The sequence below is a fragment of the Apium graveolens genome, chromosome 6 (assembly GCF_009905375.1).
Source record: "Apium graveolens cultivar Ventura chromosome 6, ASM990537v1, whole genome shotgun sequence".
NCBI lineage: Eukaryota > Viridiplantae > Streptophyta > Magnoliopsida > Apiales > Apiaceae > Apium > Apium graveolens.
The window spans coordinates 26,558,748-26,630,836 of NC_133652.1; the positions used below are offsets into that span (position 1 = coordinate 26,558,748).

The 72,089-nt window shown below is 35.3% G+C and overlaps 5 protein-coding genes across 9 annotated transcripts; 4 read left to right on the forward strand and 1 right to left on the reverse strand.

The window, feature by feature from the left end:
- Nucleotides 1-21: 21 nt before the first annotated feature.
- On the forward strand, nucleotides 22-768 carry LOC141664820 (uncharacterized). The gene has a single exon (XM_074470774.1). The coding sequence runs from the start codon at nucleotides 22-24 to the stop codon at nucleotides 766-768; it is 747 nt and encodes a 248-aa protein (XP_074326875.1).
- Nucleotides 769-1,524: 756 nt separating this feature from the next.
- LOC141664821 (uncharacterized) lies at nucleotides 1,525-2,265 on the forward strand. Its single transcript, XM_074470775.1, has one exon. The coding sequence runs from the start codon at nucleotides 1,525-1,527 to the stop codon at nucleotides 2,263-2,265; it is 741 nt and encodes a 246-aa protein (XP_074326876.1).
- An 8,689-nt stretch (nucleotides 2,266-10,954) lies between these two features.
- On the forward strand, nucleotides 10,955-11,329 carry LOC141664822 (uncharacterized). The gene has a single exon (XM_074470776.1). It carries the CDS (start codon nucleotides 10,955-10,957, stop codon nucleotides 11,327-11,329), a length of 375 nt encoding a protein of 124 aa, XP_074326877.1.
- Nucleotides 11,330-15,229: 3,900 nt separating this feature from the next.
- LOC141666511 (uncharacterized) lies at nucleotides 15,230-24,273 on the forward strand. Of its 5 annotated transcripts, none has more exons than XM_074472562.1 (4): nucleotides 15,230-15,431; nucleotides 16,269-16,434; nucleotides 22,167-22,277; nucleotides 23,802-24,273. In XM_074472562.1, exons 2-4 carry the CDS (start codon nucleotides 16,318-16,320, stop codon nucleotides 24,030-24,032), a joined length of 459 nt encoding a protein of 152 aa, XP_074328663.1. In that variant the 5' UTR covers nucleotides 15,230-15,431; nucleotides 16,269-16,317; the 3' UTR covers nucleotides 24,033-24,273. The 5 variants fall into 5 exon arrangements, with proteins under 5 accessions (XP_074328663.1, XP_074328664.1, XP_074328661.1 ...); XM_074472563.1 differs by having other exon boundaries at nucleotides 15,236-15,431; nucleotides 16,316-16,434; XM_074472560.1 differs by lacking the exons at nucleotides 15,230-15,431; nucleotides 16,269-16,434 and adding an exon at nucleotides 16,442-18,526 and having other exon boundaries at nucleotides 23,802-23,827.
- A 22,921-nt stretch (nucleotides 24,274-47,194) lies between these two features.
- On the reverse strand, nucleotides 47,195-47,539 carry LOC141664823 (uncharacterized). Its single transcript, XM_074470777.1, has one exon. The coding sequence runs from the start codon at nucleotides 47,537-47,539 to the stop codon at nucleotides 47,195-47,197; it is 345 nt and encodes a 114-aa protein (XP_074326878.1).
- Between the last annotated feature and the right edge of the window lie 24,550 nt (nucleotides 47,540-72,089).

Sequence of the window (72,089 nt, forward strand, 5' to 3'; positions counted from 1 at the left end):
AACGTTATAGATTTGGTAACTATGCCGTCCAGGAAGAGTCTGGAGGAGAAAATGGAGGATAGTTTTGCAAGAATCGGATTGGAAGAAGAGGAGGATGGGGGAATCATATATGAAGAATCCAGTGAGAGTCTGTCGGAGATCGATGTACGATGGTGCTTGGTTGGGAGATTTCTTACGGAATCATCTATAGATTTTCAAGCCATGCAACATAAAATGGCGTCGTTATGGCGACCGGGAAGGGGCATGTATATCAAGGAGATTGAACCAAATAGATATTTATTTCAATTCTATCATGAGGTCGATATTAAGCGGGTTATAGATGGAAGTCCATGGACCTTTGACAGATTTCAGTTATTGTTTGAGAGACTAAAAGAAGGTGACAATCCTAGAGCAGTGGCGATGAATAAGATTAATCTCTGGGTTCAGTTGCACGGCATGGATCCTGGTTTTATGTCTCTGCGAGTGGTAAAAGATGTGGGCAATTACATAGGTACATTTATCGAGTCTGACACAAATAAATTCGTTGGAGTGTGGAGGGATTTCCTAAGAGTCAGAGTTACGATTAACATTGAAAAACCTTTAAAGAGACGTATGAAGCTGAGTAAGTCTGAAAATCAATGGTGTTGGGCAAACTTCAAGTACGAAAGAGTTCCTACGTTTTATTTTATTTGTGGCTTAATTGGACACAGTGAAAAGTTTTGCGCCAGAATATTTGATACCCCAATAGAGATGATTGAGAAACCATATGGGAGTTGGATGCGAGCATAACCAAAGAGGGGAAATCAGACGATTGGTGCTAAATGGCTCAGAAGGGCAGTTCATTTCCGGTGGTCGATACGGTTGTAGGAGGAGATGCTACGGGGAGAGGCGGAGGAGTCGTAACCGTTAAGGAAAGAGAACACAATCCCATGATTTTAGGGGATGCAGTTGGCACATTGAAAGTGGCGGAGTGTTAGTTGGGAGAGTGATTGTAGGAAACATAAAAGATAAGGTTGTTGAAGGTGCTAAAAGTCAGGAAATAATATCCACAAAGATAGTCGAGCGGGAAAAAGAAGCAACATAAATTGAAAATATTGGGCTTAGTGTTTCGGACCCAAAGAGAAGGCGCACAGAAGAATATAATAATGTTGGGCCAGATGAAAGAGATAGCCCATTGGATGTCATAATACTAGAGACTCAAACGGATCCAAAAAACGTAATATTAGCGGGCTCTGTAACGGAGACCCGCCTCTCATTATGAGTTCGTTGAGTTGGAACTGCCAAGGGTTGGGCCTCCCTTGGAATATTCGGTTCCTTGCTGACCTAGTACGTCAAGAAAGGCCAGATTTTATATTTCTGTGTGAAACATTAAGTCGTAAGGGTAAGTTGGAGTTTATTCAAAATAAGCTAGGTTTTGAAGGCCTTTTCGTTGTGGACCCTCAAGGGCGTAGTGGGGGCTTAGAGATGTTGTGGAAGGAACAAGACTAGGCAACAGTTCGAAGCTTTTCGCAAAACCATATCGACGTGAATGTTAAGGTGGATGGAATGGGTAGCTGGCGTCTAACGGGCATTTATGGGGAGCCAAATAGAAACAACCGTTGGAAGACCTGGGACTTGCTTCGTACTTTAGCTCGAGACTCTAATCTTCCATGGTGCTTGGTAGGAGATTTCAATAATGTAGTAAGTCAGAGAGATAAGAAAAGAGGGGACCCTTATCCAACAATGCTCGTTGATGGTTTTAATAAAGCGTTAGCTGATGCAGGGTTAGTTGACATGGATATTGTGGGACATCAGTACACTTGGGAACGTAGCCGAGGCAAACCAGAATGGACAGAAGTTCGACTTGATCGTGCTGTAGTTACAGAAAATTGGCTGGAGGATTTCCCGTTGGCAAAATTGTATAACCTTGAGGGCTCTACTTCTGATCACAGCCCCATTATTCTCATGCCAAAAAAATCTGAGAGGATACAAATAAGGGAGAAATTTAAATTCGAGAATGCATGGTTAGTTGATCCAATGTGTACCCAGCTAGTAAAGGAGAGCTGGGAGGATGCTGCTGATTCTGATATTCAGCAAAAGCTGAGGAAATGCGGAGAAGTTTTGAAAGAATGGGGGAAGGAGGTTACGAGTAACTTTGGTGATAAGATAAAGAAGTACAAGGATGATTTGAAACGATATAGAGGGGGAAGCGACGCAGAATCTTTACAGCGATATGATGAAGCTAAATATATGTTGCATAAAGTATTGGATCAACGGGAAATTTTTTGGAGACAACGATCCAAATAGTTGTGGCTTCATGATGGTGACAAGAATAGTTGATTCTTTCATAACTCGGCAACTAATAGAAGAAGGTCGAATCAGATTCATAGGCTCAAAAGTGCAGAGGGGGAGTGAAGGGACTGGGATAGTGGATTACAAGAAGTCATCATAGGTTACTATAGAGGCCGTTTTACGGCTTCTGATGTTGAATGGGAGCCAGTGATTGAAAGCATTGATCAGGTCATACCAGAGAGCAAAATGAGTTTTTGTTGTCTGAAATTACAGAGGCAGAGGTGAAACAAGCTTTGTTTCATATGCATCCCGACAAGTCGTCGGGACCGGACGGAATGACGCCAGCTTTTTATCAAAAATATTGGTCTATAGTGGGAAAGGATGTGGTTGCGGTGGTGAGAAGATTTTTCTAGAATGGACAGGTTCCTCATGTTAGGGATTCGAGCATAAAAACGCAACGGAAAAATAAATTTTTCGAATCCCTACCGCAGGATCTATGTATAATGAACGGATAATTACAGAGAATAGATGTTTTATCTTAAGAAGTTTTACGTTAATGGAAAGATGGAGGTCTTGAATGATCACAATGAAAGGAATATGTCCTAAGTCCAATCATGTATTAGAATTTAGGAATAACTTTTATGTAATCTGTTTTGATTTCATTGATATTAATAAAGACTTGTTTTGTTTTTATTACGGGCTTTATCTATTTAAGTGTTTAAATAAGATATACCATAGTTTAGAGTAAAGCTTTTTATGGATTATGACGAGATCATAATAGTGAGACCTAAAAAGATGATAACTCTAAACTTAAATAGTTCCTGGTCATAGGATTACTAACTGGTAATTAATAATCCGCAAAGATCGGTACATACTATGCTTGCTTCATTTTGAGGGATGTCTGTTCTCATAGACATTTGTGTGGTGACACTATAGCTAGTATGTAGGTGCTTATTATGGAATAAGTTCACTGAACATGACTCGCCCAGCTGAACAACTGATGGAGTTCACTCACGTGTCAGCAGTTGTTCACTTAGTGATAGTTGTACAAGTATCCTTAGACTTGAGGTCATCATAGTCATCTTGTGTACACTGAACTATGCTTTGGTTTAGTTCTTAGTCTCCAGGGACAATTATTAGGGCTCTTCTGGGTATAGGAATTTGTACACGAAGATAGTGTATGATCAATAAAGGATCTACCCCTTCTAGTGAAGGAAGCGAATGTTCAAGGCTGATCCACTTATGTTAGTTCAGGAATCTCTGGCCAGAGTGAATGAAATTAGAAAGGAGTTTCTAATTTGCATAGAACTACGCATAATAGATGGTAAGCAAGTGATTGAATTAGATAGGCTTGACACGAGATCCATGCCTTGTATTTAATCGGGACATTGTAGGGTAGAAGGAGTTTATTGTACGGTAACTATTCACTGACAGGTTCTTGGTATTCTAAGCAGTGAATTCATATTATCCGGATAGTCGCGATATGTTGAGAAGCATCACTCACGATGTAGAATAAATGTGATTAATTAATTAATCATATTTAATAAATTAGAGAATTTATATAAATAATGATAAAATAGTTTTATTATTATTTATTTCTACTACCGGCTTAATATTGAACCTACAGGGTCACACCATAAAAAGAGAATGATTTTATGGTGGAGGAATTAATTAATAATGGCTAATAATTATTTATTTGTGAAATAAATAATTAATTGGCAAATTTAATAATTGATTAAATGAGATTTAATTGATTATAAATTAATTAAGAAAAGTTCTTAATATTATTAATTAAGGATTTAATTTTTGGAAATTAAATCAAGAGAGAGAATTATTTCTAAAGTGTTTAGAAAAAGGATTAATAATTAAAAGGTGTTTTAATTATTAATGGGAATAATAAATGGGATAATAATAATATAATTTATGGAAAAATTTCAGCTGAAAATTTTGCCTATAAATACACTATTATAGACCCTATTTTATTCGAACCCCAGAAACCCAAAAGTTTCAGAAAACCAAATTCTCTCCACCTCCTCCTCCTCCTAAAAGTCGTTTTCTTGGTGGATACCGGTGGAGTGCTTCACACTTGAGGAGCAACTGCTAAGGATCTCTGATCGTTGTCTCCGAATTATTTTAAAAGGTTAGATTCGATCCCTCGAATTTTTATTCACGATTTATATGCTTTTATTTGGATTTTATATGTGTAAAAGTGTTTTGCCACGCCCCGCTGCGTTTAAAAATCCAACACACAACGTAGCCCGTCGCTAGAACGAATGACGCCTTGAAGGTATCCACACGAATGATCGCCCGGAGGATGGGTGTGTACTAGCACGTTCTTGAGGCCGTCTTCTTGCTCTCTCTATCTCTCTTCAAGTTGTTAGGGTTTATGTTTTATCAAATAAAACGTGTAACCCTAATTCTATTAGAAAGAGATATTATATAGGCAAGAGTTAATGGGCCTCCAACCCTAAACTGAATTTTAGAGTTATTATTATTATTATTAAATTCGAAATTCTAATTATTGTATTATTAAGTCTCACTTAATCATCCAATAACTTAATTTCGGATTTAATATTAAATTCGAATTTCATATTTATTTAATTAATTAAGTCACACTTAATTAATAACAAATAATTCGAATTACTTATATTTAATTTAAATCCGAATTTAAATTAAATAATCCTCCAATCATTTTATGTGCGACTCTTTAGGTTATTATTACGTTGGCAACGATTTTAAATCTAATTTAAAATCATAAATAATGAGCGGCATCTAGTAATACAACATTGTTACCCAAGTAATAATAATTAAATCGGTGATCAATTAAACATTTCGTGAATAATGTACAATATAATATAATCCCTTTAGCCTTATATTATAGATCAAACTCGAGGCATGCATTGTGTCATCCTCTGTTAACGTTCAATCCTTCTTTCCTTGATCAATGAGTAAACTATTAAACAAATCAGTATTTGAGCACGACCATACATTTTATAGTCTTACTCAATCAAGAGGCCAATAATATCACTCCTTTAATAAAGGAGGGCTAAATCTCATCTAGAGCATTCGTATTTCTCATACGATTTATAATGTACCCAATGTCTACTTTTATTATTACCCGGTCAAGGATAACTTTCAATAGTATCAAAGTATACATCATTATCACTGTGAGATTAACTTATGACATTATAAACATGTAGTATCTCACAACGGGTCAATCCAACACCATGTATTTAATACATGTGCCTGTATTTTGACTTTAGTATCACCATACCTATGATCAATGAGATGTGATCATCAGCCAACAAACACACTAGTCTCAATGTATTTATTATCGTCCCTTAACAATAATACTTGACTAGGGACCTTTAGGAATATCAATACTATTCTCATAATCTCATTTCTAAGTCACGTACTTAGAGATATAGATTTAAATATCATATTCCAAGGACATTTATTAATCTAACATCTTATCGCAGAAAATAAAGATATAATAAATTACTAAAGAATAATGCATATAATCATAATTAATAATCCGAATATTTCATAATAGAAACATAATAGTGTTGTCTCTAGAGTACAAACACTAACACCTCAAGGATTAAATGAAACAAATATCGTTTTGATTCCTAAGAAGAAGAATCCCACTGAAATGGGTGAGCTCGGACCAATCTCACTTTGCAATGTTTTGATCAAAGTTATAACGAAGGTGATGGCGAACCGTATGAAAATGTTTTTTAAATAATATCATAGCAGAAAATCAAAATGCATTCACTACGCCATAAGTGGGCTATTGTAATGCCTAAATGGTGTTAATAGGCCCAAAAAGCGTTACATTAGGTCTATTGTAACACCAAGGGGCGTTACGTATACGAGTATTACAATAGACACCCTAATATAACACTTCACTAATCTATTGTAACAGAGAAGAAAATGTTACAATAGGCAACTATTGTAACACTAAAAGGCCCAAATGTAATGCAAAATGAGTGATACAATAGCTTGATCAAGATTGCATAATTGGGACCCACTTTTATCTATTGTAACACCAGTTTTTTGTAATTAAACACTGGCATATGTAAGTGTAACACTATATATAAACATATATTACATTAGAATAGTGAAATGTAATATTTAGTTTTAAATATTTTAAAATATATGATCTGTTTAAAAATACCAATCGCATTACAGTCTCCAAACCATACTACTAGGCAATAGTATCAAGTCCAAACCATACTACTATATAACATCCAAACTACCCCAAAAATCAACTACTACAACCCTGTATAAATTACAACTACAACAAATATGCTCGATTACAACCAACGTACACAGAAAACCATAAATTTTGACAATGTAAAATAAAATATCTAAGAAGTTCGTCGTCTTGAGTGACACATGAGGTGTCATTGTCGCCTTGATCACTTGATTTGGATAAAGAACTGTGTATTTTTTTAACGTACCTACAAGATGATGACAAATGATTAAAATAAATATATTCATAAGGTAGCATTACAGATCTGCAACTACCCATTCTTGCACCTAAACTAATTACATACTTGGTGGTCAGGACTTATAGGCACAAACAAACATTCATTGATTAGTCATGCACTCCCATGCATTTATTTAAGAAAGCTTGATTTCCAACCAGAAATAAATAAATCACAGAAAAAAAAAAGATGACCTGATGATAAAGTTAACAACAATTAACAATAGATAAAAATCACATATAAGAGTAAACTAAAACTAAAACTTACATAATCATCCGACTGGAAATAAAAAACATTCAGATCCCTTACAATGAATTAACACCATAAGTTCCACCACATGTGAAAGTTTTTATAATTATAAACCCGGATAACAAATAAGCTTTTCTATTACAAATAGATATTATAACACTCCCATCTTGATTCTCTGTTCAAGATAGAACATGCTAATGAAAATGTGAAATTTCCATACATATCATATGAGAAGCTAGGTATCAATCATAGGAGAAGGCATTTATTCTTACAAGTTTAATTTATACAACATGATTTTGCAGCTACAATATTAGCAAGCATACTGGGAAAGAATAAAGGAAGAAGAAAAATTGGTAGATTAAAGATTAAACCAGCATGTAGATGAATGCATATAGGAGTAGAATTTGCTGGGTAGAAAAATATCGAAAAATGTCAACCTTGCACCAAAAAAACAGAATGTATCTCCAATGTCTAATTTGATATCTAAAGAATAATTACAAGTCTGAGAGTAATATTTAAAATGGGTGATGGTGTAATGCAATGTGATTTTGGCATTTTTCCAAATTATATAGATACTCAATATTATTATAAAATAATTGCATAAAAGAGGTACAAACAAGTAAAACAAAAAATAACTCACAGACATCAAGTGCTTGCAATCCGGTAAGAAGGTGACACCAGTTACAGTGTCACCATGACCCACTGCTTGTACAACCAATTCCCCAGTAAGAAAGTCATACATGCATATAGACTTGTTTGCATAAGAAGATACCATATAGCTACTGCTTGGATCCAAAGTAACTTGACAAAGAGATTCATTGGAAGCACATGGTCAACTAGATGAAGGTGTTAAAATTATATTACCAGAGGAAATGGAATACCAGAAAGAAAACATTTCACCAAGACGTTTAAGGTTGGAAGAACAATCGTGTTGGAAGTAGTGTGTCAGCTTATTCATTCCTCAAAAACAAATATACTATATGGAAAGTCCTTATACGAGAAACTTCTTAGTACTGTTACAACAATCTAGAAATGTTATAGTAAGTTCGATACTTTCTATGTTGTACAATAATAATATACAAAAACACATCTGTATCATTTGTTGATTAAAGGCTTTATTTTGACTTATGTCATACCAAAAGATAAGTTTTCACCTATAGCTTCAATCTGATATATTCTAAAAAGAACCAGGTTTTGAGGAAAGATTTTCGGTACATCAAGTATGAACTTTAATAAAAAAATATCGTTACTAAGCATTTTCATTTCTATGCATCCTTACTGTCATCTGCTTCGATAATATTTACTAGCTACATCTGTTAGTAGGACTAGTACCTAACTATACATTTTGATGATCTTGTGGAGAGTAATTCTAAATTATAATGTACCTACTACTAGTACTAGTCATCTGAATAATATAAAAAATGAGGCAAGAAAGGGAATAAGCATACAGAGCTGATTCCATCAGCAAAGAAGGGAACATGGACAGGCTTAACATTGGCATTAGCGGAAGTAGCAGCGCGATAAGCTTTAGGAGGCATAATACCATAAACAAAAGAGACATTGACACCAACTTTTTCCCAAACAACACCATCCTGTAAAACCCTACTAATACCACCACCAATCGCTTGGCCTTGATCAAATATCCTCTTTAAACTTGGCATCCCCATCAGCCTCCTCAATGGCGCCGCAATCGCTGTCCTGAGCAAACATCCTCTTTAAAGTTGACATCCCCATCAGCCTCCTCAATGGAGCCGCAAACACTGTCCTGAGCATCCCTTATCATCTTCTCAAACCGGTTTCTAACAGACAAAGAGGAGGATAAGTCAAAATCATAGTCTCCAAGGAAAGTGTCAGGTCAAATTCCCCTGTTTAGATTGCAATATCTGAAATTAAAATCTTCAAAGTATTAATAAGGAATGCAACATATATTAAATATAAACATTGTAGGTAAAACTATTAAAGTAAACAGAAGATTCTGGTTGCATCCTAATTCATGTTCAATAGGGTTATCAGGATTAAAGTGCCTCTCAGCTGCATCTACCGACAAATTGGTCAATTCGCCAAAAACTGACAAAATAATCACAAAGTATTCAATAAAGCAAAAAAATAGATGATTCATTATAAGCCTCTCCCAACTACTTTAAGATAAGACACTTATTTACTCGACAAATATTCTTATAAAAATCGCTGGCATCAAATATATAAACCATTAAAACTTATTCACTATTTCCACAACATAAAGCCTTGTTAACACCTCTATACTCCTCATAGAACCCAAAACATGTATGTACATACATATACCAATAGCAGGCGAGGTGGAGTTCGACACGGGCACAACCCGATCTGGACCCTGTTGACCCCATTCTGCCATTTTGATGATCCACAAACGCGAGATTCAAATCTCGAGTAATTCAAATCCAATCTTAACAGAAAAGAAGAGAATTAGAAGAAAAAAGATGTAAAAATTAAATATTTAAGCGGAAGCGGAGAGATGAATTTGAGAGAAGTATATAGTGAGACATGGATTGCCAGAGAGGGGAGACTAAGCCTTCTGTTGATTGAGCGAAAGAGACGATTAATCATCATAGATTCAAGGAGAAAAAAGAGAGGCTATCTGTTCAAAGGGAAGGGGAAAGAGATAGGGTAAGGAAATGAGAGGCGGGGAAATAAGGAATAAAATTTTTCATTTAGGCGCAACTTTTCCCCCAATCAATATTTGACCTACTAAAAAATGAGATGTCAAATTAATGTTAGTAAATGTTATTTAGTTTAATTTTTAATTTTTTAAGAGAATAAGATATATAAAATATAGAATATATTATTTATTATATTTAAAATAACATAACTTTTAATTTTACATATTATATAATTTATTACTTTAATAAAAATTTAAGATATATACTTTTATAGAATATTTTATTTATTAATTTTAGGGAGTTTTTTTTAATATTCTAATATAATTAAGTCCAATTCTTAAAATTTCAAATCAAATTATTTAATATATAATATTTACGTTTTGAAGAAAAAACTTAATATAAAGGTATAATTTTATAATATTAAAATTATATTAGATATAATAATATTATTACATAAATTTTAGATATAATCTAATTTTAAATAATACTATATAAATTTTTTATAATTTGAAACTTATTACATAATATTATTTTAATACTAGTTTATGATAATATTTTTACTTTAATATTTTTAAAAAGAAAAAAAGTAACTATTGTAACACCAGGTGCTGGTGTTACATGTTCCGCAACACCAACATTTCTCTGCAACACTAGATTTATAGTTATTGTAACACTAATTGTGAGTTGTTACAATAGGACAAAAATTTATTAGCTAATGTAACACTGCTTGTAACACTTGCATTATAATAACCCACTTATGGCGTAGTGATTTGTGCCAGGCAGACTAATTTCAGACAACATTGTGATATCCTATGAGGTGATGCACTATTTGAAACGTAAGAGGAGAGGGAAGGAAGGAAGCATGGCAATAAAACTAGATATGAGTAAGGCTTACGATAGAATTGAATGGAGCTTTCTTCATGTATTACTTCGCAAAATGGGTTTTGATGATTGGTGGATACATTTGTCGCTTCAGTGTGTTACTACTGTGTCCTAAGTAGTCACTCACGGTGGAATGGAGATGGGACCGATTAGTCCTTCTCGGGGGATTCGTCAAGGTGATCCAATCTCACCCTACTTATTCATTTTATGTGCTCAAGGATTGACTGCGTTAATTCGAAAATATGAAATGAAGAAGTGGTTGCATGGTGTTAAAATCGGCAGACGAGCCCCAATCATTAGTCATATGATTTTTGCAAACGACTCATATATTTATTGTAGGGCGAATATGGAGGAAGCTGGTAAAATGCTGGAGTTTAGGAAGTGTATGAGAAGGCAACAGGCCAGAAGGTCAACACCCAAAAATCATCGGTGTTTTTTAGTGCTAATATGGTAGTCCAAGATCGAACTAGCATCTGTGAATTCCTGGGGATGATAGAGGAAGATAAGAACGACAAGTATTTGGGGCTGCCAAGTATTTTGGGTAGGACGAAGTCAGCGTTGCTAGGTTATTTGAAAGAAAAAGTAATGACAAAAGTCCAAAGATGGGATGGGCGATGGATATCAAAAGGTGGTAAAGAGGTTCTGATCAAACAGGTTGCTCAAACAATCCCTAGTTTTGCTATGAATGTTTTTCTGTTGCCACTGGAAATCACGAAGGAGATAGAGAGGGTGTTGTCGAAGTATTGGTGGAATCAGGGCTCTACGCAAAAGTCTGGTATTCACCGGATGAGCTGGGAGAGGTTGAGTCAAAGCAAAGCTTAATGAGGGATGGGGTTTCGCAATTTCAGAGACTTTAATCTCGCCATGCTAGCCAAACAGGGATGGAGACTATGCTCGAATTCAAATAGTTTGGTTAGTCGAGTTTTCAAAGCTCGATATTTTGAAGATGGGAATTTTTTATCAGCAGAGTTGGGGAACAATCCGAGCTTCGTTTGGAGGAGTATATGGGAGGCGAAGGATATTATAAAGGAAGGGATCAGATGGTAGGTTGGTTCAGGAAAAAAGATAGATATTTGTAATCAACCATGGTTGCAGGATGTGATAAACCCATATATCATGTCTAACAATCAAGCTATCCAGGAAAATAAAGTTTCGTCGTTGATGCGTATTGGAGACAGGAGTTGGGATGAGGAGATTGTCAAGGACTTATTTAGTTAAAGGGATCAAAGATGCATTCTGTCCACAAAGATCCACAACAGATTGGTTGATGATAGGTTGTACTGAAGCAGAGATGCATCAGGAAGTTATTCGGTAAAAAGTGCATATAGAATGTTGCAGGAGAGGAAACCCAGGGGGAATTACAGAGAAAATTCGAAGTTCTGGGATTGTATGTGGCGCATTAAGGCTCCGACAAAAGTTTAAATCTTGTTTGGAGAGCAGCTTCTGATGTACTTCCTACGCTCTGTTCTTTAAAACAGAGACATGTGCATGTGGTCAGCACTTGCCCTATCTGTAATGGTGTGGATGAAATGACTGTTCATGCTTTAGTTACGTGCCCAAAAGCTACTCATGTTTGGAGCTTGATCATATCTTATATCCATCAACAGTTGCAGGAAGATTTCTTTGAATGGCTGGAGGGAGTGTTGGGACAGTTAGATAAAGATAGAAGAAGGGCCTTAGTGGTAACTGTATGCTGGGCCATGTGAAAGGCAAGAAACGAGAAGGTCTGGAGTTATAAAAATTGTTCTGCAAATGGAGTGTTGTATTCAGCAAAAAGCTACCTTACACAATGGAGAGAAACACAAAACAGGTCGTTTGTGGCTCTACCTCACACAGGTCTGCCAGAAGATGGAGCTTTTTCTTGGGTTAAACCACAGGAGAATATAGTTAAGATTAACGTTGATGCGGCCTTGTTTCAAGAACACCTAATTTTTGGAGCTGCTATGGTGGGTCGAGATTATAGAGGTGAATTGCTTCAAGCTCGAACAGTGCTCTCGGTTGGTGTGGTGCAACATAACTTGCAGAAGTGATGGCCATCAAAGAGGCTTTGAGCTGGATGGAGAAGAATGGTTGGCTCGAGGGGATCCTGGAAACGAACTGTTTGGTAGCAGCTCAAGCTATCAGAAGCAGGGTTCAAATGCATTCGCCTTTTGGAGTTGTGGTTGAGGAGTGCAGAGTCCTCATTAATCGTTTAAACAAAGATACTTTGTTATTTGTGAGACGGTCTGCTAATATGACGGCACATTATGTAGGCAAAATGTCATATTTTTTTCCAGATCGATATTTCAATGGGGGGATGTACCTGTTGAGTTGAAGAATGTTTTGTTGGGTGATTTATTAATATAAGTTCTTTGCTTTGCGTCCAAAAAAAAATACAAACGTTACTTCTGGATATCGTGACAGTCATTCACCTTTCTGTATTGAATAATTTTATTTTTATGAACTTCAATCTAAAACGAAAACAATTTGGTAGGCCCTTTCTTTTTTAAAATTTTTAAACTTTATAAACAATTTATCATTTGACTTTTCTAGCCCATTCTAAATATTTTGAACGAATAGTGAAATTAATTATTTTAAAAAATAATATTTTATATATATTTTAGTATAAATTATACACTTTTATTCAGAAAAATAAAATTTAAAAAATATTGTTTTTGTTAAATTGTCAAAACACTTCGAGATTTGTTCATAAAAATTAAATGTTAAACATAAAATAGAGGGGGTCGAAATTTCATTTTAAATTTATATTATATATCTATAATTAGATCGAGTTTTAACTTTGAATTTATTTATAAATAGAATTTTAATTTTAAAAAAAAGTTAAACTTTTTATCTATATCATAGTTCATTACGATAATTTAATATATTTAAAAATTTGCTTTCCCCTATTAAATTTTCGTTCAAATTATTTTATTAAATTTTTGTACAAATTAGTCTAGGCAATGACTTTTATTTATTGATTGTATATTTTATTTACTTGTTTGTCTACTGGGAGCGATAAACATCACATGACCAAATCCCCAGCCCAACTCTAAATATGCAATTTTACACTATTTTGGTGTAAGATCTTTCTCCAATCTAACTTTAAAAATTAGACCGTCAAAATTTACATCAAATTTGGTGTCATACTAAATTTATAGAGTTTTTGTTATTTCTATGTGGTCATTGTACATTTTTACTAAAATAAATTTGTTTCATTTTTATCCAATTGCTTTATTATTTTAACCTTACTTTTGTAATTTAGTAATAAAATAATCTATTTTGATTTTGGTGGGTTATAGTTAAATTTGAAAGTAGTATAGTTATTACATTATCTTGGTGTAAAAGTTAAACCAGAATAATATAATGGTTGAGTATGCTCACTCTTAAACAATGTTACTAAATATATTTATCAAAATAATCTATTTCTCTCAACACTATATTTTATTTAATAAGAATTCGACCTACATTTATAATGGAAAATTTAATTAAGTGTAAATATAAAGGAAAATGTTGGAGAAAAACATATATTAAATTATTATGAAATAATATTATATATTGTATTTAGAATTTTTGTCGGTATAAACTTGAACTTGCATATATTAACATATTAAATTTAAATTAAATTATAAATTATTGACTTGAAATATATAATTTTGATAAAACATATTTGTTTTATAAAGAAATATATTAGTATTGATTTCAAACTTAATAGCCTTAAATTCAAAACTGTTTTATATATATATGAAAATATTAGTATAAAAGTAAATTTAAATTTAAATTTATATATAACACATAACTGCTATGATTAATACCGGAAACAACTAACATCAACAATAGTCAAAATATCATTTAATAAGTTTGAAAAACATTTAATAGGTATGAGGGTGGTGTAGTGAGATCATTTAAAAGTTTGAAAAACATTTAATAGGTATGAGGGTGGTGTAGTAATTTCTCATTACTGCATGAGGTAAAATTTTATGGCATTTAGCATCACCCTAAATTAACTTACCATCTTGATATTCACGTAAATTTCGTTTTTATTACAATTTCTCCTCTTTTTTCTTAAGGCCTTGTTTGGATTGGGGGTAGGGAGGGGTTGGGTTGGGCTAGGTTGAGTTAGGTTATGTTTAACTCTTACTTCATTTGAATGTAGGTGCTGAGTTAGTAGGGATTGAACCCTTGACATGTTTGGTTTGGAGTTGGAGTAAGGTTAATTTTTATCATGTATAAATTATATATTGAAAAACTAGTGAATGTTTTTAAATTTATTCTAAAAATTTTAACTAAATTTTAAAATATTTTTAAAAATTTAAAAAATTTCAAAAAGAAAAAAATGAAAAAACTTTAATAGAGAGAGAAAGAGTGAGAAAGAGAGAGAATGAAAGAAAGAGAATGAATAAAAAAAAGTAAGCTGCCAACAATCCAAATTGGGGTGTTGAAAAAGTTCAATTTTTGTATTGTAAGTTAACCCTTTCAACCATTAGGCCTTATTAGGGGTTGATGAGGCAGGGGTTGGGCTGTGTTAGGTTAGTTTGAGTTAGGTTAAGTTTAATTGGGTGTTGCAAATTAACTCCTTTCAACTCAACCCTCACAAAACCCAACCCCTATTTTGAAAAACTTTCCCATCATGGTTCTCTTGAGCCCATCCCATCCCAGCCCAGCCCACTCCCTCCCATCCCTCCATCCAAATACAGCCTTAATGAACCCTCACAAAAAACCCTGCTTTGATAAATTTTTACCGAACATTATTCTCTTGAGCCCATCACAATCCGGCCTAACCCACTCCCACCCAACCCTCCGTCCAAATACAGCAATCCAATTACTCTTTTGATTAATTTCACCGGTACTCGGCAGCTGAACAATTCACACCGAGGAAGCTCCGATTTGATTCATTTCCCAAGACAGAAATTACGTGTTTCCGAACTATCTTCATATTCCTCAGGTAAATTTTCACTTCCGAATATTCTTATCATCAACTTAAATAGATGCTGCAATTGTTTGTATGGAAACATTCTTATTTACTAAGCATTTGTTTGTATGTATTTATCTATCATAACTATCTTCTTTTTACTGGAAAGTGGAACCATGGCTAGTCTTATTTTAAGCCCTTCAAAAACAATTGCTGAACGTCCAGCATCGTAGTGTGAATCTCCGGGTTCGAGTCTCGGTGGAGGCATATATTTTAAATTTTTAAATTGATCATTGAGGAAATAGAGAGTTAATTTGGAGTACCCTCAACTTTATTATCTACACTATTCAAAGAGTTAACCCTTCAATAAGTTCGATTGGGTGTTGAAAAATTATCAACTGTTAATTTGCCTCGCCCTCAACAATTACAAGAGCAATTTAGCAATGCTGCCACTGGATTAGAGTTCACATAATTCTATTTGATAAAATGTCGAAGCTTAGAGTTCAGCATTTTCTGATTGCTGTATTGGCAATCTCTTTGAATTCATTTTGACGCGCTACTCGGCTTTGGAAAGTTTAGTAGTGTGTAGGTTGCAGACTTTAGTGAGTAACATTGATCAATGGACATCGGTCCAGCAGAAATTGTACAAGAACAGAAGCTTTCTGAAACCGGTTAATAGTATGTTGAAGTTTGACACAATTTTATATATGTATATTTGTTAAAAGAAAGGAATCTATAAGACTGTGCAGCAAGTTAATGATTCAGTTTATTCAATTGTTAGATATACAGCATGATATTAATACTTCTGCTTATGCACTCTTCTTTGTTTTTTGGTTTTGCTAAATGTCTATGTGTCCTGCTTTTGTTCAGGATTAGCTAAATTATTCAGTTTCATCAAGAGCGTTTTGTTTCTTAAGGTATGGAGAAGCTTATAGAATTTGGAAGAAGAGCAATGTTCTATGCTAGGGTTCTTTCCGGATATGAAGAGCGTCGAATCAGATCTTACAGACTCCAGATACAGCAGCGTCTTGCCAAGGTCTATATTTTCCTTATAAACTAACTTTACCTCAATTTGTGTGTTGCGTACACGCTATTCCTGTTTGCAGTTGATATGCGATTTTAGTCCCCAGATGTTCTTTATATTTTCATCCAAAATTTGGTTCATCATAAGATGCTGATGGTTTTTAATTGTTCAGAGCTTCCTATATCAGAATCTTGAAATCTATGTATCTTAAATCAATACACAGTAACTCTTTGAGAATAGTTAGTTTTCAAAATACATTCTAGTTCGAATTGAAACTTTAAGTAGTGAGATATTAATGGAAATATAATTATACAGTCAGCATCACATCTGCAACCAAGTAGTACAGCAAGCTCATGACTCATTGCCACATCATTTATTCTGTTATAACCGTTTTTCCCGCCTAATTGTAGATAGATTAGAGTTTGGATAGTTGTATATATTAGAAGCTACACTCCGCTTGTAATAGATTTTTGATGAATGAATAAATTTCAGAGCTTTTACTTGTCTTCTCCACCAAAATTAACATGGTATCAGAGCTAAATTAGGTCATGGAACGCAAATCTCCGTTGATGCTGAAGCTTTGATTCACTTCATACGTTTATCTTCGCCTGAGATTTATCAGGTGTTTTCGAATCACAATCTTCATCGTAGTTAGAATTTTACAGTTCTTGTGATTGATCATATCGTTTAGATTCGATTACTAGTTGTTGATTGACGATCATCATATCATTTCTTTATTTTACGGATTGATTTGTACTTGATATGATTTTCTTTCTTGCTGTGATCATCAATCATTGCCTATAATTGATCAAATCTTGTGTACATCTTATTGCACATCACCTGTTCGATCAATTGCCTCAGTGAAACTTATAGTTTTTTTTCTTATTGCATCTGATTGTTATACTTGTTTCATAACAATCAACTAAAATCACGATTTCTCATGGATACTGAATCATCAAATAATCGTGAAAATATGCCACTAAATCAGGACATTTCTAGTGTATACTACATACATCCATCAGATGCTTCAATAACACAGCTTGTTTCTACTAAATTCTCTGGCGTATGGTTTCATAACTGGAAACGTTCAATGATGCTTACTTTATCAGCAAAGAATAAGCTAGGTTTTGTTAACGGTGCTATACGAGAACCAGATGTTACTTCTGCTGATCATAAACTTTGGGTTAGGTGCAATGATCTGGTTATTCGTGGTGGTTGTTTAATCTAGATGAAACAATTGCTAAAAGTGTTTTGTTCATGAGGACTGCCCAAGAAATCTGGGATGACTTAGAAGGAAGATATGGTTATGCGTCTATGGCACAAATTTTCTGCCTTGAACAACAACTGCTGGACATTAAACAGGGTTCAGACTCTGTTTCTGAGTTTTTTACTAAGATTAAAACCATCTGGGATGGAATCAGTGATGCTAATCCTCTACCACACTGTACTTGCACTAATTGTACATGTGATTTGTCCAAAAGAATCAAGCAGCAACAGGAGGATCAAAGACTGCTTCAGTTCATGATGAAACTTAATAAGAATTTTGCAACTGTGCGTGGCAACATCTTGATGATGCTTCCATTACCAAATCTTTCTCAGGCTTACAGAGTTTTCATTCTAGAAGAGAGACACAAGGAAATGTCTCAGCTGACTAACCAAACAGAGACCATGGCTTTCTATGCTGACAGAAAGAGGTTCAACACTCAGAGGAACTTCAATACTAAGCCAAATGCTACTGAGTTTCCCAGAATGAATAATGTTGGAAATTATGTTGGCAATATTGTCCCTAATTCATTCAACAGAAAGGGAGCTAAGCCATATTACTTCTGCAACCACTGCAAAATACTTGGACACAGTATGGAAAGGTGCTTTAAGCTCCATGGCTATCCACCAGGTTTTCAGGCTAAGAATGATACTAGGAAGTTTGCAGCACTATCTCAACATACTCTTGAGGCAAATGGAAATGATCCAGAAGGAAATGTCTCTAATTCTGATAATTGTCCAACTGTTCCTTTGGAGCAGTATAATCAATTGATGGAGCTATACAATAAACAGTCTAATGTTGCTTCTACTTCAACTGAGCCTAAACATGCCTTATTAGCAGGTACATACCGTCTTTTATCTAATCTTAATCAGCAATGGATAATAGATAGTGGGGCAACTGATCATATATGTCCTAATTTGGATAGTTTTGATCAATATGAATCTATTCAAGAACTTGATAGTTATATAACTATACTTGATGGAACTAGAGTCAAAGTTTTACATATAGGATCTGTCAAGCTAAATGATGAAATAACTTTGCACAAAGTCCTGCATGTCCCTGAATTTCACTTCAGATTGGTTTCTGTCAGAAAGCTTAGTACAGACTTACATTGTCAAGTTATTTTTACTGCTGATAATTACTTTCTTTAGGGCCCTTTTCAGAAAAGGCCTCAGATTCATCTTGGTAAAATCACAAACGGCCTCTACAGTGTGGAGAATTCAAATTTATCTCTTTCTACTTCAGTAGGCCTTGCTTGTCTTAAATCTGTTGAAGCAGTTAAAACTTGGCACCTCAAACTAGGTCATCTACCATTCTCTCAGATCAAATTCTTGTTTCCTGATCTACCTATCAAAAAATGTATTGATTCATGTATTTGTCAAATTTGTCATGCTGCTAAGCAGACTAGACTTTCTTTTCCTGTTAGTAGTATCAAGACTTCTAAAGCTTTTGAACTATTACATGTTGATCTCTGGGGTCCATATAGGACCAAATCTTTGACAGGATGTAATCAATTTGTCACAATTGTTGATGATTTTACCAGGTTCACCTGGGTACATCTGTTGAAATATAAATATGATGTTGGTCCTATACTAGAATCTTTCTTTAAGTTTGTTGAAAATCAATTCAAAACTACTGTCTTAACTATAAGGACATACAATGCTTTAGATTTATCTGCAGGATTCTGTAAAAAATTATTTCTTAGAAAGGGCATCATTCATCAAACAACATGTGCTTACACTCCACAACAGAATGGTGTTGTGGAGAGAAAGCATAGGCACTTGCTTGATACTTCTAGAGCTTTATTCCTCCATGCTAAACTTCCTTATAAATTCTGGGGAGATGCTATTCTTTGTGCCACTTATCTCATCAATAGAATGCCACTTAGGAGTGTTAATTTTCAAACACCTTATTTTAGATTGTACAAAACAGAACTTCCACTAGACCATTTAAGGACTTTTGGCTGTTTATGCTTTGTGTCTACTCTTAACCACAACAGATCTAAATTTGATCCACAAGCAATTGCTTGTATATTTTTGGGATATTCTAATAACCAAAAAGGATATAGGGTTTATGATCTGCTTCATCATACTATAAGTGTGTCAAGGGATGTTCATTTTTATGAATCCCATTTTCCTTATCATTCCAGTTCCCCTGGATCATCCAGTTCATCCTTTCTTACTGATGTATTCTTACCCACTGCTACTGCCATTGACTCATCTGAATCTGCTATTCATGATATTTCACCATCTTCTACAACTACTCATGATTCCATTGTCACTGATTTATCTCATTATGATATTTTTCATGAGACTTCATCGCATACCATTGATGACAATTTTTCTAGTGACTCTCCTCTTGTTGATAATCCTAATAGCACCTTAATTGTTCTCCACCTGTACTTCCAGTCAGACATTCAACCAGAACAAAACAAACACCCTCTTATCTGTCAGATTATGTATGTAACAATGGTAAATCTAAGTCTACTAAACATTGGTGCAACTTTATTGCTGCTCAATCTTTGCCTTCATCACATACGTCCTTGTTAACTAATCAGTCTTTGATCTCTGAACCTTCTTGCTATAAGGAGGCTTCTCAACAACCCCCTTTGGGTTGAAGCTATGTACAAAGAACTCAAGGCACTTGCAGATAATCAGACCTTGGACTTAGTCCCTTTACCTAAAAATACTAAACCCATTGGCTGTAAGCGAGTGTATAAGGTGAAATTAAATGCAGATGGTTCTCTAGAAAGATGTAAGGCCAGATTAGTGGCTAAGGGATATAATCAGAAATTTGGTGTTGATTTTTGGGAAACCTTCTCCCCGGTTGTGAAAATGAGTACAGTTAGATGTCTGATTTCTTTGGCAGCTAGTAAAAAGTGGCAGTTGTTTCAGCTTGATGTGAACAATGCCTTCCTGCATGGTGATTTGCAGAAAGAGGTATATATGAAAGTACCAGAAGGAATTTCCTGTCCACCTAATATGGTTTGTAGGTTAAGAAAGTCACTGTATGGTTTACGACAATCATCCAGAAAATGGTTTGAGAAATTATCTTGTGAGCTGCTCAATATGGGGTTTGTTCAATTCAAACAGGATTATAGTTTGTTCATTCATAAGCTGGGTTCTGAGATCACAATCATGGCTGTTTATGTAGGACATAATCATCACAGGCAGTAGTATTTCCCACATTAATTCAGTCAAGGCACATTTACATTCCACCTTCAGTATCAAAGATTTGGGCATCCTTCATTATTTTCTGGGTATTGAAATCACCTATTTAGCTGATGGGATTGCTATGAGCCAGAAAAAATTCACTCAGGAGTTATTACAGGATTGTCCTTTTGATGTCTCTGTTAAGGCTGTCACTCCCCTGCCTTTGCATTTAAAGTTAACTGCTTCTGAGGGTGATTTACTACCACATCCTGATGTCTATAGATCTTTCATCGGTAAGCTCAATTTCTTGACTAACACTAGGCCAGATTTGAGCTATACAGTACAGGTGTTAAGTCAATATATGCACATGCCTCGTTCTCCTCATCTACAAGCACTCATTCATACATTACGTTATGTTAATCACACTGCTGGCCAAGGCATCTTACTACAAGGATCTACCAATCTTACTCTTCAGGCATTCTCAGACTCTGACTGGGCTGCCTGCCCAGATTCGAGAAGATCTGTCACTGGCTATGTACTTTTATTGGGTAATTCACCAATTATCTGGAAATCTAAGAAGCAGGCAACAGTTTCTCGTTCCAGTGCAGAATTTGAGTATCGAGCCATGGCATCAGCTGCCTTCGAGGTCACCTGGGTTGTTCGCCTCTTAGAAGACTTGGGTGTCACAAATTTAACCCCAGTAACGCTTCATTGTGATAACCAGTCAGCAATTCATATTGCAAAAAACCCCGTATTTCATGAACGAACGAAGCATATCGAGGTAGATTGTCATTTTACACGCGATAAGGTTTTGGAGGGATTACTTCAGTTAACTTATCTCCCTACCAACAATTAGTTGGCTGACATCTTTACAAAGACAATTCCTTCTCCTCAAATGTCTCACTTGCTGTCCAAGTTGGGTTCTGTTGCTTCACCAGCTCCCAACTTGAGGGGGGCTAATGGAAATATAATTATACAGTCAGCATCAATTCAGCAACCAAGTAGTACAGCAAGCTCATGACTCATCGCCACATCATTCATTCTGTTATAACCGTTTTTCCCGCCTAATTGTAGATAGATTAGAGTTTGGATAGTTGTATATATTAGAAGCTACACTCTGCTTGTAATAGATTTTTGATGAATGAATAAATTTTAGAGCTTTTACTTGTCTTCTCCACCAAAATTAACAGATATGTATGGTGAAACTCTGATGTAAAATGTTTTGTATTCTTCTCATTATACTGAACCCTATTCCTTGACTTTTCTCATTGATCTCTTGGTTCAGATTGTGGTTTATGATATTTTTACCTTTTGTGATTCTATGCCAGGCAGAAGAAAAGAAGTCAGCCCTAAAAAAGATTCCCGAGCAGATCATATTATCAGAGGTGCGACGGATGGTAGAAGAGATGCAGTCATTGAATAAGAAGCTGGAAGAAACAGTGAGTTTCATTTGATTCTTATATTATCTGCATGATAGATAAATGTGGCCCAAGTATCCACATTGTAACACCAGCCTTGAGCTTATTCATCAAGAACTTTTGTTTGTCCTGCCTGTTAATGCACCTTCTACAGAATTAATTTACAAAAAAATCGTCTCCAAGAAGTTATAGGCTCTGGTTATCTTATCATATACACCATATTTTTACTTTTTATTTTGAATATACTACACATTATGGTCATGATAGCAATTCCCAGCAAAGGGTCTAATAAGAAGCGGCCCTCTTGGTTTAGTTTAAGTTGCCTTAATATGTATGCGAGACTTCGATACTACCGACAGTGGCTCTGATCAAGAGGATAAGAAGTTTGATGAGTTATGTATTGTATTCAGTATTCGATGGGTGCTAAAGTAACCAACAGTCACATGTTTGGTTGTGGCACGATTCTAAAGGTCGATGAAGAAGTCATGAAATCCGTGTATCAGTACTTCCCCTGCCTTAATCTATAAAAGATAGGAGCAGACAGATTTGTAAATTTGAAGAATTTTTTGAGAACCTATACAGGTTCATAGTGAAGAAATATTAGTACAATGGGATATATTAAATCACTATACTATTATTTAACATTCCTCAAGATCTTTTGTTTTTTTCTCATTTACAGAGCTCGGCTCTCTCACTTTCACAATTTTACTCTTTATATAATACTTTGCTACAGCACTTCCATGTTTTTCTCACCTAAATAAACTATCATGCTGCTCAGAAATGACACCCCGTCTTTATCAAGTTGGTGTTTTCCCTAACTTTGAATTATTCGTTATTTTCTTGATCTAACTCTTTCCGAAGCGTGTAACCAATAGTTCACGTTAATCAGTTCTCTATGTTGGTCGAGGTGATGTCGTTCTTGAATCCAATGCTGACTGCCAAATAGAAGAATTTTTATGTGGTAGATGTTTACATGTATAGTCCCTGGACCCTGATGAAAAATTAAGAGGAACTGCGGAGAGTTCGTATTTTGTAGAAAAAGTGGTGGTGGGGCTAAGGATTGGTGCTGTTCTGTTTGTACTTTTTGTATTTCGTTGGGTATGAAACACTTGAGCATCATCTATGGTTTAAAGGATATTAATTAAGATTTGTCCCCTCTTTCACTTCTTCTGCAAAAATTTCCTTTTTGCTGTCTATGCATAAATCATTACATCTACCAAGGAAAGTTTGTACTTTTATTTTCTTTACACTACTTTCACTTCCAAGCTCCATTTGATTTAAATTTCTAGACCCATCTATTCTTACTCATTTACACTTGCTTCATTTATTTCCTAAAAACTATTTAAACACTTGATTTGTTGGTACACTTTAATCCCAGGAAGCATCTTCTCTTAATAATTGTGCTGAGTCAGGAATTTCAAATGAATTAAGAGGGAGGCAATATTGCTTTTGTTTCGTTATTTTTTCCTTTTCACTTTGTTTCCATGATTTTCTCTTTAGAGTCTTCATGATTTAGAATTTAAACAATGCTTTGACTGTCTGCAGGAAGCAGCCATTGACCAATATTTTAGCCCACTCGATAAGGAAGCTGAGATGATAGTGAAAATGCAACTTGAAGGAGAGGAGAAGACAATGAAGGAGATGGTAAACACGATGCAAAGACATGCTATGCTCGAGAAAGAAGAAGCAGAGAAAATTGCTAATGTTCGAGATGCAGATGCAAAGCAACTTATCCAGAATGAATCATCCCGCGACCCTCCAGGTGTAGCAAAATAATCCTCAAGAACATCATTAGCGTTAAATACATCCAAGAAGAGTTGTGTCATTCACCTCCATCGCCCCTCTCCCATGGCTATACTTTCTTTAATCCTTTAGATCTTTGTCAAACAGCGGTGTGCAGTAAATTTCATTTGAAATCTACTTCTTCATTTGAAATACCAGTATCACATACTCACGGTGTTAGTACGTATCTATCTAATTCTCGGTGCTTTTATGACTATATATGCGCATGTTTGTATTTTTGGCAGATGTAACAGTGTTAAAAGCGTCCAAAAAGTGCTAATACGGTATAACTGTGACGATAATAATTACGGTGTTATATAGTCATTCTGTTTTCAGTTTAACAAATCTCTTCTATATATTCATAAGATTAAAAAGTCTCATTAAAAAGACTAAATTAGCCATGTTGTTTCGTTGGAATCGAACTAAAGTTATTTCATTCAACTATACAACCTCTTACTACTACGTCATATTGTTACGTGTGCTTTTTATCATGAGTTTGCTAGAGGCACAAAAAATTGTACAAAAAATTGTTACAAAATGATGTGTCATAGTTGATGTGGCAGTTTGGAATGATTTAATTGGTGCTTTTGATGTAAATGCAGGGGGGTCCATTTTCATTTAGCCAATAAAAATTTGACACTTGGCATTTTATAACTTTTTTGGGAACCAATTTGGTACCCTTAGCATTTTCTTTTTATCATACACATAATATGTAAGTCTGCTTAATAAATATTTTATTTAACTTTAAAGATACTTACTTGAATTCTGCAAAAAAAATGATAGTTGAATATTTGTACAGTTAATTTTAAAGAATTGAATTCCAGATATAAAATAAGGCATAATACATAAATTGATTATTATCTTATTTATTAATCATTTTTAATTTGAAAATATATCTTATATATTTTTAAAATATTTTTTATTATGAAAAGTAATTAGAAAGTACATATATAATTTTTAAAAAAATATTAAAAATAGAATCGCTTATATATAAACAATCTATATTGATATTACATATTTAGATAAGTTCAAATTATAATGAGTCAATGCATTTTAGAACTTGGCCCATTGTTCAAAAAATACTCCAAAGGAGACAGCGTATCTAATAAAAGCATTTTTGGAACGAAATTCAAGGATTCATCGAATTCGTTCTATTTGAACATAACCCGGCTGAAAAACATCGTCACATTCTACGTTTAGTAAATTTAAATAATAAGCTCGGCGAGATTATGTTACTGTGAAATTTTTTAATATCTAATGTTAATATAAATTAATGTGTTTGAGATCAAGTCAATTGATTATTTATATTAAAATTACCAACTTCATTGGTAACGTACTATTATTTATTTTTGGGATTTGTCCCGATTTTAAGAATATTTGAAATTTAAAATGAGATATCACGAGATTTGTTAAAACTACGATGATATATTAAATCGATTTATTTTTCATTTTTCACTTTAAAAAAAATAGCTTTTAAAAAATAATTCTTTTAGATCAGCAATATTCATTGATCAAGATAATATTATACAAATATTTTTAATTATTTTAATATTTTGAATTATTCAAATAAAAGTTATATCTATACTATATTGTATCATTTGATTCAATGCATTTTATATTATTTAAGGAAAAAATATATATTGTTCAATAATTTGAAGGAATTAACCAGTTCAACTGATATTTATAAAACTTTATCGAGTTGAATTTTTTTAATTTTAGGAGAATATTATAAAATGTTATCAAATTATTATATGAATAAATATTAGAGTCGTAATGAAAGAAACTTAAAAACGGTTTAAATAACGATATAATTACAATTTTTCTTTCGAATTCTTGAAAAAAGTCATGAATATCAATAATAAATCTTAAAAATATATAATTCATTTTTATGTTACAACCATAATTGATACCCGGTTGCGTAAAAAATAGATATGGATTGTTTGTCAGTGATAATGTGAATACCATATATAAATTATAGCAATTTATTTATTACATAATTTTAATTTTTGAATAATTATATATGCATGTTATTTAAGTAATCAATTGTCTTACTAGATGTTAATAATGATTATACATGTACACAAATAAGATATTTAGCATATAAATAATTAAAACCATCATAATTTACTAAGAGATATACAATAATTTACATGCTAACACACACATATACATATAACTTAATCTTACTTTCTTAACAACAGTATAAATAAAAAAATAACATTTTTCCATACATACATATATTGAATTTCAAAAACTAATATTTTTCATTAAAATCAACTTTAATATTAACATTAATGTAAATTTTACATTATTGTATATTATGATTGCAAGTCATTCTAACTTCAGTTATGCATTTTTTATCTTTTTAAATTTAATAAGTTAATTGTAAGTTAGTAGTGAACTCAGTAATACTATAGAACAATACATATAGTTTATTTAAATAAAATTCAAGATTTTGGTCAACTATGTATTCGTATGTTAATTTTTAGCTTTTGATTTGTAAACATACTAACGACATTCTACAGATTAAGTTTAATAGTTTCGTTTTAAACGTACACTTACTATCCTGTTTATATTATTTCATTAAATATAAAATAACATGTACGAAAAATATAATATAATAATAGTTGAGGGGATATTCACTCCTAAAAGTGAGTAAGCATTCGAAACTCCTAATGTTATAGAGGGGGACATGAAGCTTGTTGGAGAGAAATTTTATCTCAATTTTTTCAAAATTTGATTCAAGAGCCTATATAAGGATATTGTTTGAATTAATCTAAAAACATTATAATTGCATGATTCATAAAAAAACTCTAGAAAATGACCCGTGCCTCGCACGGGTTATTATGCTAGTTATATAATTCACTAGTAACCGTAATATAAAAATTAGTGTTTTTACATGTTAATAAATTAGAGTTTAATAAATTAGCCAAAAAATAATAATAAGAGTTTAATAATATAAAGGAGTGTTAGATATATTTGATAATGTCATGTGTAATATGATTTGTGTTTAGTTTTCAGATCTTAACTAACAGGACAAATCAGTACTTAACTGGAAATCAGCACTTATACTGAAGACAGAACTTAAGATATCAGAATTTAAGTTATCAGAACTTAAGTTATCAGAAGATATTTATCAGGAGATAATATCAGGACTTAAGATGACTTTCAGATAAGGCAGACGGCTGATTGAAAGGAAAGAAGATTGAGACTAAGACAGAAAGAAATATGCATGAAGAAAGAATTCTATGAAGAATAGATTACTTGGAAGAAAAGATAACTAGTAGATATATTTTAGGAAGCAGAATTATATTCCATATCAATTAGAACATTATCTTGTAACTGTGTAGTATATAAACACAGACATAGGGTTTACACTATAAGTGTTATCATAATCGAAATTATTATTCATTGTAACCCTAGCAGCTCTCGTGATAATTTGTTCATCACTGAGAGAGGACAGTTCCATATTGTAACAGAGTTTATTGTGTTGAATAAAATCTGTTTTCTGTTACTTGAGTTCTTATATTCGATTTGATTGTAGTAAACACTGTATTCAACCCCCTTCCACAGTGTGTGTGACCTAACAAGTGGTATCAGAGCAGATCTGTTAACACACATACAGTTTAAGATCTAAAAATAATCATGTCTGAAGAAGAAACTCCAACCAAGCCCACCAAAACTGAAGAACCTCCAAAAACCATAACCCATAGTCGATATGAGACTATAAGAGTTCCCATGTTGAAACCTTCTGAGTATTCCATATGGAAAGTGAAGATGACTATGTTTCTGGAAGCTACAGATCCAAAATATCTCGACAGGATTAATGAAGGACCACATATGCCAACCAAACTCTCTGTAGAAGTTGCAGGTCAGCCAGTAAAGTCTGTACCAAAGGAGAAAAGTGATTACACTGCTAAAGATATCTCATCGATTGCAAATGATGCAAAGGTAAGACACTTGCTGCATAGTGCCATTGATAATGTCATGTCAAATAGGGTAATTCAATGCAAGACTGCAAAAGAGATATGGGATGCTTTGGAAACAAGGTGTCAGGGAACTGATTCAATCAAGAAGAACCGGAAGACTATACTCACTCAAGAGTATGAGCACTTTGACTCAAAGCCTGATGAGTCATTAACTGATTTATATGACAGATTTGTCAAACTCTTGAATGATTTCTCACTAGTTGACAAAGAGTATGATATTGAAGATTCAAATCTTAAATTCCTGTTAGCTCTTCCTGAAAGATGAGATTTGAAGGCCACAATAATAAGAGACAACTATAATCTTGATGAAACAACTCTTGATGAAATTTATGGGATGCTCAAGACTCATGAACTTGAGACGGAACAAAGAAGCAAGAGGAATGGAAGAAAGTCAAGGACAGTTGCCTTTGTGGCTTAGGAGGAAAGTCCCAAAGTTGCTGCCTCAAAGAAAGGCAAGGGAAAGGCTCTCATCACAAAGTCTGATACTAAGTCATCAAGTTCTGATAGTGATGATGACTCAGAAACTGAAAGTATACCTGAGATGGACCCTGATGAAGAGATGATGAAACTGTGTGCTCTTATGGTGAAAGGAATCACAAAGATTGCATACAGGAAATTCAGGAAAGGAAATAAGTTTTCCAGGAAAGGTGCAAGTTCTGATAAGAAAGGTTTCAGAAAATCTGAAGGCAAAGGAGGAAAGTCTGACAGGGGATATTACTCAAATGTTAAATACTACAACGGTGGTGAGAAAGGCCACATATCTCCTGATTGCAGAAAAGGGAAGAGTGACAAAGGCAAGGCTCTTGTCACAAAGAAGAAAAGCTGGTCCGATGCTTCAGATTCTGAGGATGAGGAAAACTATGCCTTGATGGCAAATGCTGATAGCAGTTCTGATATTGCTGACTTAAAGGTACCTCAAACTACTTATGCCTTTCATACTGATGATATTACTGAGTTGAGAAGATATCTTAAAACCATGTTCATTAGTTATAAAGATCAAACTTTAACATGTGAAAGATTAACTTCTGAAAATCTTGCTTATAAAAAGAGGAATGATTATTTAGAAAAAGAGTTAGTCATGTTCCATCAAACTCAGAAAGATAGAGATGATACCTTTTATGTTAGGGATGAAGTGCTAAAAATGAATGAATCTCTAAAAACTGAGTTAGAAAAGGAAAGAGAGATTATTAAGACTTGGACTAACTCTGGTAAAGCAACTCAGGATATTCTTAGTAGTGGAAACTGGAAAGAGGGCTTAGGTAATGGAGATGATAAGAACAGTAAGGGAACTGTAGAAACTGAGCCTATAGTTGTTAAATAAAAATCAAAGGTAAATCCTGTTAAGTTTGTAACTGCAAAGTCTGATATTGAGAAATCAGAAGTTAAGGAGAAATTAACTTCTGACAAACCTAAACAGGATAAGCCTACTGAAGTTAACATAGGCTTAATGACAAAGAAGCAGCTTAAGCATAAGCTGAAAGATGTTAAAAATGTAAATAAGGTAAAGCCACCTAGGAAAAATAGGAATGGAAAGGAAGGTGTGAACAAAAGTAACAATTATAAGCCTGTTCCTAATGCTCCTAGAAAAATATGTCATAACTGTGGAAATTTTAACCATCTGGCTTCTTTTTGCAGGAAGAATAAGAACATAAATCCTTACCTTCAAAATCAGAAGTTAAGAGTCAGTCTGTTAGATATAAGCCACAAAATCCTTGTTTTCATTGTGGTAGTTTATGGCATTCCATTTATACTTGTAAGGAATATCATAGTTTGTACTATGATTATTATCAAATAAAACCTTCTATAAAGAAAGTTAGCATTATTCCTTCTAGTGTAAGTTCTGATGCAAAGTCTGATATTGCAAATTTTGATAAGAAAACTGTTAACATAAACTCTGATGCTAAATCCGCTGCAAATGTTAACAAACTTAATAAGGCCAAAGGATCCAAGCAAGTCTAAGTCCTTAAAACTAATAATTAGTGGTCTTTGTGATTGCAGGGCAACAAGAAAAACATCCTAGTTCTGGATAGTGGATGTTCAGGACATGTGACTAGAAATAAAGCCTTGCTATCAGACTTTGTGGAGAAAGATGGCCCAGGTGTTTCTTATAGAGATGGCAACATGAGAAAAACTCTGGGATATGGAAATATCAATCTTGGGAATGTCATCATTGAAAAAGTAGCTCTGGTCTCAGGACTTAAACACAATCTGCTGAGTGTTAGTCAAATCTGTGACAGAGATTATCATGTGGATTTCTTTGAAAAACACTTTGAAGTGTAAGCAAATCTACAGGAAAAGTTGTTCTGAAAGGATACAGGCATGGTAACATTTATGAAGCCAAGCTTTCGACAAGTACTGATGGTTCTGCAATCTGTCTGATAAGTAGAGCATCAATTGAAGAAAGCTGGAATTGGCATAAGAAACTCTCTCATTTAATTTTTAATAATATAAATGAACTAGTCAAGAAAGATCTTGTGAGAGGACTGGCAAACTCAGTATTTGCTCCTGATGGCATTTGTGATTCATGTCAGAATGTAAAACAAAGGAAATCTTCATTCAAGAGCAAGACTGAATCATCAATTCTTGAGCCTTATCACCTACTGCATGTTGATCTATTTGGTCTAGTGAATGTCATGTCTATTGCAAAGAAGAAATATGCTATGGTCATAGTGGATGAGTTCACCAGATACACATGGGTGTATTTTTTGCACACAAAAAGTGAAACTACATCTATCTTGATTGATCATGTCAAGCAACTGGATAAATTGGTCAAAGATTTTGTGAAGATCATAAGGAGTGATAATGGTACTGAGTTCAAGAATTTTATTATGGAAGAGTTCTGCAAAAACCATGGAATAAAGCATGAATTCTCTTCTCCTGGAACTCCACAGAAAAATGGAGTTGTTGAAAGAAAGAATAGAACTCTTATTGAAGTTGCACGAACTATGCTTGATGAAGCAAAGTTGCCAACCTACTTTTGGGCTGAAGCTGTGCAGACTGCTTGTTTTACTCAGAATGCTACACTCATTAACAAGCATGGAAAAACACCATATGAGATGGTGAAGAAAAAGAAGCCAAATCTGAAGTATTTTCATGTATTTGGATGCAAGTGTTTTGTTCTTAAGACTCATCCCGAACAACTATCCAAATTTGATCTAAAAGCTGATGAAGGAATTTTTGTTGGATATCCACTTTCCACAAAAGCCTTCAGAGTCTACAATTTAAGAATAAGGGTTGTCATGGAATCTATCAATGCCTCTTTTGATGATAAGAAGATTACTGGACTTGAAGATTTCAATGATCACGATCAGCTGAGATTCGAAAATGAAATTTTAAATTTTGATTCTGTAAATCCTGACAGTCTAAATCCTGATACTGCAAACTCTGATGGATTAAACTCTGATGTTATTGAAACTATGGTGACTACGCCTAAGGAAAATGCACCTGTGCAGGGGGAGCATATTGAAGATTCAATCACATCTCAAGAAGCATCAGAACCTACAACAGGCTCTTCAAGTTCTGATGGGCCAAGTTCTGATAATTCTGGAAACTCATGTTCTGATATTTCTGGAAACTCAAATTCTGAAGGATCCAACTCAGAGAGCATAATTTCAGGGGAGCATCAGAAAATGTTGATGGACACAGCATGGATTATGGGGGAGCATCCAGTTCTAGAGATAACCTTCCATCTGCAAGGAAGTGGACTAAAGCACATACACCTGACTTAATTATTGGAAATCCCGATGCAGGTGTCAGAACTAGAACAGCTACATCAAATGAATGTCTCTATCATTCTTTTCTATCTCAGACTGAACCAAAAAAAGTGGAAGAAGCTCTTCAAGATGCTGATTGGGTGCAAGCTATGCAGGCAGAGTTAAATGAATTTGAAAGAAAAAAAAGTCTGAACCCTAGTGCCAAGACCAAAGAATAGGTCTGTTGTTGGTACAAAGTGGGTGTTCAGAAACAAAACTGACAGTGATGGCATAATTACAAGGAATAAAGCAAGGCTGGTTGCAAAAGGAGACTCTCAATAGGAGGGAATTGATTATGATGAAACATTTGCACCAATTGCTAGATTGGAAGCCATAAGGATATTTTTGGCTTATGTTGCTCACAAGAAGTTTAAAGTCTTTCAAATGGATGTGAAAAGTGTTTTCTCAATGGAGAAGTGGAAGAAGAGGTATATGTTGAACAACCTCCAGGCTTTGTAGATCCCAAATTTCCAAATCATGTCTACAGGCTTGATAAAGCACTTTATGGCCTTAAGCAAGCTCCAAGAGCATGGTATGAGACTTTAGCTCAGTTTCTTCTGGAAAGTGGATTTAACAGAGGGACTATTGACAAAACACTGTTCTACCTCAACCATGGAAAGGACTTACTTTTGGTGCAAATATATGTTAATGATATCATTTTTGGTTCTATAATTGACAAACTTTGTAAGAAGTTTGCCAAGCTGATGCAGTCAAGATATCAAATGAGTTTGATGGGAGAACTTAACAATTTTCCGGGCCTTCAAGTCAAGCAGAATGAAGAAGGAACTTTTATTTGTCAATCTAAGTACACCAGAAATTTGTTGAAAAAGTTTGGAATGCAAGATTGTTCAAGTGCATCCACTCTTATGGCCACTGCAACAAAGTTGGATAAGGATACTGGTAAATCAGTGGATATTACTGATTATAGAGGTATGATTGGCTATCTACTCTATCTAACTGCAAGTAGACCTGATATCATGTATGCTACCTGTCTTTGTGCAAGATTTCAAGCAGATCCAAGAGAACCTCACTTAACAGATGTGAAAAAAAATTTCAAGTACCTTAAAGGTACAGCTGATCTGGGATTGTGGTATCCTAGAGAATCAGACTTTAAGCTAATAGGTTACTCAGATGCAGATTTTGCAGGATGCAAAATTGACAGGAAAAGCACAAGTAGAAGCTATCAATTTCTTGGAGGCAGATTGGTTTCTTGGTTTAGCAAGAAACAGAAGTCAATTTCCACATCAACTGCAGAAGCAAAATACATTGCTGCAGGAAGCTGTTGTGCACAGATTCTTTGGATGAAGAATCAATTACTGGATTATGGGTTAGAATTTTCTAAAATCTCTATTTACTGTGATAATCAAAGTGCTATTGCTATGACAGGTAATCCAGTTCAACACTCAATGACAAAGCACATCAGCATTGGGTACCACTTCATAAGATAACATGTTGATGAAGGTACAGTGAAATTGCATTTTGTTCCAACAGATCAACAACTAGCAGATATCTTCACAAAACCACTATGTGAAGTTGCTTTTACAAGACTGGTAAATGAACTTGGAATGGTTTCAGGTTCTTTCTCTAAATCTGCTTAGTTTATGTTCTGATTCATCAGACTTTATGATCAGTATTTACAGATATTACTATCTTTGTGTATTCTGTGCTTAAATTGAAATTTGCTTAAATGCTGATTATTGTCTGATGTGTATTTCTAAACTCTGATAGTGATATGAATGTTTCTGTGACTATTCAATCCAATGAGGATAACTGTGCTAGATGCTGACCTAGTAGTCTTTAATATACTAAAGATCCCATGTATGAAGTAATTGTTTTTATGGAAATTTTTTAAACACAAGTAAATTCTGATATTGAGCTTAGTTGAAGTTTACTTTGTGTATATTATTACTAAGTCAAAAACTAGAATAGTGCTTCTAATCTGTTAAGTTCTGATGTTAGTAAATCTGATGGATGTACTAAGTGCTGATAAACCTCACTTATAAAAAAAAAAGAAAAGAAAAGAAATAAATATCAGGTACTCCTTTGAGATCTAGAGTAAAAATGTAGAAGGGAAGACCCAAGTGCATTGCTGGTATTAAGTAATATGCATTAGAAAAGCAAAAAAAATTTCTTGGTGACTTTTCACACTCTATGATTACTAGAGAAATACTCTGATAGCAGCATAAATTCTGATAAGCAGTCGTGACTCACTTACACTGAGAAGCCACTGTAAAATGGAATTTCAAAAGATGCATAAAATGAGCACAAAACAGTTGAGGTGGACTCATGCATGAACTCATTCTAAAGTAGGCTTCAGAATAATGACAGATTTTGAGCAAAGTTCTTAGTTATGCCTTATTTCTAAGATGTACTGAAGTGAATCAGACTTTACTCTTTGTCTGATATTTAGCTTAATGCACACACTTACACTCCAAATGAATGATGAAAATTACTGTGGTGATAAATGTTGTTTTAGATGAACAGTTTATGTGTCAGATTGCATAAATTCTGAGGACAAGTTCTGATAAAAGTTCTGATGATTAAGTTTTGATAAAACCATATCAGTATTTGTGTGAAGAATTACAGGAATAAACATTCACTTTTCGAGTTAAGGAGCCATATTCTGATGATTTTTAAATTCTGATAATAATCAAGTTCTGATGCTGACGTGGCAGTATTTATTTACTTGGTTTATTTTTGGTCATTACTTGAACGATAATATTTTTACAAAATATTGGTTAATGTGAGATAAAACAGTCATAATCATTATGGGTTAGTGGTTAGCGTGTATATCTTGAAAACCTGCATGCGCACAATAATTGTTATTATATCCCGTGCCCATTAACTCTGGCTTTAGATCTTTTACTGACTGTTATTATTACACATCAGTCTAGGGAGTCGAGGGGTTATTATTTTTCCTTGTAATTTTTAACCAGTCCTCGCGTCCCTAGGTATTCTATTGGCTATTTAAACCGACTATTCATTCCAGCCAAAACATCTTTCATTTTCTCACAAACTCACTCTCTTTTTATTCTCATCAACAAAAATGGTTCGTTTCAACTTGTTCCTGAACTATGAAACCTTTAACATCGAGTTGAGTTGTGATGAATGGCAACAGGAGTGGCATGTCACCGCCATTCCTGACGAACTTTGGAACTCAGTTCCACAAGAGGTTCACACAGAACTCTTGTTCTTATCAATGGAGTATCATCTTTATCTTGATAGGTTAGAAGAGGAAAGGAGAGAAGCTCTCCGTCAGCTAGAACGAATCATTCGTCTTGCAGGGCTCTTCGTTAGCAGCAGAAGAAGTAGTCGTTAGGTCTTCTTAGACTAGGACTAAGGCTGTTGATGTTAAGAATCGTAGAAAAGGACTATCTTGTAATTTTTGCATGTAATTGATAAATTTCATGAAATGTAATCATCTGATATATCAATGAAATTTTCTTTAAATTGCAAGATTTGTTCTTTGTTTCTCAAATTATGTGACTGTGCATGTTTAATTACAATTTATTAATCTTTACTTCATCGATTTTTAATTTTATTTTATGATGAATGTTTTGATTAAATTCTGTTGATTTGAGAAAACAACTGAGGAACAGGTTTCCATATTAGAACCTGTTGTTGTAGAAGCTAAGAAGGTTTCTTCTCAGAAAGATACTGTAACTGGGAGTTCTTGGCCCCTCAAAAGGCTTAGAAAGTTGAATTCCGATGATAAAGCTCCTACAGTATCTCCACCTTTGAAGAAAATAAAGAAACAGAGAGCTCACAGGGACATAGTTGAGTCAGATTCAGAGGATGTAGTGGAAGCAGCTAAGGAAGGGGATCAGGAATCTCTGATCTCAACAGAACCAATTGTTATTGAATCACTTCCTTCTGTACAACCAGAAACTGCTCAAGACAGAATACCTACACCTCCTATATCACCTATAGTTGATCCAGTACATACTAAAGAACCAGGTACAAATGCTGAAATTGATATTCATAACTTGATTGTGCCTGAAGTTTTATACTTGGAAGCTCCACCAATTCAACTCACTCCACCAACAACATCAATTTTGGATGTTGATCAGAACCTGGCTGCAGATCAGAATTTAGAGGATGACGTTGAATCCTCTATAGCCTCACATACTGCTATTTTATCAGAGGATGCTGATACTGCAGGATCTGCAAGTTCTGATGCTGCCAATGAGGAAACTACTGGTGAAGCTGCTACCAATCTAAATGCTGATGCAGCTGGTCCATCAGGACATGCACCTCAACAAACAGTTAATAAAGCTGATCTAATCAGGAAGTTTGTTAAGGAAGCACCAGTACCTTGGAGTGACACTCCTAGAGGAAAGGAGTGGACTAAGGAATGGAACTCAGTTAGTTTTGTTCCTTTTGAAAAGATTCTTGCTGAGCATCTGGCAAAAGCTGATAAAATGCTGATAAATGATGATTTCAAGGCACATCTGAGAGTTACTGCATTGAGTACTAGGCACCTTCAAGGTCAACACTCAACAACTCATGTCAAGGTGAATAAAATTCAAGAAACCTTGATCCAGCAAGATATGAATGTGAAACTTGAAAAGAACATATTTTTCAAGCCAGCCTTTGACAGAATTGCCTACATTGAGAAAACTCAGGAGAAGCAACAAACTCAGATTGATGAAATTTTAAAGAATCAAGCTTCTCAGCAAACTAAACTCAATGAGATCCAATCCTCAGTGGAATTGCTTGTCTCTTTTATTTTACCTGCTGATGCCAAAAAGGGGGAGAAAGTGATTAAGTCCAAATACAAATCTATTCAGACACTGAAGGGAAAGGATGATGGAAATGATGACCAGGGAAACTCTAACAAGGGTAGAGGTCAAGGTCAAGGCAAAGGATGTTCATCAAGTAAAACTAGAATTACAAGTCAAGGAACAAGTTCTGATACTGGGAGAAGAATAAGTTCTGATACTGGTAAAAGGATAAGTTCTGGTGAACATCTGGAACTTGATGAAGAAATTTCAAAGGAGTTATTTCTTAAAGAAAATCCTGGAATGGACTTTGAGAGTCTAAAGGAAGAAGAAGCTAGACTCAAAGCAGAAGGTGTCAAGACAAAATCTAAAGCTTCTGTTGTTGAAAAGAAATTTCCAAAGCCTAAGGGTATTGTGATAAAGGAAAGAACAAATTCTGAGGCAACCAAAGCCAAATCACAAGTGGAAATTGATCCAAGGTCCAAGGGCAAAGACAAAAATGATGAACCTGTAAAGGTTTATATGCCAGTCATAGATAAAGAAATAACTGATGATGATGAAGATGCTAGTCTTACTCTGATTTCAAAGAAGATTTTTCAAACAACCTCTGACATGGCTCATGTTGTTCAGAGTCAAGATGTAGTAAGTTCTGATATGACAGTGAAGCAAGCAACCTTTGACATAGCTCAAGTTGGCTTGATATCAGAAGATAAGGAAAAGGAAACCTCTGATATTGCTCATGTTAAACCTTCAAAGATAATCCTACCAGGATTCACCAAAGCTAAACAGACTCAATCTTTGAAGACTGCAACAAGTGGTTTTGAAGCAAGAGTTCTTACAGGAAAGGAAGCAAGAGATAAATCTGGATTGGGTAGTTCTGATGAAAGAAGAGTACATAACACTACCAATGATCCAACTTCCTTAAGTGAACCAGGTGTTGGAGCAACTCCTGAAAGATTGAATCGACTTGAATCTGTACAAATGGTTTACGATACCTTTTTGAATAAGTTCTGATACTGGTAAAAGGATAAGTTCTGGTGAACATCTGGAACTTGATGAAGAAATTTCAAAGGAGTTATTTCTTAAAGAAAATCCTGGAATGGACTTTGAGAGTCTAAAGGAAGAAGAAGCTAGACTCAAAGCAGAAGGTGTCAAGACAAAATCTAAAGCTTCTGTTGTTGAAAAGAAATTTCCAAAGCCTAAGGGTATTGTGATAAAGGAAAGAATAAATTCTGAGGCAACCAAAGCCAAATCACAAGTGGAAATTGATCCAAGGTCCAAGGGCAAAGACAAAAATGATGAACCTGTAAAGGTTTATATGCCAGTCATAGATAAAGAAATAACTGATGATGATGAAGATGCTAGTCTTACTCTGATTTCAAAGAAGATTTTTCAAACAACCTCTGACATGGCTCATGTTGTTCAGAGTCAAGATGTAGTAAGTTCTGATATGACAGTGAAGCAAGCAACCTTTGACATAGCTCAAGTTGGCTTGATATCAGAAGATAAGGAAAATGATTATATTTTATGACAGATGGAAGGGTATACCATATTAGGTAGAATGTTATACCACTGAAGTATTTTGAGGAACTGGAACATGTTCAATTCCTACTTCAAGTGAAAGACAGATTAACATATAGTGCTGCAGGTTATTTAAAGTCACAAATTCAAAGACAGAAGAAGCTTTATTCTGTAAAGTCTGACATCACATACTGTCCCAAGTACAGAGATCACAAAGGTGATATTGTCGAAATGAAGCCTAAATCTGCTAAGATCATAACTACTTTTCTGGGTTATAAGGTTGTGGAATTCAATTTAGAGTCTGACAAGGCATATCTGATCAGACTAGATCAGGAGATAAGAAAAGCTAAGATAAATGATCTCAGAGCAGCTATTTTTCAAACTGGTGAAGATACAGCTGAATTGATAAATGCTAAAAGGAGGATGGTCAATGAACTTGAATATGCTGAGAGATGTCTTTTGAAGAATTATCTCAGAACAACTCCTGACATCAAAGAGATCAGAAATTGAAGCCAAGTCAAAGATCTACAACTTCTTAAATTTTGAAGTGTATACATACTAAAGCTGTTATCAAACCTTAAAATGGTAAAGCTGAAAGGACAGCAAGTTGTAGTTATCTAGTCAAATTCTCATGCATTTGTACTTAATGTTTTTGACATCATCAAATATATGTTAAACTTATATATTATGCTAATTTACAAGTTGGGGGAGATTGTTAGATATATTTGATAATGTCATGTGTAATATGATTTGTGTTTAGTTTTCAGATCTTAACTAACAGGACAAATCAGTACTTAACTGGAAATCAGCACTTATACTGAAGACAAAACTTAAGATATCAGAACTTAAGTTATCAGAAGATATTTATCAGGAGATAATATCAGGACTTAAGATGACTTTCAGATAAGGTAGGCGGCTGATTGAAAGGAAAGAAGATCGAGACTAAGACAGAAAGAAATATGCATGAAGAAAGAATTCTATGAAGAATAGAATACTTGGAAGAAAAGATTACTAGTTGATATATTTTAGGAAGCAGAATTATATTCCATATCAATTAGAACATTATCTTGTAACTGTGTAGTATATAAACACAGGCATAGGGTTTACACTATAAGTGTTATCATAATCGAAGTTATTATTTATTGTAACCCTAACAGCTCTCGTGATAATTTATTCATCACTGAGAGAGGACAGTTCCATATTGTAACAGAGTTTATTGTGTTGAATAAATCTATTTTCTATTACTTGAGTTCTTATATTCGATTTGATTGTAGTAAACACTGTATTCAACCTCCTTCTACAGTGTGTGTGACCTAACAATGAGGTTTAAATGTCACATGTGGTGTTGTCACTTGTCACCTTCCGCCCAGCCTTAGAGCAAGTTTAAGATTAAGAGTGTTCTAAATTGTTGTACTAAACTAAATTTTAAATATAAAGGAGGTTTAAATATTCCAATAATGTCCTAGTCGTAACTTAAAACAGTAGAACATTCATTATGTGTCTTATTTACAAGGCACCAATTTGCATGCCATGTACTATTTTTATTTATAAAATATTTGTTTCCCTCTTTTTTGAACATCACTTTCTTCTAGACCTTGGCAAATCGTTCGTGTTGTATACTTTCATATCATGTAATTTCGTGTTTTTTGTATTTGAAGATCAAACACAAAACCGACATGTTTAGGATTCGTGTACTTTCGTTTCGTGTCGTATCGTTTTGTGTCGTGTTTTTTGTGTAAAATTGAATATTAATATTAATTAAAATAAATAAAGACATAAATAAAAATATAAGTTTTTAGGTAATTTTTTACGAAATATATTAAAAATGTATATTTAGATCACATATATATACATATTATAAAAAATTAAGTAATTGTTTTAAAAATAATGCATATATCTATTATAAATATATATTCATTATAAATATTACTATTTAAGTATAATATTTATTTATGTCGTATACCTCGTGTCGTGTACTTGAAGAGAAAACACAAAATCGACACTAAATCTCAGTCATGTACTTTCGTATTCGTGTATTTTCGTGTGGTGTACTAAAAAGGAAAATTCAAATACTAAATTTCCGTGTTATTTTTTGTCTTGTAAGTCGTGTCGCGTAAATCGCGTCGTGTACAAAATTGCCAGGTCTATTTTCTTCTCACATTTTTATTTCTTTCCAATTATTATTTAAATATATTATTATTTTAATAATAAGGCACAAATATAAGTCATATTATAATTTTAATATATTATTATTTTAATAATAAGGCACAACTATAAGTCATGTTGTTGGAGTTATATGAAAAAAATATTATCTTAAATTATTAGAACACTATATTTTATAATATTTGGAGGGCGTTTACCAGAACAATATTAGACTTGTACTAAGGAACTTGAGAAAAAATGGCCTGTGTGCAATGGGGATTATCCCCTCTATCTCCCCACTTTGTTTAATGGATCATACATGCATCTTTCTCAAATGGATACACATAAAGATGCATAAAAAGTTTATCGGTCCGGGTTTTATCCGGGCTTTAAAAAACCCGGTTTTTTTAAAACGGATCGGGTCGGGCTTTTTTAAAAATCGGGCCGGACAGGACCGGACTTCCTAAGAAATATAAGGCCTGTTTTAGGCCGCGAGCCGGGCCGGATCTGGCCGAACCGGGCTTTATATATATATATATATTAAAAAATATTTTTATATTTTATAACTCGAATTATGAGTAGTTTAAATACCGGAGAAAATAATATTTTGATATATCAGATAGAGTAGTTTAGACACCGAAATAAATAATTATTTTTAATATAATATATAAATAATTATATATACCTTAGTTGCTTCTAATATTATAATATATTATTTTAAAAATCATAAAAAGTATTGTATATTTTTAAATTTTATATAAAAAATTCGGTTTTTTAATTGGGGTTTTTAAAAAAACCAGGTTTTTTATCCGGGCCGAACCGGGCTTTTATCCGTGATGTTTTCAATCCGGGCTTTTATTCAGGTTTTTTAAATTCGGGCTTTTCGGGTTTCGGGTCGGGGCCGGATTTTTGAGAAAAAAGGAGGCTCATTTAAGGTCCGCGGGGCGGCCCGAACCGGGCCGGACTTTTTTCCGGATCGAGCTTTTCGGACTTTTTTTCCGGATCAGATCAGATCGGATGTCGGGCTTCGGGATCATACGCATATTCCATAGTAATTATACTTTTCCCAACAATAAAGAGAAGGTTCAATGCTGATATATTTTTAGGAAAATAACATGGTACAAAATTGGTTGTTGCTGTGGTTATAAAATATTACGTGTCCGATTATTATTTGTTAATTAAATACGGACTCTTGCATTTACACTAATCATAATATTTATATAATAGAGAAGACGATAACTCATTTATGTGACACGTCTTAGATTGTTTAATTTTATTTTTTGAATTTTTTCAATGTTTTGAATTAAAAATTAATAAAAATTGTAATTAACTTATATTCTTCTAAACTTTCTTTTCAAGTAAAAAAAGATCCAAAGAATTTACTAATAAAGAAAAAATAAAAAGTATAATGAAATACTTTCTAAACTTTCTCTTCAAGTTAAAAAAGAATTGATCTTATTAATAAAACTACAATTATCTTATATTTTTATAAACTTTCTCTTCAACTTAAAAAAACTTCAAAAAATTTATTAATAAAGGGAAAGTAAAAAGTTTTTTTTTAATATTTTTCTAAATTTCCTCTTCAAGTCAAAAAATAATTAATCTTGCACAATAAGACACGGAAAAATGAAAAAGTATAAGTATATTATATATTTTTTCTAAAATTTCTTTACAAGTATAAAAAGAATTAATCTTATTAATAAAAGTTACAATTACTTTATATTCTTTTAAAATTTCTTTTCAAGTCAATAAAAAACTTCAAAAAGACTTACTAAAAGAGATAAAGTAAAAAGTCTATTTTATTTTTTTTCTAAACTTTCTTTCTAAGTCAAAAAATAATTAATCTTACACAACAAGTCACGGGATAATAAAAAAACTTTATATTAATATTTTTCCAAACTTTATCAAGTTATAAATACTTTAAAAGGTTTACCAATAGAGGGAAAATCAAAATTCCATTATAATAGTTTTTTAAAAACTTTCTCTTCAAGTCAAAAAAAAATTGCACAACAAGTCAAAAATAATTATTAAATTATGTTTATGAATTAATGTATCGAAATATAAAAATAAAGGGTTTATAAAAGTTTAGATCGACAACAACTGCAACAATGGTAATACGTTACTTTCATCTCTTCGTACATACTTGTTTGTTTATATGTTATTTATGAATTCAATTCTTAATTTTTTGATAATTTTGATTTTATGTTATGGTTAAAGTTGTAAATGTACTAATTGTTATAACCTCTTTTCTGCCGACCTGGTCTGCATCAGGGATGGGTAGACTTCGGCCTGCAAAGAAAAGAATGCGAATGATGAACCCCCGATTCATCTCCGGTGTGAGAATAAGTTAGCTGGTTTTGGTATTGGTAATTCGGAATACAAGATAGTAATGTGATCTCAGTGTGTATTGATGAATTATCTTCATCGTGTATATAACCTGGATGTTAACGTTATTCCCCGGTGTTATCGGCCAGTTCCACCGATGGAGGAACGTGGACGTTGTGACTGACAGACCACGTCTTCGCCTAGATTGGGCCGGTTCATCGTTGGTTTAATCAAAACAGGCACACTTCGGCCCATAAACGATTCTAATCTTAATTGGCCCAAACTGATTTCACGGGTCTAAAGAGATGGGCTTCCAACATGTCCCTGGACTTAGGTAAGGGGATGCCTGGGTGAAGCCCAATCTTTTCATCCCAACAACCATTTATCAGATGAACCATAGTCTTCGGGATTATTAAGGATCTTTGGATAGTGGAGTCGCTGGGGGAGTCGCGACTGCCTTAATGATGACAACTGTCCCACCTCAAGATCGTAACTACCATCCCATCGTTGAATCTCAAACGTCTATAATCTCAACCGTTGGTTTTAAATCCAACATTTTCCAAATTAAGCGACTTAAACGTCGCATCCTTGGGATAGTATATATACTCCTCCTCTTTCCTTACAACATTTTTCTCTCTATTACATTTCCCCCCAATTATCAAGCACTCTCTGCAAAAACTTTTCTTCAAGCATCAAATCACAGGAAACATTAGATCCAGGCTCCATCCACAACCAGATTATGTTTTCAATCTTCTTCATAACAGTAAGTTCTTTATCTAATCTCTCTTTTTTTTTGCATGCAAGTCTGTGTTTCTGTATTGTTCCTTTTATTTGAAAAATGATTTGGGGGGGTTGTAGTAGTTTGAATCTATACAGGATTTTAGGCATTCCCGTCTCTCTCTCCTTTTAATTATTTGTTTCTTTTTTTTTTAGTCTAAGGGGTTTAAAGATGGTAAGCGAGACTGTTTATGGGCTTGAACAGACTTCGGCATATTCAAGTCTTGGAACAGTCTTCGGGAACCGCCCCTCAAATACCCCTTCTCCTTCTTCTTTCTTATTCTTGTTGTGTGGATACTTGTTGGGATTTAAAGATGACATGCAGGTGTGTTGTTCCTTTAACGTTCTTCGGAATGTCCAAGCCCTAGAACACACTTCGGGAGCTGATCCCCCAAGTCCACGAGACTTCATCCCTTCGTCAGATCGATCTTGGCCTGTTGTACTCGGTCTCCCTTTTGTAGTCTTTTTTCCCTTAGTTATGTAATCCCAGTACATGGCTAATCTTTCCTCATTTTCGGATGCTGGTTTATGGACTGGCTTCATGCAGGAGGGCCTTCGGTACCAAGTGGTCTGGCCTATTTTAGCGATATCGCTGCTTTTCCAGCAGCTAACAACCCCACGCAGCTGAGGACTTCGGACATCGAAATATTCTATGATGAGTATCAAATTCCGAGGGGGGCTTACCATCTCTATTAACCCAAGGATTCATACCAGATTTTCAATACCCCCCAGCCCCCTCGAGCTGCGGGGATTATGCCATCGGAATTCACGAAGCTGCCTTCAAATGCGGCTTCAGTGTCCCTCTCATAAAGCTGTTGAAGGGTCTGTTCAGGCAGATGAAGATCGCCTTCTCTCAGATGGATCCAAATGAATTTATCCACATCAAGAGCTTCCAATACCGATGCTTGGAGGCGAATATTAAACCTTCAACACGGTTGTTCTAGTTCCGTTACGATTTTCGGAGGAACGGGAAAAGCCCGGGTTTCTATACTATCGACCGAAGAGTTGGCCGAGGGGACTGGTGTTTCACCAATTCCAGCAACAAGAAAAGCCACACGCACTGGTATTTTATTTCCAGAATCTACTTAGTCGAGTTCGGAGTTTGGTGTGAGATCGAACCAACTCGGCTGAAGATGCCCACCCTCGAGCGGGATGAGGCTATAGATTATGGGAAGTTGGTGTCTTTGGACGTTCCCAAGGTGTCGTTAACTAATAGTTGGGACATGGATTGGTTGTTCGCCCTATGAGTTAGTGGTAACACTTTTCTTTCCTCTTCACATGCTTTATTTATTTTCTTCCTCTGCTTTTTACTTTTATAAATCCATTATTTCTCCTGACCCCAGTATCTGACATTTTCCATGTTTGTTTTGTTTTTATTTTTGCAATGTCTTCCCGTCAAGCTGTGTTGGAAAAGAAGCGGCGTAAGGCCGAAAAAAAGCTTGCCTTGGAGAGGGTTACTGCAGGAAGTTTTCATTCGAAGACCGCTAATGTTCGGGCATCCATTTCTTCTCCTGCTCACTCACCTACTCCTTCCTTAGAGCTTACCAATGAAAACAGGTCCGAGCCGTCGGATTTGGAGGTCGATCCCCGCAAGAGGCTTTGGGCGCTAGGTGGTGATTTTATCGAGACATATGCTCCAAAATGGGGTGTATTTTGTCGGACTCTATAGTCTTCCGGGGTCTAGCAGCCGTAAGGGAGGTCGGTCTGGACCTTTGCAGGGAACTGATGCTTCCCAAGGACCAAGTTGTTTACTTTACCGTCGACCCTTTCGATGCCTGCACCGAGCTTATGACTATCCTTTCGATGCTACATTTTTCCTTATTTTTTATTTCAATTTTTTCCATCATATTATTCTTACATAATTTTTTTTTCATCTATTTCCCAGTTTATCCCCTGGGCGGCTGCTGTGGCTGATAAAGTCCAGGATATGCAAGCTCGAATAAAAGCGGTGGTTCAGGTGGAGGTCAAGGCGACCCAGGCTGAAGAGGAGCTAGGGCGTGTACAGAAGGCCTTAGAGGTGTCAGAGGGGCAAGCTTCGGCTTTATCGACCGATAAAAAAAATCTGGAGGAAGAGCTCTCTAGGTTGAAGCAGAAGGTTGCAATAAGCTGGGCTTTGACAAGGCAACGATTCGGGCTCACAATAGGGGTTGGGATTACAAGCTCCTACTTGACCCAGACATGGACGACCCCGTCGGCAAGCCTTTTGAAGATAAACCCCTTGTCGTCTCCTCTGGTCCCGAAGAAGACCTCTCCGACTAGCTTCTTTGTTCTATATTTTTATTTTTAAATCTGTGTAAACTGAATGCCTTCGGGCTTATTATGTAATGTTCGCCAAGTACATTTTTTTTTAAGTTTTATTTACTTCTTCGACCTCAAGTTGGACCTTAGTAAATTTTTGAAAAGTACTTCAGCCTCAAGTTGGGCCTTAGTAAATTTTAGAAAAGTTTACTGCTTCGGCCTCAAGCTGGGCCTTGGTAAATTTTTTAAAAGTTTACTGTTTCGGTCTCAATTTGGTCCTTAGTAAATTTTTTAAAAGTTTACTTCTTCAGCCTCAAGTTGGGGCTTAGTAAATTTTTGAAAAGTTTACTGTTTCGGCCTCAAGTTGGGCCTTAGTAAATTTTTGAAAAGTTTACTGTTTCGGCCTCAAGTTGGGCCTTAATAAATTTTTGAAAAGTTTACTTCTTCGGCCTCAAGTTGGGCCTTAGTAAATTTTTGAAAAGTATACTGCTTCGGCCTCAAGTTGGGCCTTAGTAAAATTTTGAATTGGTGTCTAGTTTTAAGGAAAGACGTGTGATGACTTCAGATATTTAATTAATTGGCTAACTTTTTGCCCCCTATATGAAGGTCCACAACTCTGTCTTAAAACATATTATTGTTCGGAAATTCTTAAAACTAGACATTATCATTCAATGCTAAGTAAAACTGGAATAGGAAACATGTAACTTTCATTGAAAAAGTGGAGTTTATACGAAACTATACATGCTTCTCGCTTAGGGAATTCAAAAGTACTGAAGTAAATGACATAATTAAATAATCAGAAACGGACAAGAAGGGATTCATGTAAGCTTACTGAAAAATTCCCGGAGTCTAGAGGCATGCCAAGTATTTTTTATAGGCTCTCCTGCCTTGGTTTTAAGCTTGTATGTTTTTGACCTGATTACCTCAGAGAACGAATAGGAACCCTCCCAATTAGGCTGAAGCTTTCCTTGTTTATTAGGCATGGATGTAGCTAATTCCCTCAGTACTAGGTTGCCGATAAAGAAGCTACGCTTTTTTCACGCCTGAGTCATAGTACTGGGCAGCCTGTAGTTGGTACTTCAAATTCCTTTGGTGAGTCGCCTCCCTCTCTTCTTCTATGAGATATGTATTGGCTCATAGGCCGATCTCGTTGCTTTAAATATTAAATACTTCTGTCTGATAGGACTCTAGGCCTACTTCGACCGGGAGAAGGGCATATGTTTCATAAGTTAATCTGAAGGGCGTCTCGCCCGTGGATGATCTTGGTATCGTCCGATAAGCCCATAAAACCCAGGGTAACTCTTCAGCCCATAGACCTTTAGCTTCGTCTAACCTTTTCTTGATGCCATCAAAGATGATTTTGTTTGCAGCCTCAATTGCCCCATTGCCTTTAGGGTTACACATAGAGCTAAACTTTTGTTGAATCCCGAAGTGGTGCAAGAAAGTTCTGAACTTATTTCTAATGAACTGAGTTCCACTGTCCGAGACACATACTTTGGGGATTCCAAACCTCAGGATGACCTATTCTAGCATGAACTTCTTTGCTACTTCTTCGGTTATGGTGGCTATGGGGCGGGCCTCAACCCACTTGGTCATATAGTCGATGGCCACAATACAATTATTCGCCTGCTTAGTGTTGGTTGGCATAATTCCTACGATGTCCACTTCCCACATGATGAAGGGGATGGGACTTAAGACTGAATCCATTTTCTCTGGGGCTGCTTTGAAGTAGGACTGAATAGCTGACATTGCTTGTAATTCTTTGCGTGCTGGTGCGCATCGGCTCTTAGGGTTGGCGAGTAGAAGTCTTGTCGGAGGATCTTAAAGGCCAAAGCCCTTCCGACAAGGTGCTCATCACAGATGCCTTCATGGACCGTCTCTAGAGTTAACCTCTGCTCTTTCGTATCCAGGTATTGGGGAAGAGGGGATGAATCCGACCTTCTATACAGTTTCCCATTTATGGTCGTGTAGCTGGCCGCTCTGTACCTAACTTTATGTGCCTCTTTTTTGCTCAGGGGCAACATCTGCTTCTCCATAAAGGCCAGGATTGGGGTCATCCAAGTTATTACTTGATGAATTTCTATACACTACTTTTTGTCAATCGAAGAAATCTTCACTTCGGAGAGGTAAATCGAACCTGTGAGGCTCTAAGTCTCGGGCGATGCCAGACGAGACAGTGCATCGGCCTTGCTGTTATTTTCCCTAACAATTTGACTTGGCTCAAATGACTGAAAAGACAAAGATAACTCTCGTACTTTGGCAACATAGGCTCGGGTTCCAGGATCTCTCTGTTCATATTCTTCTAAAAAGTGTTTTGTTACCAGGATGGAATCACTAAATACCCTCAGATGCTTTGCTTCCAGATTTTTCGCCAGGTTCATTCCACCTAGAAATGCTTCGTATTCGGCCTCATTATTGGTGAGAGGGAAGGTGAACCGAATAGCCTGGCATATTTCAAATACATCGGGGGAAGACATAATAAGGCCTGCTCCACACTTCGATCCTACCACTGACCCGTCAACGAAGAGTTTCCATTTCCCTGGCTGAAAATCAATTGTTCTTTGGGAGTCAAGTCCTTTTGCCTTGTAAAGGTGTATTCTACCATGAAATTGGCTAGGGCTTGTGCTTTAATGGACGTTTTCGGGATGTACTCCAAGTCGTACTCGCCCAACTCTATCGACCAGGAGACCACCCATCCTGAAGTTTCCGGTCTTGCCAAAATGTTTTTGAGTGGCTGGTCGGTCACGAATTACACTGTTCTCCCTTGAAAATAATGCCAAAGTTTTCAGGTAGCCATGATCAACCCATTTATGAACTTTTCAGCATTGGGGTACCTGGTCTCGACATCTTTAAGCATGTGAGATACGTAGAAAACAGGATGCTGGTTACCTTCACGTTCCTTTACCAGTACTGCCCCCAGGGTTCAGACTAGACATCGAGGTAGAGTCGAAGTGTCTCCTTCGGCTTCGGGTCTGGTCTCATCAACATAGGGGCCTTAGTCAGGTATTCCTTTACTTGCTCAAAAATCGTCTGATATTTGGGTCCCCATTTAAATTTTTTTGAACCTTTCAGCACAGTGAAGAAAGGGAAGGATTTTTCGGCTGATCTTGATATGAAGCGCCGAAGTGCTGCCAATTCGTCCATTAACTTATGAATGTCCCTGATGCACTTAGGGGGCTCCATATCTATTAATGCTTTTATTATTTCTGGGTTAGCCTTTATGCCTCTCTCACTTACCATGTATCCCAGGAACTTCATGCTAGCCACTCCAAATATGCACTTGCTCGGATTAATCTTCATGTTATTTTTCCTCAAAGTTTCAAAATATTCCCGGAGGTCTTCGGTATGGTCACAAAAAAGTGACTTAACAATCACGTCATCCACATAACATTCCATGTTGCGTCCAATTTATTCCCTGAAGACCTTATTGATCAGACGCTGAAAGGTTGCCCCTGCGTTCTTCAGGATGATGGGAATTTTGATGTAAGCATACGTATCCTTTGGTGTGATGAATGTTGTCTTCGGGATATCTGCCATATTCATGGCAATTTGGTGGTAACCAGAAAAGGCGTCAAGAAAGCTGAGGATCTGGTAGCCAGTCGTAGCGTCTATGAGTTGGTCAATGCCCGAAAGGGGGTAGTGATCTTTCGGGCAAGCTTTATTAAGTTCGGTATAGTCTGCACACATCCTCCATTTGTTATTTGCTTTTTTGGCCACAACTATATTAGCAAGCCAATCAGGGTATTCAATCTCTTCAATGAACTTGGCTTTCAAAAGTTTCTAAAACTCGGCTTCAATAACATTCTGTCGCTCAGAGGCGAAGGTTCTCTTCTTTTGCCTCACGGGCTTGGCCTCGGGCTTCACATTAAGGCAATGCTTAGCCGTCTTTGAATCTAGCCCGGACATATCTTCCGGACCCCATACAAAGATGTCATGGTATTGTCTCACCAGTGAGATAATTTTCTCCTTCAGGTCAGGTTCCATATTTTTTCCCTATACGAACATATTTCTCGAACATCCAGCGTAGAGTTTGACCTCTTCCACCTCTGTCATCGGTTTGGCAATTGGGCAAGACAAGTCGGCTCCAAAATTTTCCAGTTCAATGTTTATCAACAATTTATTCCCACTCACTTCGGCCTCCGAACGCTTTCGTTTTCCATTTTGTTATTCCCGATCAATGCAACAATAATTACAGTGGGGGGGTTGAATGTAATTCTGGTTTCTTTTTCTGATTTTAAGAATGTTCTTACTTAATATATATATATATAACTATGTTTGACTTTGCAGAAGTGCGGAATAAAACTAAAATGGAAATTAAAACACAAAGCAGTAAAACACAAGGCTTTAAAACTTTCTGGTGGATTTGAACTTATCCACCAGAGATATATAAAAAAAGATGAGAACTCTATGATGCCTGAATAGCACACAGCTGCTTACAAGTAAACTTACAGAATTACAGGGAGATGATTAACATATACAACTTTATCTATCTCTCTGAAAGTAATGCTTACTTGGTTAAATTATTCTACTTGTTACACCTGGTTTATATACTACCAAGTTACATGATAAAAAGATAAACAAGTAAAATAAAAATTGTTTCTAGTCTAATTTCATACTACTTCATTACTCTATTCAGCATCTTTAAATATCTTCATAATTTCATGGAAATGGTAATGCTTCTTTATTCTCTAAATCTTGCAATTAGGCTGCCACATTCCATTTGCAAACACCCGACGCATGTGACTGTGTTGTCACTGTCAACTGCTCTTTTGAATTATTGTCATCCGTCGGGACTATGTTGGTCATCCGTCAGGAGCCTTGTTGATTATCTGTCGGGAGCCTTTGTAGATCATCCGTCGAGAGCCTTTCTGTTACTTGACTCTATTTCACTTATACAGAATTACAAGACATCTTATATTTACAATTAACCCACCTATTCTGCATATCAATCTAGTAGTCAGCATGACTTAAAAAATCCTACATCATCTACTAATACATTGTTGTTTACAGGCATGTGCTATAAGACTTATTACAACATAAGCTACACTCTCGATGGATGTTCAGTGGTCATCCGTCGGGACTGTAAAGTTCATCCGTCGGGACTATTATAGAACATCCGTCGAGAGCTACAAAAACACTTAGTTAAATCTACTAAGGTGTTTTGTTCAATTTATCATCAAGTTCATAACATATTCCTAACAATCTCCCCCAATTTATGTCTACTGAAATTGTAGCCATAAATTAAGAGAAACTTGATGATAACAAAATGCCATAAATGTACAGATTGAATAATGGTAGATAAAACTAGTAAGTGCTACAGATTATATGAAATTTGACCAAAGTAAAGTGTACAAAGAGTTCTCACAATCATTTTCAAGGTGCTCCTCTAGTCTGAGCAAATGTGATCTATTTCCTTGATTGTCTTGATTTCTTCCCAAACTTCATGTTGTTTTCTTCTATTTGATTTTGGAGTTGTCTGTGAAATTCAAGTTCATCAGCATTTGATAGATCTAGCTTTTCTTGCATTTCCAATAGAGTCACATTGCTTGAGATGCTCAATTGGTCATCCAGTCTGAAGAATCTCCTAACACCCTTGTCATCCATGAATTACATCAGCCAGTGAGGCCTCAAGTGCATTCTATTTCCTGTGAAGGGAATTGATAAAGTTATTGGGAGTGCATCTGAGGCTTTTCTGCTCCTTAGTTCTTCTATCTTCTTTAGAATCATTCTCTTGGCAGTCATATTGAATCCAAAATTTTTCTTGAAGGATGAGAAGATCTTTATCAAAATAGAATAGCTTTCTTAAAAAATCCTGTGAAGGGGCCATATAATCTCTTTCCCACCCTTGTATTTGAACATCAGTCTTTCAGGGAGATTTCTGTGAGCATCAATTGCTCTTACTTCTTCTAGCTCATCCATGTAGAGATTTATATATGGAAATTCCTTTATGTCACAGATATATAAAAGATCTCCCTTGTTGACAGTTGGTTGAGCTTTGGTTAAGGTTTTGGTTTTGAGACTCACAGGCTTGACCTTCTTGATTGCTCTTGTCTTTGTCTTCTTTAATTTGTTGAAGATTGGTAAATTAAGCTCAGGAAGAGGCAAACTATCCCAGTCTACTGGCTCATCCTTGGGAACTATAAGCTCACCATGAAAATTCCTTGTAGGATCCACCTTAGATTCCTCCTGCACCACTGAGGGCTTGGATGTTTGAGTTGGAGATGTAGACTGGTTGGGAGTGTAATCTTCCATCTTATCATCATTGAAGTCCAATCTTCTTTTGGGAAGGATTTTGTATCTGAACTTCCTTTTCTGTTGAGGTTCCTTGTGCATTTTCTGATCCTGATCTTCAGCTACCACAGGTTGTTTCTCAGAAATCTCAGTTGCAGATTTCAAAGCTTGAAGCTTGGCTACTATAGCAGCTTGCTTTTTATTCTGTTTAAGTTTCTTAGCATCTAAAGCAGCTTGCTTCTTTTCTTGCTTGATTCTCTCCTTTTCTTCCTTCTTAGCTTCTGCAAACTGAGGGTGTCCAGCCACCACACAGATTTCTTTCCCATTCCTGTAGATTTTAGCAATTCTTCTCTTTAGCACTGAGTCAGTTGGATCTTTGAAGAATGCAATGGACCTTGCCAACAGCTTCTTTTCATCTGGCCTTGGAGTCTCAAACATAAGATCCAAAGGATTTATGTCAAATGACTTGGGATAACTTCTTTTGGGCTTGAAGGCCAAGTTGGCTTTTGGAGACTTTATGCATGAAGTTTGGCCCTTTTCCAAATTACCCAGACTCATTTCATTTGCAGAAATTTGTCTCAGTTGAGAGAAGTGAGAAAAGACCTTGTCTTTCATCTCAATTGGACCAAACTTCTTTACTATCTCTTCATCAATTTTCTTCCATTTGTCATCCAGTTCCTTCTCAAGTGCTGCAACATCAAATTTCTTGAATTTTTAATTTGATTCCAACTTAGCAGCTGCTATTTGGATCAGATCAATATTGTCCAAGACTGGTGGCTTAGGAAAAGTAATTTATGGCACAATTACTTGATTGACTTGTATGTTTAGCACATTCTCCCCCTCACTTGTTGGCTCCTCTTGACTAACTGAGATGATTGAGTCTTTCTCCCTCTTTTTGTTAGCATCAAGTTGAGTAGAGGTAAAGAGTTGTGCAGCCACCAACTGTTGAAGTAAACTGGTTTGAGCTTCCTGATTTTCAAGTATCTTGGCCACTGACTTTTTCACATTTGACAGTCTAGATTCCATGGCCTCAACCTTTCTGTTCAAATCAGCTTCCTTCCTTAGCTTTTGAGCTATTTCAATCTTAGTGGTTCCTGGAAGCCTAGCATCCAACCTTGCTACAAAATCTTGTTTGACTTCATAAATTTCTTGCTTGATTGCATCCACATTTTGACTTTGTTGGAGAGCTTGAATCTTGTGCAGCTGTAGAGATTCCAGGTGTACTTTGAGTAACCTTTTGGTGCTGGCATTTGTGGATGTCTGAATTGTTGTTTGGGTGTTATGAATGATCTTGAATAAGGTGGATTGGAGATGTGAATATGAGCAGTCTTTACTTAGCATCCATGAAGGAATGTCTGCATCTCCCCCTATGCTCATGCTATCATCCTCATCATCCTCACCATCATCCCCAAATAAGTCTTCAGCTAATTCAAAGTCACTACCAGCTGTGGAAGGCATAACAGTTATGGCATCCTTTACCCTTTGCATTGAAGCAGTAGTATGCACCAGGTTCAACATCCTCTCAGCATCCTCATTGCCCTGTCCAGCTAGAGTTTGATAAGCTGAAACAGGATGAGTAAATGTCTTAGCATCCAAGGAGATAGATTCTATGACAACTTGATATTCTTGCTGAAATAGTCTCTCCTTTTCTGCATCACTGACATCCATTGACTCGCTAGCAGTGGTTTCCATCCTTATATCTCATGTACCTGCATTTCTCTCATTTTCTCTATTTTCTTACATCAGGGGCTCCCCTTGGCTCACCACCCTCACAACCTCACCTTCACCTACTAAGGTGGAACTCCCCTCACTCACTTTTGCCAGGCTGGAAGAAATAGCCTGCATAATTTCTCTCTTTTCCTTTTCTTTTGCCTGAGAGCAACTCAGCCTCTCACTCTGTTCACTGCCTTCCCTCAATCCTAAGAGTGATTGTACAACCACTAGCTCATCTATACTTGTAACAATAGTTGAAAATTCAGTTTGTGTAGTGAGTACCGACGGATGAGGAACATCCATCGGAGTAGTAGTTAGGATAGCTGACGGATGACTGTTGTTAGGCACATCCGTCGGGATACAATCACTAGCCGACGGTCGAACAATATCCATCGGAATAGAAGAAATGATAGAGTTTGGAGTAGAAACTATTATGGACTCCGTGCAGATTTATGATAATTTAGGCACAGAAGTCTCAATAGTTCCTGAAAGAATTGGAAAGTGAGCCAACAAATCATCTAGAAGATGATGCTTACTTGTACTGAGTTTTGATTTCTCTAACAGAGTCAAAGAAGGAGAATTAGGGATTGATATGTGAATCATATCCACATCCAGAGAATTGGTGGGAGAGTTTTGTGTGTTTGGTGCTTCTATTGTTAAAGATTTTGGATGTGACTCCATATTTATTGGAGCCACATCAAACTGAGCTTGAGAAGGTGCAGTGATTGAGTCTTTAGCTGTAGTTTGCACTGTGAGTGATCCATGTGCATCCCTAAGTTTTCTAGATTTCTTCTTCCTTGTATAAGTTTGGGGTGAGTCTGTGTCCCTAGCCCTTTTGACACGTGCTCCTGGTTGGGAGCTTGTTTCAATAGTAGCATCCTTTTGAGAGGATGAAACTAGTGATGTGCTAATTTTCTTATTAAGCATCACAGTTTGTTGGGAAACTGTGGTATGGCTAGGTTTGGGTACACTTACCTCACCATCCTTATTCTTAGGGTTTCTTTTATGTTCACCATGTCCCTCACCAATCTTACCCACCTTCACACTCCCCCCTTTGCTTTTGGTAGATTTTAAAAATGGCATCTTGTGAGAGACACCGGAGTGTGGTTTCTTTGATTTGGATTTTGAAGGTTTGGATTTTGTGGCTTGGGTAGGCATCTATTGGTTCATTGACACAGATGCCATAGCCACAGTCAATGGCAAAAAAACTTGAGAGGTAGAAAGAGTAGGGACAGAAGCATTTACCTCACTTACCTGAGGGCCCTCCATGATAGGCAAATAAACAAGGGGCACCTCCTTGTGGTGATCAACTCTATTTAAATCTGCAATTATTCTTCTTTCTTGAACCCAACAATCCAGTTTGTTGGTTGGGTTCTCAATTACAAGGTTCTCACAAATATGGTTAGCAATAATCATAAAGAATCTAGCATAATAAACATTTCTAGATCTCTTTTTGATCTCCCCTAACTTGTAACCTAACTCAAACATGATAGCATCACTAAAATTATAGTAATTATCAGATGTAGAGCATGTTGAGCATGGTAGTATTGATAGAATCAAAGTTGCTTATCTTACCATAAAACACCTTGGTAACTACATCACACAGAAAACTCCACTCTTTCCTAAGACCTAGCCTCCTAATCTCACTTAACTTAGTGGTAGGAAGTGCATAGCCAATAGAATTAAGTAAGTTAACTAAATCAGCATCTGTGTGTGGTTTAGTAGTAGTGTTTTCACGAATTTTAAAGCATGCTTGAATAGTATCACTAGTTAATTCAAAATTCCTTAACTTTAATGGAGAGAGTTATTGTTTTGTCAGTTGCCTGATATATAGCAGTAGTCCACATCTCCTCCACAACTTCACAGTAAATTATAGGTGATTCCAGCATGGCATAGTTAAGCTTGCATCCCTTCACAAAATCCATCATTTTGTGATAATCTTCAGAGGCTGGAATTTCTTTGTTTACAAGAGCCACAAAGTTGTTCTTTTCACAAATAAATCTTGTCTAGGACATGATCTTGACTACTGGTGCCATTGTTAAGCAAGAAAAGTTGCAGAAAGAAAGGGGGTTTTGCTTTGAGGAAGAAGAGAGCAGTTAATTGCAATAGAGAAAGATAAAAACTAAAATAAACTTTGTTGTGCAAGACATGCCTGTACTTTATCAAGACTAAGTCAAATTGACAACCCTAAGTAAGTTGTATTGTAATCTTAGTTTGCATTTATACTTGTAATATTTAAAGTCTATAAAAATATAAAAGAGCATACTGGAGTCTTTTTGTTTAAACAGTATCAAGCCTAAGAATTCTATCTGGAAGAAGATCGTGCCTCAGAAGAATTTTGAAAAAGCTTGGAGTTGAATAAATCTGTTTGGATAAAAATACTCCAAGTCAAATATCTCTACAAGTCACAGATTTAGTGTTATAGAGAAGTCACTTGAGAACTCCAAATGACTTATCAAGAAGTCAGAAAAGCTTATAGAGAACTCACAGAAAGATATCGACAAGCCAAATTGAAGACATGAGGATTGGAGATATCGACAAGTCATTTCTTCACTAGAAAACTCAGAGTTATCAACAAGTCAACATTCATTAGAGAACTCTGAGTTATCGATAAGTCAAATTCCACTAGAGAACGCAGAGTTATCGATAAGCCAAAATTCACTAGAGAACTCTGAGTTATCGACAAGTCAAATTTGACTAGAGAACTATGAGTTATCGATAAGTCAATAAATCACTAGAGAACTCAGAGATATCGATAAGTTAAAGTAAAGATATGAAGACTAGAGATCTCGACAAGCCAAATTCTCTTATAGAAAACTCAGAGACCTCAACAAGTCAAATTAACTATGGAGTATTAGAGATCTCGAGAAGCCAATATACTTATCGAGATTTCAAGTTCTCTATAGACCAAATGAAGATCTCGAGGTAAAATCTCAAAGTACAAATTTGCAGACCAGTTCAATATCCAAGATTCAAAATCAACAAACAATCCAAACATCTGGATTGACAAGTCTACAAAAAGCAGCTTGAAGGATGTGCAAGATCAATGGTGAAGATTAACTGACAAAGGAAGATCAAAGTAAACCCAAGATGCTAAGATATGCTAAGCCAGAAATGGAGATACACTTTTCCAAAAATGGAAATGACAAGTGACAGTTTACTAAAGCTAATAGCATCTCTTATTGTACACTGTATAAACCAGCATTTAACTAAATTATAAAGTTAACACTGGTCCTTTAGTTAGAGGAAACAGTTTAGATAGAAAATCTTGTAACACTCTCAAGTAGAAGCTAAGCTCTTTATCAACAAAGAGCCTAGAAATTTTGTAGCAATAATTCTTAATTTTAATATAAAATTAAGTAAGTTTTGAAAAGATCTGTGTTCTTCATTATTGCATGTTTAATTTCTGCAGTAACACATTTCTCTGCAAGATTTAATTTACTTTGTTCAACCATAAAAAGTTCAAGAAAAGCATAAAAACAGTAAAACACATTCACCCCCCCATGTGTTATTCATTTCCGAATAAGTGGTATCAGAGAAAAATCTGAAAGTAAACAGATTCAAGATCTTGGAAAAATTAATACATAGAAAATCAGTAGCATCAAAATTCCTACATTTGATAAAGATAACTACACTCTTTAGAAAAAGAAAATGTTGCTGTTTATCAGGATGGCCAACCCACTCTGTATTCAGATTCTCAAAAACGGGCCCTTCACTTCTATGGTTAGAGTTAAAGAAACAACAGATGGTTATATGGTCATTCCAGCTCATTATGCTCCAAAAGACCCTACTGAGTACTCTGAGCCTGAAAAGGAGAAAGTTTCCCTGGATAATGGTTTGCAACTGATATTGATAGTCCCTTGACAATGTGATGTACAACAACATTGTCAATTATGACACTGCCAAGCAAATCTGGGAAAATATTGAAATACTCTGTGAAGGAACTGAGGAAGTTAGATCTAATCAAAGAAGGATACTGATTTCACAGTATAAGGGTTTCATGGCCAAGCCAAAGAAAGTATAGCTGATGTGTTTGAAAGATTCAATAAGATGATAAATGACTTACAGCTCCATGAAAAATACTATGAAGCTGAAGTAGTGAACTTAAAGTTCTTGCTTACTCTCCCTGATCATTTGGAACAAAAAATCTCAGCAATCAGGGAAGGGAGAGACTTGAGCAGAATAACACTGGAAGTTCTATATGGAATTCTTAAAACATGTGAACTAGAAATGATTCAAAGGAAATCATTGAGATCTGGTCAAGGACATGTTGTAGATGGCTCAAGTGCTTTAATTGTAAATGAAAGCCAAATATCTAATGATGAGCCAAGATTTCGAACTCCAGTTGCCTCACAGGATCAAATTATTCACAGGAACAAGTCATTCTGGAATTAGAAGAAGATGAGTTCTACACTCTTGATGAACTGGATGAGCTAGATTAGTCAATGACCTATTTGGCTAGAAAATTCTCTAACATTAGAGTAAAGAAGCCAAGATATTTCAAGGGTAAAGTGTGACGTCCCACAAATCTGGGGGTCTGGATTTGACGTCACTAACACAAAACCATTTTTAAAACATTTTCGAAAACCTATATTTTTGAAAAGATAATAAAAATCAAAGAATTTAAAACTTGAAAATTTAAAAAGAATTTAAAAAGGAAAATAATTTAAACCCCCTAAAAACAGGATCGCATACAGGTTACAACATTAAAATTAGAATCAACCACTATTATTAAAAAATAATATCTTTTACAACTTTAAGTCATCTTCGATAAGAAGAATCACGATTACTCTATTTACAAACCTGATTTACAACTAAATCTCAATAAACAACTCTAACTCGAACCTTCTTCAACAATCCCTTGGATACTTTTTTTGACCTTTGAATAACTTAACCATTCTTACTTTTCGTCTAGCCTTAGCTATCGAACTTGAACAACTTATTTTTAAGCCTTTCTAAAATGGTTATAGGAAAAGCAAGGGTAAGCAACAATGCTCAACAAGTACCAATGTAGCAACAACAATTTGAAATAGTTCATCAAGAGTTCACAATCTCGGGGTAGTAAATAAAAAGATTCACCAATCTTTGATTCAATTGAAACTAGGAAATCCAATCATTCAAAGAAATTATTGAATTGGACTTACATCATTTTACTAAAAACCGAAGGTTAGGCTGCTGATCAGTCACGCACTAACCCAGAACATGACATACAACCATGTTCTCTAGACTGGATCCAAGGTATACATTGGACTATATTTGACCACGAATCTGGTCTGACCACGAATCTGGTCCACATATTTTATAAAAACAATCCAATTCTAATAATTCAATTCAATAAAAACATTCATTTCCATAAAGTGAATCATTATCAGCAGTTATAAAACATTTAACTCAACGATATGTAAAACATTTAACTATTCTGAACTTGAGAATAGAAAAGCAATATTTGCATAATCATAAGCAGTTGAGTATGAAAAATATTGAATTATTCTGGAATTAGAATAATGTAGAAAACTTGCATAATAGGGTTCAAAATAGACATCACTTGAACAATAAGTAAATATAGGGATACTTGCCTTAAATTCAATTCTCAACTCACAGCTTAGTCTCGTAACAGCATTGTCTATTTACAGCACATAGCTGCTTTCTTGACTTGTTCCTTATTCGCTTTGCGACACCATTCGACCTTCTGTACGTCTTCGATATTGCGCGTCTCGTTCAGATCTTTTACGAGAATAACACAATACTTTAATCACTAAATAGTCTATCGACTTTAACTTATAATCGACAAACTCAGCATCTATAACCCTTCCCATATACATGCCACGTACACGAATAAACCCTTAACACATAATCATTCTTTGACTCCATCACAACTATTCTATAAATCAATACGAGTTCATACCATATGAAAATCTGACATTATCTCCTCTATTTATTAGACTATCCCCCTGTTATTCCATTTCAATCAACAACCAATCATGATATCAATACTTATTTTGATGTCACATCAAATTAGATATCAATATGAACTTTGATGCTCACAACATCCCATACTGAAGTCAACGTCAATCATCTATATTAATACCCCCTTTGATATTAACAGCAAAATAAATATCACCAATCTTTTCACATAATCAAAATCACGCATAAACTCAAAAACAAGTCAAAAATTCGAATTAAAATTTGGGAAAAACCCAAAACTCGCTTTTAACCGAATCTTAACCAAAATCATGAAGTCTATATACCAAAATGATCCTCAGGACCTCTATAATCATATTCTAACACCAAATCATTCAAACAATTGCATGAAATTCAAAACCGAATTTAAAAGAATAAAATAAAAATATAAAATTGAAAAATAATTAACCTTATTCAAAGATTTTGATACGGATACGATCGTCTCGTCGAGAACTTCGATTTGACTATTCATACGCCTCCATCAGATTCCAATAACGTCCTCAAATCCTCGTTTGATTGCGAAGAATACGAAGAACACTGTTCGCTTCTCTGGATAGTTATAAGATTTTACTGTATAATAATGTTTATCTGTATAAAATAAGGCCCGGTGAAGGCTATTTATATTTACAAGAAATTAGGACCCCGTTGGATCATGTCGGATATAAAAATCCAATACTTAATAGCTAAGAATAAATAAAACTGATCCAAACGGTCCTCGTTTTAGGATAAACATCAAAACCGGGTTTTTAAATACAGTTTTGGGGCTCAGCGCTTTTGGTTGCACGTATTACGAAAAAATAAGATAGTATTGCACGTACTACGAGAAGATAATATAATACTTTAATCAAAATATATTGGATAACTATCCAGATTGCATGTATATTGAGACGATAAAATAATATTTTAATACCCATAAAACCGACCTGGAATCTTTACCGATAAAACCGTACTCCGGTCGAAAAACTCAAAACACGAAAAGTGTTTGAAATAATCAAATTAGGCTAGAAATCATTTTTCGGAAATATTTCGGTTTGTAGATTCCCCACGCAGTTGAAGTTGCGGGTTTCCGAATAATCACAAATAATATTTAATTAGAAAAATTATCAAATAATTATGTAAATCATTTATAAAATAATATAACAACCAATATTTCACTTGTAAAATATCTAAATAATATATGGCTCATTCTGAGAATATTAATAATCCAAACTCACAATTATGGCACATATAAACCACAATTACTAAAAAATATATACTTATAACTTTACAGAAAATCCATATATAATATTCATAATTTTTTTCTTTTTTTACTGCTGATACGATCAGAACCACATGTATCACTTAATCACATAACAATTATACTCACATAAATAATAAATCTGTATTTTAGAAACAATATATGAACTTTGGTTTAGAAAGAAATTTACACATCGATAACACAATAACCCGGATAACATTTTGAAACTTATACAAGCTGGAATAAAATATTAAATTTTATTCCTTTCTTTTTAGGAAAATTACTTTTATAAGAATAAATAAATTTTGAAAAGTCCGGGTCTCTATATAAAGGACAGTCTTTCAACAAAGACAACAGCTGGAAAGGAAAAGGGAAATACATATCTGATAGCAAAAATGGCTACAAAACTGGATCTGTTGATTGATCAAAGATAAGGTGCTTTAACTGTGATGAACTAAGTCATTTTTCTACAGAATGCAGGAAACCCAAGAAAGCAAAGAAATACAAAGCTTATCTTGAACTGGAAGCAAATTATGAAGCTCTTCTAAAGAAACAACAAAGTAAAGCTTATATTGCATAAGAAAAAAGTTGGGATGACTCTGATAATGATGAAGATGAGGAAGTTGGAAACTATGCTTTAATGGCCTTGGAGCAAGGAGAATCATCCTCATCAAAATCACAGGTACCAACTGTCACTACCATTGATTTAAATGTGAGTCAATATAAGGAAACTGTAGAAAAGATGAGCACAGAAATGTTTCATATACATACAAGTATGGTTGCTGCTAATGAAGAAGTTAGCAGACATAAAAAGATAAATGAGAAGCTTGAAAGTGAGAAACAAGAAGCTGTTTTGTTGTTGGTGGAGCTTGAAACTGTAAGATACGAAAATGCATATCTGAAGAACAAGCTCAAGTGTGCAAGTGAAATTGAAGCAGTGCTAAGGGAGAAACTGGAAAAGAATGGAGTTAAATTGAAATCCTTCAAGAATGCATCTGAGTTAATTGGACAGTACCATGAGAAAAATAAGCCATGTGCAAACATTGCTATTGTTCTTGACTATGATGCCTTGAACAACAAAAAGAAAGATATAAGTGATAAAGGAAAAGCAACAGAAAATGAAAATGTTCCAGCAATGCTGTAAAAGGTTATCGCACCTATGTTCAAGGCATGTGAAGTTAATTTCAGTGAAGAAGAGTTGATTATCAAGCAAGAAATTGTTGATGAAGATAAAGAGAAAAAATATACAGAAATAACTCCATCTTCCAAAGATGAAGAGAAGCTCATGGACAAACAAAAATCCAAGACACTTGTCAAAGAGACCAAGACTGAAGATGCAAGAAAGAAGAAGAAAAATAGAAATGGGAAAATTGGGATAAACAAAAGCAATAATTTTGCTTATGTTGCAGATGCTCCAAGAAAGAAGTGTGAAAAATGTGGCTCTGTAAATCATCTAACTCACCTTTGTAAAAAGGTTGTTAGCAAGCCAGTTGAAGGAGCATGCAAGTACAATGAAGCAGATGCAAATGATCCCTACTCATTCTATGACAAGTTTGACTGTATCCCTTACAACTTGAAAGTGATGAAGAGTTACCACAAACTGAGAGTAGATCTTAAAGAAACAAAAATTGGGTCTACATCAGATAGATAAAATGCACAACAGTCATTGAATTCTATTTTGTCTGAAACAACTCATTCTACTTCTGCTAAATCAGTTAACAAGAAGAAAGTATCCAACACTACTTGAGTTGCTAAACACACTTAAAACTCATTGTGTGCAGGGCAAAATGAAGAAGGTCATATGGATCATTGATAGTGGATGTTCCAGACATATGGCAGGTGATAAGGCCCTGCTATCACATTTTGAGGAGAAGGCTATCCCTTTGGTGACCTTTGGAGACAACAGCAAAGGATTCACAATGGGATATGGCAAGATTATTTCTGAAAATATTGTCATTGATGATGTAGCACTGGTAGCTGGTCTTGAAGTGAATCTTCTCAGTGTTAGCCAATTTATAGACAAAGGCTTTGAAGTCTTATTTAACAAAGAAGAACGTACTTTTATCAGCAAGAAAACTGGTGAAGTTGCTCTAAAAGGAGCAAGGAAAGGAAGCTTTTTTGCTGCAGACTTGGACTCAACAAATAAGAATGGAATTTGTTGCTTCTACACCAAGGCATCAGAAGAACAAAGCAAGCTATGACATAAGAAGTTGTCTCACTTAAATTTCAAGGCTATTAACACCTTGGTCAAAAAGGAGTTAGTGAGAGACATGCCTAAACTGGAGTTTACTCAAGTTGAAGTTTGTGAAGCTTGTCAGAAAGGAAAAATGAAAAGATCAAGTCACAAGTCAAAAACTTTGAATTTTATAAGTGCACCATTGCAACTTATTCACATGGACTTATTTGGGCCAGTAAATGTCTTATCAATTTCAAGGAACAAATATGCACTTATGATGGTGGATGATTTCTCAAGATAAACTTGGGTAGAGTTCATGCACTTTAAAGATGAAAATCCACATATCATAATTGAGCACATCAAGAAGGTAGAGAAATAGGCTGAAGATCAAAATTGTGTGAAAAGATTGAGAAGTGATAATGGAACAGAATTCAGGAATACAATTTTGATTGAATTTTGCAAAAACAAAGGGATTGTTCACGAATTCTCAGCAGCAAGAACACCTCAAAAAAATGGAGTAGTTGAAAGAAAGAACAGAACATTAGTTGAAGCTGCTAGGACAATGCTGCAAGATGCCAAGTTGCCAACAAGTTTCTGGGAAGAAGTTGTTAACACTGCATGTTACACTCAGAACATATATCTCATTAACAAGGCACATGACAAATCACCTTACTCAATCATGTCTAAGAGAAAGCCTACTGTAAAGCATCTTCATGTGTTTGGAAGCAAGTGTTATATTTTGAAAGACAACTCTGAATATGTGGGAAAATTTGACTCAAAAGTTTTTGAAGCAAACTTTCTGGGATATTCACTGGAAAGAACTGCCTACAAGGTTTATTTGATAAATCAAAAAAAGGTAATGGAAAGCGCAAATGTGACTTTTGATGATGACAAGTGTCCAGGCTTGGAATGCCTTGATGAAAATGAAGCCCTTGCATTTGAAAACCTCAATATTGATAGTGATTCTGATGGTAAAGATGAAGTCAATGCACAACAGATGTTGAATGAAGAGATTACTGAACAGGAAAATCATGGGAATGAAAGCTCATCTCAAACACCTGAATTTGATAGCACAAACTCAGGGGGAGAAAAAGAAGAAGGATCTAGCAGTCATACCAATAATGAAGAGAATGATGAAGGAACAAGTCAACAAACTCATAAAAGGAAGTGGGATAGAAGTCACACTAGAGAAGCAATTATCGGTGATCCTACTGCTGGTATGAGGACTAGAAGTGTAACTGCTAATGAGTGCCTACATGCATGCTTTCTGTTTCAAATAGAACCCAAGAAAACTGAAGAAGCTCTAATGGATCCTGATTGGATATCTGCAATGCAAGAGGAGCTTAATCAGTTTGAAAGGAACAAAGTGTGGGAGTTAATTCCTGCACCAAAGAATAGAAGCATAATTGAAACAAAATGGGTGTTCGGGAACAAGATGGATGAAAATGGTATAGTTACCAGAAACAAAGTAAGGTTAGTTGCAAAAGATTACTCTCAAGAAGAAGGAATTGATTATGATGAAAATTTTGCTACAGTTGCAAGACTTGAAGCAATAAGGATTTTTCTAGCATTTAGTGCACATTCAAATTTTAAAGTGTATCAAATGGATGTCAAGAGTGCCTTCCTAAATGGTGAGTTAGAAGAAGAAGTTTATGTGCAACAATTACCTGGCTTTGAAGATCCAGACTTTCCAAATTTTGTGTACAAAGTACTCAAGGCTCTATATGGACTAAAGCAGGCACCTAGAACTTGATATGATATATTGTCTGAATTCCTTCTGGAACATGGTTTTACTAGAGGTACTATTGACAAGACTCTCTTCTACAAGAAACATGGTGAAGATATGATCCTAGTTCAGATCTATGTGGATGATATCATCTTTGGCTCTACAAATGAAAAGCTTTGCCAAAGTTGTTCTAAGCTTATGCAGAGTGAATATGAAATGAGTATGATGGGGGAATTAAGTTACTTTTTTGGACTACAAGTCAGTCAAAGAAGTGATGGGATCTTCATCAGCCAAACTAAGTATGTTATGGACTTATTGAAAAAGTTTGGTATGATTAATTGTTCACCTGCTTCTACACCTATGTCTACAGCAATAAAGTTGGATGAAGATAGAAAAGGTAAGAGTGTAGATATTTCAAGCTATAGAGGAATGATTGGATCATTGCTTTACTTAACTGCAAGTAGACCAAACATCATATTTGTAACATGTCTATGTGCAAGATTTCAAGCCAATCCAAAAGAATCACATTTGATGGTTGTGAAGAGGATTTTCAGATATTTGAAGGGGGCTCCAAACTTGGGATTATGGTATCCTAAGGGAACGGGTTTTGAAGCCGTTGGCTACACAAATGCAGATTTTGCTGGATGCAGGGTTGACCAAAAGAGTACTAGTGGGAGCTGTCAATTTCTTGGTCAAAGACTTGTATCCTGGTATAGCAAGAAACAATAATATGTATCAACTTCTACAGCAGATGCTGAATACATAGATGCAGGAAGTTGTTGTGCTCAAGTGCTTTCGATTAGAAATCAGCTAATGGATTATGGCCTAGTATTGCACAAAATTCCTATCATGTGTGACAATACTAGTGCTATATCTATAGTGGTTAATCCAGTTAATCATTCTAGAACAAAGCACATTGATGTAAGGTACCATTTTATTAGAGAACATGCTATAAATGGTACCATTGAGCTCATTTTTGTTCCAACATAAAAACAATTGGATGATATTTTTACTAAACCTTTGGATGAAGTAACTTTCACTGGACTTGTAGGTAAAATTGGAATGCTTAATTCTTCATCCTAAGGCAAGAACTCAGTTAATGTTTTACAGCAGATTAATTTCTAGTAAATCAAAATTAATTTGATTTAATTAGAAATTAACTGAAATATGAATTATAAATATTTCAGAAATCTCTGCATATTCATTTTTCAAAACAAAAATTTTAGCTTAAAATTTTTCAAATTCTAAGTAAACTGCTCGTTTGTTAATTTACATCTTTAATATGTAAAATTAACACAAGGCAGAATTAAGTTGATTCAAAGGTATATAGAGAACTGAGTTCTCGATAAGTCTAATTGACTTCTCGACAAGTCATTTTAAGACTTCTCGAGTGAGTTCTCGATAAGTTAATTTACTGACTTCTCGTGTGACTTATCGATAAGCTTAAATATGACTTATCGATAAGTCCTTGTAAAGTTCTCTAAAGGTATTATTTCATAGAGTTCTCTACAAGTACAATTTTTAAACTTATCAATAACTCAGAACTGAAATAATTTAATTTAATAAATTATTTTGGTAAAATACTTTTGGAAAATTCATTCTAATTTTATTTTGAATTTATTCAAATAAAAGTTGGAATTCATTCAGTCCATTTTTGGACAAACTGGGTATTTATTGAAAGAGATGTGTCCAAAGTCCAATCATGAATGATGATTTAGGAATAACTTTTATGTAATTTGTTTTAATTTCATTGATATTAATAAAAGACTTGTTTTGGTTTTATTGCGGGCTTTATCTATTTAAGTGTTCAAATAAGATATACCATAGTTTAGAGTAAAGCTTTTTATGGATTATGATGAGATCATAATAATGAGACCTAAAAGATGATAACTCTAAACTTAAATATTTCCTGGTCGTAGGATTACTAACTGGTAATTAGTAATCCGCAAAGATCGGTACATACTATGCTTGCTTCATTATGAAGGATGTCTGTTCTCATAGACATTTGTGTGGTGACACTATAGCTAGTATGTAGGTGCTTATTATAGAATAAGTTCACTGAACATGACTCACACAGCTGAACAACTGATGGAGATCACTCACGTGTCAGCAGTTGTTCACATAGTGATAGTTGTACAAGTATCCTTAGACTTGAGGTCATCATAGTCATCTTGTGTACACTGAACTATGCTTTGGTTTAGTTCTTAGTCTCCAGGAACACTTTTAAGGGCTCTACTGGGTATAGGAATTCGTATACAAAGATAGCGTATGATCAATAAAGGATCTACCCCTTCCAGTGAAGGAAGAGAATGTTCAATGTTGATCCACTTATGCTAGTTCAGGAATCTCTGGCCAGAGTGAATGAAATTAGAAAGGAGTTTCTAATTTACATTAAATAGAACTAAGCATAGTGAATGGGAAAGCAAATGATTAAATAAGATAGACTTGACACAAGTTCCATGCCTTGTATTTAATCATAACATTGCAGGGTAGAAGGAATTGATTGTACGGTAACTACTAACTGAATAGGTTCTTGGTATTCTAAGCAGTGAATTCGTATTATCCGGATAGTCGCGATATGCTGAGAAGTATCCCTCACGATGTAGAATAAATATAATTAATTTATTAATTAATCATATTTAATGAATTAGAGAATTTATATAAATAATGATAAAATAGTTTTATTATTATTTATTTCTACTACCGGCTTAATATTGAACCTACAGGGTCACACCATAAAAGAGAATGATTTAATGGTGGAGGAATTAATTAATAATGACTGGTAATTATTTATTTGTGAAATAAATAATTAATTAGCAGATTTAATAATTGATTAAATGAGATTTATTAAATTCTTAATATTATTAATTAAGAATTTAATTTTGGAAATTAAATCAAGTGAGAGAATTATTTTTCTAAAGTGTTTAGAAAAGGGATTAATGATTAAAAGGTGTTTTAATTATTAGTTAATTGGTTAATAAGAATAATCAATTAAAGGGTTAATAATAATAATATTTTATGAAAATTTTCAGCTGAAAATTTTGCCTATAAATATACTATTATAAACCCTATTTGCCTCAACCCAAATAATTAACCCTAATTCTAAAGTAGAACAAGAGGGAGGCAACTAATTCTCTCAACCTCTTCCTTCTCCATCACATTGTACTCTTGGTGGATACAGGTGGAGTGCTTCACACTTGAGGAGCAGCTGCTAGGGATTTCCGTTCATCGTTCTTGGATCGCTATTAAAGACCTCCATCTTTCCATTAACGTAAAGCTTCTTAAGGTAAACATACTGAACTACGAATTAAATATTATTTTTCGCATGGATCCTGCGGAGGGTTTCGGTTTTTTTTAAGATTTAAATTTACGTTTTCGTTGCGTTTATGTGCTAAAAACCCTTCATTTATTTGACATCTTGATAAGTCATTTCTTAGTTCTCTATAAGAGTAATTTAAAATGACTTCTCGATATGTTTTTCATCTCTTAAAATGACTTCTCGATAGGCTAATTCCAAACGTCTATTTTTGAGTTCTCGACAAGTCATTTGCTTTTACTATAAATACCCAGACATCTTGATACATATACATACTTACAACTTTCGAGATCTCAAGTGACCTAGCTCTTCAAGCAAAAACCGATTCTCTCTCGTTTTCACTTCTTTCCCAAAAAAAATTCTTACCCACTCATGCTCATCAATCAACAATGGCACTAAATATTGCAAAAGCCTCTATTCCAGAGAAAGGAACAAACTACCTCGCTTTTACTGATGCTAACCAAGCTCCTGACAGTTTCAAGGGGTTTGTGAAACTTTTGGCTGAATCTTATCTTGCAGGAGCTTTGACTGCAAATCCTGTTCTGTATCTGGATGTTCTGCATAAATTCTGGACTACAGCAGTAGTGAAGACTGATATGAATGACAACTCTCTCTCTCTCTATGGTGGTGACATGCACAATTGGAGGCCAGCTAATAGAGTTTAATGAACAAGATGTGAATAGAGCTTTGGGGCTGCCAACTGAAAATCTGGTGGAGGTACCAACTCCTGATGAATTGACAGAGTTCATGGACTTCATCAACTATGGTGGAAGAATCAACCTGTCAAGCTTGAACAGAACAAATCTAAGGTAGGAGTGGTCCTTTCTCGTTGATTCTGTGGTGAGGGCCTTCACATGTAGGAAGACAGGATATGATAACATTTCAAGTATGGTGCAAAAGCTGGTGTACTCAATTGCCCACAACAGACACTTGAATGTTGGTCTATTGATCCTGGAAGAACTTGCAACCAGGCTAACAATGCCCCTATCAGCTAGAGGTAGGGGAATTTTCTTTCCTAGATTTATTATGTCCACTTTAAATCATAAAGTAGCAGACATACATTTATTGAATGGTATAGATAGCACAAAAATAGGTAATTGTAAGCAAGTGTCCAAAATAATATTTGGTTCACTTACTACAAAGAATAAGGTAAATGTAAGTCTGAAAATCACTCCATTTATATTGGAGAGGTTTAGGACTTACCCTTATCCAATGCCTAACATGAGATCAAATGTACAATCTAGCATAGCTATGATCCCTGAACCTGTGGAAGTACAAATACAGGAACACCCACAGGGATCTTCCCAAACTAAAACCATTCCTTCAAAACCTGTAGAAGCTAGGAAACCAACCACATCATCTTCTCAAAAGGATGAGGTGAGTAAAAAGAAAAGAAAGGGGGTAACTTTAGCAGTTATAACTGAGAGTGGTGATGATCAAGCAGAAGTTGAGTCACCTTTGGTCAAGAGATCCAAAAGAAGTAAGAAATATGAGCTGACCACTCAAGCCACCTCTGTGTCCTCCTAACAGAATGCAGTTGTAACAATGGGGACTAAACAGACTCTAGATGCATCCTCTCAACAGGGTGTATCTATTGAAAAGAGCATCCACCCCAATACACCATGTAAAGAGTCTGCACAGCCTGCACATGAAGCAATTCAAGTGTATGGTAGGAGGAATAAGGATGGTACACACGGTGAAGGCACATCTCTTGAAGCTCCCTCATATATTCAAGGGGAGATGCCAACACTCACATCTGAGCAACAATCTCTCGTATCTCAAATTTCTTCTCTACCAACTGCACTAGAATCTGATTCTCAAGCGCAAGCTAAATCAAGTGACTTGGTTCAAAAAACCTTGCTCACCACCCAGACACTTCATTTAGATGGTGAGAGGCTACTAGCTGGGGTAGACCTTGATGTACCATCAAAAATATGGGGGATTCATCAGTTTTCACTGAAGACCCCATAGATGTATCAAATGCACCTTCATGTGTAAATCAGTCTTCACAGACTATAAGGTTTGAGGGTAGTACTCCTGAGGGGGAGCTATCTAAATCCTCTCCAATTCAATTGAAGGTTCCTCATGTAGGGATAACTCCCCTCAAAACCCTAGCAGAAATTGTTTTGGCAGTTGATGCTAGGAGTACAATTGCCAATGATCCTGTAATAGGGGTGGCAAGTATAGCACATTCAGGTGACAATGTGGTGCAAGACACACAAGGGTTTGAGACTGGTGCACATGGCAGTAACCTAGTCAAATCCCCTCCAATTCAATTGGAGGTTCCCACAACTAGTATGAAACAACAACTAGCCATAGCACAGAGCAATCTGTGAGTAAAACTGTGACTTCAGTCACAGGTGTTTCTGAACCCTCAACTTCACAACCTCAACAACCGCACATTCTATCACAATGGCTGCAAGAATCTGGTTCTCAACCTACATCAATTGATGTTCTTCTAGTTGAATAGATTTCTGGACTGACAAACATCTCTTAACATCTACTCACTTCTGATATGAGCAATCAAGACTATCAAGCCATCATGCTCACTTACAATGAATATGTTGAAAACATAAGGAGAAGATTGTGAATGATGAAGAACAGGATGGTAATGTGGATGCATGGCTCTCTCAGGATTTTGTGTTGGAAATGGATCAAGTCTTGGCTAAATTCAGGGAGGAGTATGTTATAATTATTGGAAGCAATGCAAAGGCCTTGACCCCACAAGAGATGTATGATACAGTTACAGAGGTGCACAAAGCTCAGTTCAAGGCTTTTCATCTTTTTGGTAAAGCTCTTGAAGTCAAGACGACTGGTCATGAGGATAAAATCAGGAAGCTGGTGAAGGATAAGATGGATGAGATTATACCATCTCAAGTAAAGATCACTTCTAAATTCAATCACTTTGCTGAGCAAATGTCAAGGATGGATCTTACTACAATTGAGAAGGAAGTTAAAAATCTTAAACAATCCTTTATCTCTCTTCATACAGTTGTCCAGCAACAAATCACTCATTCAAATGACACTAAGGTCAAGCTGGAACAACTTCATCAGAGCAGATATGAGCCTTCAGCCTTGCTTAAGGAAGGCATCAAACAGGCTGTAGAAGAAACCTTTGGCACATCTACTAGCTCTTATCATCCTGGATCAACTTCCACAAATCTGTAAATTTAATCTCTACAAAGCCAAGTCTCAGCACTGCAAAATTCAAATGCTTCTCTCACTGCACAAGTTCAAGCCTTGACTTCTCTAGTCAAGAGCCAACAGACCGACATCCAATCCTTGGTGGACTCCCACAAACACCTACAAATACAAAATTCAGTTACTTTGGGGGCCATCATGGGTAAGCTCAATATTCCATTGCATGCACTACCTGAAGCTGTGAGGTCTGAAATTCCTACTCCCCTTCTCATGCCTGCCAACAAGACTAAGGGGGAGATAAAGGCTAGGCTAGCACAATCTAGATTATCTACTCAACATGTCCAAGGTGCTGAAAAGAGCTTAAGTCAAGAAGTTGATATTAGAATGGAGAGGCTTATTAAAGCAGCTGAGGGACCCAGTCTAAACAGAGAATTTGATGAATTGCTTAAGGCACTCAGGACTTCTCTCAATGACAATTTCTTCACCTACAAGAAAGCCTTGGACAGGACAATAAACTCAATAAGGGTGATCTTGGTGGCAAAATACAACTTCAAGGAAAGAAGGATAGTGGTCAACATAAATAACTCAGGGTAGACAGGTGTATGCAAGTGTCCCTCAATTGTCTTATCTCTAGCAGGGCATCTGAGTTAGACATTCTAATAAACAAATTCAAAGTGGTAATTTATGAAGACATTCTCTTGCTAATAGAATTAAATAATGCACAAGTGGCTGCTTTTCCAGAAGCTTATCTACAGCCTAGCAAGGGAGTGGCATACATCTGTCATGGCCAACAAAAAGCTTATCATGACTCTGGAGACTGAGTTGAAAACAAAAAAAGGAACAAGACTTTTGAAAATGAGGAGATGATAAAGCTGTTGAAAAGATACTTGAGTGATGTTGAAGCCAACTTGCCTAGAACTCAAATCAACAAAGATAACTAGAATGATGATGAGCAGAAGAAAGATAATCAAAATCCTTATGGCTCAAATCCAAGTCAATCCACTAAGCCATCTGACAGCAAGGGTGGTGAGAAGAAGAAGGAGGATGATAAGAAAAATGATGAGAAGAAGAGAGCCAATGAGAGA

Coding starts and splice junctions, on each gene's coding strand:
- LOC141664822 (XM_074470776.1), top strand. CDS start 10,955: ATGGTAGTCCAAGATCGAACTAGCATCTGTGAATTCCTGGGGATGATA.
- LOC141664821 (XM_074470775.1), top strand. CDS start 1,525: ATGGGTAGCTGGCGTCTAACGGGCATTTATGGGGAGCCAAATAGAAAC.
- LOC141664823 (XM_074470777.1), bottom strand. CDS start 47,539: ATGGAGAAGCAGATGTTGCCCCTGAGCAAAAAAGAGGCACATAAAGTT.
- LOC141664820 (XM_074470774.1), top strand. CDS start 22: ATGCCGTCCAGGAAGAGTCTGGAGGAGAAAATGGAGGATAGTTTTGCA.
- LOC141666511 (XM_074472559.1), top strand. CDS start 17,680: ATGAGGACTGCCCAAGAAATCTGGGATGACTTAGAAGGAAGATATGGT. Junction 18,527..20,554: donor TAAACATGCCTTATTAGCAG/GTACATACCGTC, acceptor TTTCTTTGGCAG/CTAGTAAAAAGTGGCAGTTG.